Source organism: Symphalangus syndactylus, chromosome 14, assembly GCF_028878055.3.
Source record: "Symphalangus syndactylus isolate Jambi chromosome 14, NHGRI_mSymSyn1-v2.1_pri, whole genome shotgun sequence".
In the NCBI taxonomy this organism is placed as follows: Eukaryota; Metazoa; Chordata; class Mammalia; order Primates; family Hylobatidae; genus Symphalangus; species Symphalangus syndactylus.
Window position 1 is genome coordinate 73660065 of NC_072436.2, and position 72089 is coordinate 73732153.

The window sequence follows — 72089 nt, forward strand, 5'->3', positions numbered from 1 at the left end:
TATCTAATTAGCAAGTAGGGGTGTCTGATGAAAAATCAACTTCTAGAACACACTTGCAGTGCAAAATCCCCTATCCTCTGTGCATAATAACACATAGGTAAAGTTCGTTCTACATCTCAAACTCACTTTTCTTTTATTCTATGCTTTAACAACTGAGTGTTAGTGATAGAGGTATTTTCCCCTTCCCCCTGGACAGATGGAAGAAGAGTAATATTAATAACTTACGATCTTTTCTCCTAGGTGGAAAAACTAGGACATAAACTGACAAAACCCAGCAAATTAAAAGTTAAGGCTGAAACTCCTTTGTGATGGTTTTTTTGTCCTTTGCTCACGGTAAATGAATTTAGTGGGAATAATTTGCTGGGGGAAAAATCTAATTGTAGAACTCATCAAGAAAAAAATACATATTTCTGAAAACTTTTCACCCTCTTTAATAGCAACTGGTTTTATCTGTCCCCTACTTTCTTTTATCCACTTCGTTTTCCTAAACCTGAAAACCTTCTTAAACCAAAGGAAAACAAAATCCTCCTTTCATAGCTTTCAAAAAGCTAAGTAATACTTTTCCAAGTTTTCAAGACAAATTAATAGACTCAAAAAACATTGAGGGTATTCTAAATCAGAATTGGGAGAGAGTACAGATGATTTGGAATTTGGAAATACATCTTTGGAGTGTTACATTAACATCCAAGTCTTATAAGAAAAACACATATAAAAATCAACTTTTGAGGGGCCGTATTTAGGAAAGATCTTAACCCCTCCATTCTTTGTAGTGTTTGAAGATTCGCCAAAAGGGAGAAAAGGGAGTATAAATTCAAGGAATGAAGCTCTAGGCTCTAGGCCAGCAACTCTGAACATTCATCTTCCCCCCTCGCTAAAAAGAATTGTTTCTGGGGAAGAAGTTTCATGAGGGCTTGCACTTCTCAGGGCTTTCCTGAATGCCAAAATGATTGTGAACTTTAACTTCCTTTTTGCATCTGCCTTTAGTCATATTAATCTTGGATTCCTTTCATCTTTGGGGTTTACTGTTACAAACATAAATGGCTTATTCTGGTGTATTGCCATTCTTTGTATTTTGATAAATCATCTCCATTATCTTTTTTTTTTTTTTTTTTTTTGAGACGGAGTCTTGCTCTGTCACCAGGCTGGAGTGCAACAGCACGATCTCAGCTCACTGCAACCTCCACCTCCCAGGTTCAAGCAATTCTCCTGCCTCAGCCTCCTGAGTAGCTGCGACTACAGACGCCCACCACCACGCCTGGCTAATTTTTGTATTTTTAGTAGAGACGGGGTTTCACCATGTTGGCCAAGCTGGTCTCGATCTATTGACCTGGTGATCCGCCCGCCTCAGCCTCCCAAAGTGCTGGGATTACAGGCGTGAGCCACCACGCCGGGCCTCCACTATCTTACTTTGCAACAATACCACCACCTCCTGGGCTGCTCATGATTTCCATAGCTTTTTGCACATCGCTTACCAGGAAGTTGTTAAATTCCATACAGAACTATGAACCACGAAAAACTAGATTATAAGCTTCTTGAAGGAAGGCTTATTAAATACAATGACACGTCTTAAAAAATCAAAAGACCAGCCTGATACATGGTCAGAGGAAGGACATCGTTCTGATGCATGAATTTTCTAATATGAAAAAAAAGCATGGAATAGTTAAAATCTGAACTACATAACAAATTTTAGGACACAAAGTCCATGTTTGCTTGCATTGAGCCCAGTAATACCAACAGTGCTTAACCTGTCCAACTCAGCAGTAACCACCAATGAAAAATCATGTGAGATGTTCACAAAAGACCTTTCTTATCCACTAAACAATCACTGGTTTTCATCTATGTCTTAGGACAATGCGAACCAAAAATTTTCATCTTTCTCCCTGACCGTACAGATGCAAACACATAGCCACAGATGGGTCATGTCTCAATCCCTAGCAAATGGTGAGTTAAGTCTTTTTAAAAAATTTACACTTATTTGTTAGGCTCAAACCAAACTTGGATGGGCTACATATATTATGTTTTTTTGGAATTCTAACACCTTGGAAGTTTAGGAATTGTCCCTGTCTTGGATAAAGTAATGTAGAAAGGTCTATGGCAAAAGATGGCAAATAAGCTATAGGTAATTTTTTTTTTTTTTTGAGGTGGAGTCTCGTTCTCTCTCCCAGGCTGGAGTGCAGTGGTGCAATCTTGGCTCACTGCAACCTCCACCTCCCGGGTTCACACCATTCTCCTGCTTCAGCCTCCCGCGTAGCTGGGACTACAGGAACCTGCCACCACATCCGGCTAATTTTTTGTATTTTTAGTAGAGAGGGGGTTTCACCATGTTAGCCAGGATGGTCTCAATCTCCTGACCTCGTGATCTGCCTGCCTCAGCCTCCCAAAGTGCTGGGATTACAGGCGTGAGCCACCGTGCCCGGTTGCCGAAGGTAATTTTTAAGGATGTGTTGCCTGCTAGGAAATCAAGAATACAGGGAGCAAAGCAGAGATCTGATCTGCTCTGAGATCACTTGGATAAGTCTTTGGGATTCCAAAATTGTTCTGATTTTAGGTCTTATTCCTGGACTGAGGTGTTATTAGTTTAGGGGTTTTTGTTGTTGTTGTTGTTGTTGTTTTTGTTTTTTTTGCAGGAGGCTAGGGTGTCTGCAGACACCAGCACCGTCTCTGTCTCTCTGCTACTTTGGAAAAGCAGAAATTGTTCCTACAAAATGAAGTTAAGCCATTAGAAATTGGGAGTGTAGACCTCATTCATGGTACCTGGAGTTTGAGGACCTCTCTGTGCCATAGACCTTGTCGCTGAGAGAGCTCCAGAGGATGGAATTACAAAACTTCTCAGCTCAGTGTCATCAAGGAATTCATAGTTCAGAGCTAAAAACCGATTTCATCGCTTTTCGCTCCTATTTCTTACCCGTGAATTTCTCCAACTCTTTATTAAAATTAAAAACCAAACTGAAATATTATTCTTAGAAAGGCAACAATCTTCCTATGGTATTTGGCAATAAGCTGGAAGAATCTCACTGAAGAATGTATAAGATGTCTTCAAGATTGAAGTGAACGGCATCTGTTTTGGTGCTCAATCATCCTAAAACCAGTGATTCTGTAGTTTCATTATCCATCTTAATTTCAAGTGAATGATAACCTCAGAACTTGGGAGCAGGCATCAGTTACTTTGCTTCTTTTCTAAATTGGAGCAGTCAAAGCAATCTCAAAAACAATTTCAACAATTCATCCCATCTTCTCCCCAAATCTATTCAAGTTTCAGCCCTGATTGCCACATGAGTAAATGAAATAATTTGTCTACCTCTCAAGAAATATTCCATACATTACAGTTAGGACACCTACATAATGACAATGGGCCTGTTTGTGAAATACCTCATATCAAGGGAAACCTAGAAATATGCATCATTTTATAGCTTAATATTCCATATTTTCTGTCATGCATTTCCTTAAGAACTGCAGAGGAATGCATGTAATTTAGTTATTAGCATATTCTAGCTCAATGGTAATGTGTCTTACTTTACATAATATATATGCTGCTAAAATATATATGTAAATTGTTTCTCTTTTGGTAAACTTGGTATTGATTTTATATTTAATTGTATGGAATTTCAGAAATTATAGCTCTTCATTTTAAACAATTTTTTAGTTGCCAAATACTTCAGAGCTAATTCAAGATATTTAATTCATTGACTATTTAATTGTCTAATATGTGCACAGTATTGTGCTAGAGAAATTAGACAAGTGCTGGCCTTGAGAAATATATGCGTCAGAGGTAGAACTATAGAATAAGACACACATACATGTACTCATGTCTTTTTAACAAAAACTATTTTTCATCATAATTGCAGCTTAGCACAGTGGTTCAGGGTATGGGCTCCAGAGGCAAACGACCTGCATTACAGGTGCTGCTCTGCCACTTACTAACTGTAGGACATGGGGCAAAGTTATCTAACATCTCTGTGCCTCATTTGCCTGGAGTATATCATAAAGATAATAGTAGAACCCACATCAAGGAGGCTCCATGAGAATTATATTTGGAGAGAACAGTGTCTAGGATTCAGTGGACATTGCATAAACATTAGCTAATATTTTCTTGTCTGAAAATAGGAATAATAATAGTACCTTTTATTGAAACAATCTCTCACTCTGTCACCCACACTGCAGTGCATTGGTGTGATCACAGCTCACTGCAGCCTTGACCTCTCAAGCAATCCTCTCATCTCAGCCTCCTGAGTAGCTTGGATTACACGTACACACCACCATGGTTGACTACGTTTTTTATTTTTAGTAGAGATAAGGTCTCACATTGTTGTCCAGGCTGGTCTCAAACTCCTGAGCTGAAGCAATCCTCCTACCTCCGCCTCACAAAGTGCTGGGATTACAGATGTGAGTCACCAAGCCCGGCCAATAGTACCTTCTCTATAGGGTAGTTGAGAATATTAAATGAGTTAAAGCATTTAAGCTTTTAGATGCTGTCATTATCACCAGCGTTAAAAATATATCATCAAAATGTATATGGAAGCACAGAGGGGGTAGGGCCGGGGAAATTTAGATCTAAAGTATTAGCAAAGTTATCAGAAATGAAGTGAAATCCAAAATGGTCTGAAAAGATGGGTAAGATTTTGATAGGAAGAGAACACAGAGGAGAGCTTTTCTGGAAAAAAGAAAAAAAAGGCTTTTCTGGAAAGTATGAGTAATGATCCTGAAAGATAATAATGCATTTGGGTCTGGAGTTCAAAGGTTGGATGTTGAGGTTTATGGGCATAGGTATAGGAGAGATAGTTGAAAATTAATCTGGGGAAATGTGTAAACCAGTTTATAAGCTAAATATAAACAACCCCATTAAAAAGTGAGCAAACGACATGGATAGACGCTTTTCAAAAGAAGACATATATGCACCCAACAAGCACATGAAAAAAAGCTCAATATCACTGATCATTAGAGAAACACAAATCAAAGCCACAATGAGATATCATCTCACACCAGTCAAAATGGCTATGATTAAAAAGTCAAAAAATAACAGATGCTGATAAGGTTATGGAAAAAAAGGATGCTTATACACTGTTGGTGGGAGTTCAGCCATTATGGAAAACACTGTGGCAATTCCTCAAAGACCTAAAAACTGAACTATCATTCAACCTAGCAATCCCATTACTGGGTATATATTGAAAGGAATACAAATAGTTCTACCACAAAGACACATGCATGTATATGTTCACTGCAGTACTATTCACAATAGCAAAGACATGGAATCAACCTAAATGCCCATCAATGATAGACTGGATAAAGAAAATATGGTACATATACACTGTGGAATACTATGCGGCCAAGAAAAAGAGAGATCATGTTCTTTGCAGGGACATGGACGGAACTGGAGGCCATTATCCTTAGCAAACTAACACAAGAACAGAAAACCAAATACCACATGTTCTCACTTACAAGTGGGAGCTAAGTGATGAGAACACATGGACACATAGAGGGGAACAACACACACTGGGGCCTTTCAGAGGGTGGAGGTTCGGAGGAGGGAAGGGACCAGAAAAAATAACTACTGGGTACTAGACTTTATACCTGGATAGTGAAATAATTTGTGCAATAAATCCCCATGACACAAGTTTACCTATGTAACAAACCTGCACATGTACCCCTGAACTTAAAAGTTAAATTTTAAAAAAAATCTGTAAAAGTGTGTTTAGCCCATATTATTGAAGGCTTACAGTACGTTGCATTAATAAATACACACATGGTCTTCATCCTGTAGACATGTTGAAGGCAGTAAAGTATTTTAAGCATAAGAATCACATGAATTAATCCATTGTATATCGTTTCAATAGCAACATGGAAGGTAAATCAGAGAGAAAAGAGTTTGGAAGTACAAGACAGCTAGAGCAACAGCATAGGTAAAAGATTAATAAATAAATAAATGACAGAGAAATAAAAAAGAGATTGAGAGGGAACTACAGACCAATGGACCAACAAACCACAGTGTTAGAACCTTATTTGGAGTCTGACTGATAAAAAGTATTTTTAAAAAGTTATGACATTTGTAAGAGCATTGTAAATATGAACCCTGACTACATATTTAATGAATTAAAGAGTTATTGCTATTTTTTAGGGGTTATAATAGTATTGCAGTGATTTTTTTTAAAGTTTTTATCTTGTACTGAAACATACTGAAGTATGTATGGATACATGATGCCTGAGATTTGTCTCAAAACTGGTTGGGGATGTGATTAGAGCAAAATGGATTTTGGGGGTTCAGTAATGGGTACATAAGATTTGGTAGACTTTTATCTTCTTCTGTGTCTAAATTCTCCATAATAAAAAAGGTTTAAAAAGAGAGAGAAAGTGTCATAACAATGGGAAAGGAAGAGAAAAAGTGGGTTTCAGAGGTAGAAATCAGAGGAGCTGGCAGCCATTTGGAAGAAGAGATAGAGAGACAGGATTTAATTGGAAGAAGAGACAGAGAGACAGGATTTAAATTTAATCCCAGATTTCTGGCTCCCATGACCAGACAGACAATAATGATCACAAGCAAGAAAATAATAATGGGATATCACTTGTGAAAGTCTTTTTACAGTTTACAAAATGCTCTTGGGTTTGCTTTTATTTAATCTTCAGAATAGCCTTATGAGATAACACTTTCATTTGGCAGATTAAGAAATTGAACCTTATGAATTTTAAAAGTGCAAACAGGGAAGCAGGTCTTAGAGAGCAAGATAGTGAATGGAGGCAGGGTCATACTGTGGCTTCCACGAGCCCTAGAGGCGCTTTCACCTTCATGGGCCCTTCTTCTCTGAAGAAATACTAAATTGTATCCTATGGCAGTGTTGAATATACTACTACATACAAAAACATTTTCTTTGACACAAAAATTCACTTTTTGTTCTGATTTTAAAAGACATTAATACATTTTATGAGCCCCTAACAGTATTGCGGGCTCTTGACACTACATCTAATACATAAGTTGACCCTCAATGGAGGGTAAAAGACCTTGGAAAGCTTCATAGGAAACTTAACACTTCTTAGAGTCATCTCCATAAATAGTGTATAATCTGACAATAAACAATTAGGCAAACTTGAGGATCTCTCTTTTTAAAGATATACTTCTTTTTTTGCTATATTGCCCAGGCTGGTCTTGAACTCAAGACCTGGGCTCAAGCAATCCTTCCACCTCAGTTTCCTGAGTCACTGGGATTACAGACATGAGCCTACAGACCCCTGGCTTAAAGATATTCTTGACTGCTTTAAAGAGATACATGCCTTTATTATATCAAAAATCACCTAAGAATGTGTCTAAGTGCGATTGTATTAACTACAGAGTAATTGTTCTTATTTAACAGCTTACAAGTTTAATTTTTAGATGTCAAAGTGACTTTTTTTTGCATATGAATGACAACTTCTTCAGGAATCTCTTTGTATCAGTTCCTGTCCAACCACCCAGAAACACACCGGACATCATATAAGGGAAGCTGAAAAAACAAAAGGGAGGACATCAAACTCACGCTTGCTATTTCTTCTCTGGCAGGCTCAGGTTGGAGTACTGACATTCCATCCAGAGTCTAATTGGTCCTCCTAAAAGTCGCATTCAGAAAATTCTTAAAAACCATGCATAGCTAACGCTCTCTGAAGATTTTTCCCTTACTACCACTACTGCAGAAGGAAACAAAGAAAGTATAAAAGGGGGGAAATCATATTATATGTCAGTAATGTCTGACTTCTGTAACAGTTGTTTTCTTCAAAATAATCTCGTTTGTGAAATTAAATCATTGTATCATCAAATCAGTTACTCATCAAGGTAGCCTACAGATTTTATCTTATTTAGATGTTCAAAATATCATGTTGCTGGAACTCGATGGGTGCAAAGCTTCTTATTGCTGAAAAATTTTATACTCCCTTATCCTGAAAGGAACTATTTATTCCTTTTCCTTGTGATATTTCTCATGACTCTAAGCCACTCCCTGAGGCTTCACCAACCCTCAAGCACATATACACACACACACACACACACTTACACTTTCTCTCACCAACTTCTTTCTTACTTATATTCAAAAATAAATTGCTTCAAATATCAGATAATTCTTGCATGTTTAGCCAGGAAGAGGGGATTGCATGAACTGCTTCTAGCTTGACAGTTTAAAATCTTATGTTCTGTTCCCTTACATAAGGTAAGGTTTGCTGTGTTGCTTTTATTTCTTTACCTTTTATTGATCAAAAGGTTTCTCCAGTTATTATGTAGTGTGTACGGGGCGAGAGCCACCCAGCACTTACTTTTACATGAGCTGCATACCATATTGTGCAGCATGATGCCCCCAGTGCATTGGCCATGACCCCCGAGACAGCCGAAGTCAAGCCACAAATCTTCCTGCCTAGAGTGGCAAGAATCCAGACCTTGTTATCCAGGAGCCACTGCTCGGGGAGTGAAAGAATGAGGGCAACCAGAACAGGCCTGGCTCACTCATACTAACCGTGGCTTTCCAAGAATATGCTGACATTTCCATTAGATCAGGATGGGCCAGATCCAAGTTGGAAAAACCATCAACGTATTTAGTTCATAATTTGCAGGTTTTCAAATCTTTGCTTTACAACATAAGAAATGAGAAATGAGGGACTAGCAAGACTAACAAACAGAATATATTAATGTACATGTGTGCACACACACACACACATGCAGACACACACACACACAGACACACACACATACACACAAATTCCCAAAACTATTGCCTGTGTTGGGAAGTGAAAATTTATAAAAGAGAGGCAGACATAAAAGAAGAAATTGTTTATTTGTTTGTTTGCCTTTATAAAACCCATTTGGGAGAAACATCTGAATAGATACATCAGTTATCTGGCTTGTCCCAGTTATACTGATGCTAGAGATGTCCTTTGTTAGAAATTAATGTGTGTAATAAAGTTTTACATTTTTCATATGTTTTGAAGTATATGAGCTATATTTCTTTTGACTGCATAATTACTTTTTGTATACAAGAAAAATGAGGTGCTTAGCACTAAGTAAATAACCTCAAAACAAACCAAGAATAATAGTTACATTCTTTTCATCTTCTAGGCTATATACAATAAATATCACCAGAAACTTTTTAAGTTACATTATTGTGACTTAAGAAAAAAAACTATATTGAATCAGAACTAAGTTCAGACAAAAATGTGTTCCACCCTCATGTGGATATTTTGTTGTATGTTTGTTGACAGTATAGACTAATTATAGCTACTAATTTTTTTCCTAGGTTGTATTAATTTCCAAAGTGTTTTCTTTTTAGACTCTGAAGGTATCTTTCACTCATAATAAACCTTTGGGGAAAATAATACAATACATTTAAGGCATTTTAAGTCATTTCTCTTTCTGGAGAGGTGCTTTAATAACTCCTAAGTTCTTGCCAAGGAGAATGTATTCAACAAGATTGTATGTTGCATTGATTACAATCCCTTTTCTTTGGATAAATTGTATCTTTAAGGCTAAAGCATTTGACTGCTTATAAACAATGGGACTACCTTTTTTAAGCAAAGGAAACCAGCTCTGTCGTTCACATCTCAAAGAACCAATTTGGATCTTTAAAAATATTTATGTGGAGGCTGTAAAATCTCAAATTGGTGTGCAAGGAGACAGTGGTGCAAATGCTCACAGACTTAATAAAAGATCCCTAACCCTTTTTAGTAGCTGGCTCCACAATAATTATCAGCTGGTCTGTTTTCTTTTCCTTCTCCAGTAATACTTATTATGATCTTGTTTTTTTAAAAAAAAGTTTTAAATTTGGTGAAGAAGCTCTAAGTGTTGCCAAGCTTGAATAAACCAGGAAAATACTGATATTTTAAGTTACTCATAATGGACTCCATATAAATAACACAGCAATGTCATATATTTTCCTACATCTTGAGTAATAGTGACTGCAACTCAAATTTTGTCTCAAAATGCTTAGGAAAATAAAACAATTTTTATATCTCTTTGATTCCTAGATCAAAATCTGAGTATAGGAGTGTGTGTGTGTGTGTGTGTGTGTGTGTGTGCGTGCATAGAAAAAAATAGTAGATGCCATACATCCATATATTACCGATCATTACCTCTGTAAATTCGAATTCTCTTTGATTTTATTCTCCTCTGTATTTACCTGTGGTTTGATTTTTTCTGCAACAAATGAGTATAATTGCATAATATGGAAAGTTATTAACTTTTTGAAGATTTTTATAACTAGTAAAATTTGAGAAATGAGCTAAAGGGGGCTTTTACACCTCTGTGAAATAAAAAATACTACATTTCACTGAGAAATTGTATCTGCTTGGAGGACAGTGGAAACAGATGGGTTGATCTCCTAAGAACAATAAAGTAAAGATAAAAACTCAGTAGTGGCCCTTGCCAGACAGCAATCTGCCTGAGAGTAGTTGGAAAAGAGAGAACCAATAGAAGTAATCAGAAAGGATTTACCTGAATTAATGGAAATCATATTGAGAGAAAAGAGGCTGGTGTGAGGAATGATGGAGGGGATATTTTATTAGCTCAAGAGACTTGTTTATTTGTTCATTTATTTGTTTGTTTAAAGAATTTGCCTGTAAAGATTTATAGTACAATACCAGCAGCAAACACTGAGAGGAGTGGAGAAACTAAAAAGAGATGATTTCAAGTTTTCAAGCACGGTGAGTTTCCAGAAGGATCATTCTCTGCACTCACTGACAAAAAGCCTTAAAATTAACCATCACTCCTAGAGCGTGTAATCCTATGACTGTGCCTTGAATATAATAACCTCAGAGAGAGACACATGGAGAAATAGAGAGATTGACTCAGTTTCTTCTGCTTGTTAGTCAGTATCTACCATTGACACAGAAATTCTTCATCATTCTGGTGGGTTATAGATGGTCAATAGGCCATGCTTTGTTCCATGTACCTTTGCTAAGATACATCACTGGGAATAGGGAGCTTGGATCTTGGACTTTCAGTCTTGCTAGAAGGTGTCACATAACTCTCCTGTCCACATCTCACGTGCTCATTTTTAGATATTGGTATAAAAGTCCTCAGTGGATTCCCATTACCACTAGAATAAATCCCAAGCTCCCCACCTAGTCTCTACCTTCAAAGCCCTCACCACTGCCCAACACAAACCTCTCTGCCTGCAGACCACCTTCCCTCTGCATTCAGTGTCACCTTCTCAAGAGCCATAAGTACCTGACATGCATTTCTAGCTTTTCAATTTTGCTCATCTTGCTGGAGGTACTTTTTCTAGATTCATCTGCTCCCTACCTTTAAAGATTCCATGGAAGTCCTACAAAATCCCACACCACACTGAATATTTCCTTCCCAAAACCTTCATAGCCTAGTGCCTAAACTCCATCTATGAACTTCACTATGTCCAGGCTTTTAGTGCAGACTTCTTATCTCTCTTCTTAGATCTGGATCTGGTCTCCTGGGAGATGAGCATTGCCAGGACAGAGAGAGGGCAGAGAGTGTGGATGGTCTACAAGGACACATAATGTGAATTACTTGGGGGTTTTCCTGCTTCACTCTCATCCTCATATTCTGCAACCATGTAAGGGAATCAGAACATTTTTCCAGAACTGTGACCTAAGTGTTGACATCTGGCTGACCTGTCCTTCCAGCCTGCAGCTCTGCAAGCCTGGAGCATTTCAAGAAAATTAAGCTCAAGCTCTCTGCAAAAATGCTCTCTGTTTCCTCTTTCCTTTTCTCACCTCCTGTTCCCACTCCCATGTGCCTTTACCCTATTCCAATTGAGATTGGAACCAGTTTACACAGATGATTTTTCTTAAGTCCTAAAGCAATTCAAAAGTAAATAAAATAAACACTGTCATTCTCCATTCTTCTTATTTCTTTTAGTAATAAAAAACAAGTTTCACACTTCAGATTTGTTTAGCTGGATAGAATCCAAAGACAGAGCTCTAAGTCAGAGGACAGAGTTTAAATGATGACTTGTCTGTTTATAGATAAGTAATTGGACTTGCTGCACTGGAGCTGTGGGATGGTGAATTGCAGGTCTGATATTTATTTACATAATTCACTGAATGTAACAGATTTTGAAATATAGCTTATAAATATTTAGAAAATATTGTTTCTAAGTACCTGCAGCATCTTTACAGTGTATCAGGCTATTTATTTTGAAACACTATCTCTTTTTATTGAGAGGTAAGGTAGATAGCTGAGCAGAGATGCATGCAGAGTAGAATATAATTAATATTGTGGGGGAGAAGGAAAACGAAATGGCTATTAGATGGCGAACAATCAGTCCTCCCTCACAGAAAAGGCTTTTTTATGCAGATGAGGATGTTGCTCCTAGACATGCATTTAAACTTTCTACATTTAGTTGCCTTGATTTTATCATGTTTTAGTGGGAAAGGAATCTGTACAGGATCAGGAGGTCCTTCAGGGCAAAATAATAAAGGCTTGGTGATAGATTTCAAAAGTGGCCACAAACTCTCCCATTGCCCGGATTAATTTTCTTAAAATCAGACTTTGCTGCTCCATTCTTTTAAAGGTGAAATCTATTTCTCCATCACTTGAATCTAGGCTGCCATTACGGCATGCTCCAGCCAATAGATTGCATCAGAAGTTCATTGTACCTGTTTTGAACATATGCCTCAAAAAGCTTTCCACTTTCTGCTCTAACTCTGAAATACTGAGCATGTGCAATGTGGAGCTTGGTCTGGCTTGCTACATGGTGAGAGACACACAGCTTAGTCACGCCCATCACCACAGGTGACAGTCAGCCAACTCCGGAAGCAGAGCCACCTAGCTGACTCAAACCTGACCACAGACGCATGAGTGAGCCTAGCCAAGGTGAAAAGAACCACCCAGCTTAAATCCCAGCCAAAACTGCAGACCTACAGAGTCATAAGCTGAGTAAATATTGTTGCTTTGAGCCACTAAGTTTGGGGCAGTCATTTCAGCAGCAAAAGCTTAACTGGCACAGGTTTACAATGGCTCTGGGCGTGCAACCACCCAGAATAGCACTTATGGGTCATGACCAATGTCCATTGCCTCCATTGTGGCCATTAAGTAATCTTGCATCTACATGAAACAAGCAAGTCATTTATTCAACCAAAGTCTATTGAGCATCTAGTCTAATTCAGGTACTGTTTGTTCAAGGTTGCTGGGGACACAATAATAAACAAGACAGATCAAGTTTCTGCCCTCCTTGAGCTTATATTCTAGTGATGAATAAAGACAATAACAAACAAGCAAGTGAATATATAATATAATGCAAGCTAGCAAAAGTGTTATAAAAATAAAAATAAAGCTAGTAAGGTGAGTAGAGAGTAATGGGGGAGGCTATATTTGATAGGGTAGTTGTGGAGGCCTTGCCAAAAAAAAAGATATGAGCAGAAAATAAAGTGCAGAAATGAGCCATATAGAAATCTAGACAAAGAATACTTAGTTTTCTGGGGCATTTTAAATTAAAATTATACTCAAATGACTCCCTCAGTCCAGGATTCCTTTTATACCTCTTTAAAAAGGTATCATAATCTGGTCTAGTACTCATACCTATGTCATGATCAAATTTCTTACTTTAAATTTAGTGATGAGGTCGCATGCTGGGGGGTTAAAACATTTTCTAATGTTGATTTGTTAATGGTAGGCAAAATCATATTTCCAAAATTATATAAATGTATTCCTCTCATGAAACATAAGTTATTTCTCCAGTAATCTTTCATTCAGTTTTTAAAAATATATGTAATTAACTCTCTTATCCTTAGCAAACTAACACAGGAACAGAAAACCAAATACCGCATACTGTCACTTATAAATGGGAGCTAAGTGATGAGAATGCATGGACACATAGAGGGGAACAACACACACTGGGACCTTTTGGAGGGTGGAGTTTGGGAGGAGGGAGAGGATCAGGAAAAATAACTAATGGGTCCTAGGCTTAATGCCTGAGTGATGAAATAATCTGTATAACAAACCCCCATGACACAAGTTTACCTATGTAACAAACCTGCACTTGTACCCCTGAACTTAAAAGTTTAAAAATATGTAAAATAAATTTTAAAAAACTCTCTTCCTCTAACTCCTCAGAACTGCCTCTAAGGTAAGGCAGGGGTTTTTGTGGTTGCTGTTGTTGTTTTTGTTTTTTTGCTTATTTTAATAAAAGTATTATGTAAGTGAGATGTTGTATAATGATGTATGTTTGCACCTATATGTTTATTGCAACACTACTTACAATAGCAAAGACTTGGAACCAACCCAAATGCCCATCAATGATAGATTGGATTAAAAAAACTGTGGCACATATACACCATGCAATACTATGCAGCCATAAAAAAGAATGAGTTCATGTCCTTTGCAGGGACATAGATGAAGCTAGAAGCCATCATTCTCAGCAAACTAACACAGGAACAGAAAACCAAACACCGCATGTTCTCATTCATGAGTAGGAGTTGAAAAATGAGAACACATGGAAACAGGGAGGGGAACATCACACACTGCGGCCTGTCAGGGGTTGGTAGGGTAAGGGGAGGGAGAGCATTAGGACAAATACGTAATGCATGCGGGGCTTAAAACCTAGATGATGGGTTGATAGGTGCAGCAAACCACCATGGCACATGTATACCTATGTAACAAACCTGCACATTCTCCACATGTATCCCAGAACTCAAAGTAAAATAAATTTTTAAAAAGATGTATGTTGTCCATGGTGAGGAATAAATAAAGCAAGACATAGAGATAAAACTTCACAGCTCTTGTTCTGTGTTCGATTATTAAACAGCAATATTGAACTGTTTATTTGCAGAATTCTAAAGACATCTAGCAAAAAAAAGCAAGTATGTTAACTTTCAATAGGGATGAATACCCCCATTTAAAAATTGATACAAATCACTCTCCACAAGGGAGCTAAATCTGAATAGGAATTCACAGAATGGTTTAATAGAAGGTGAGGTTTAGGCATACAGCAATGTGGCAAAGACTGCTGACAGTTCACTAAAACCGATTTTTTTTAAATTTTCTGGGCACTGAGCTAGACTATTTTCCAGCCTACCTTTCATTTATGTGTGGTCATGTGACTAGGCTCTAGCCAATAGAACGTGAGCAAAAGCGTTCAGTGCCATAGCAAGGTGTGGTCCATAAAATGACGACAAGCAATCATCTGTTCTCTTTCCTTTCATTTGGCCAAATATTGGTACTACAAGTAAACCTGTAAGTCTGTATTAAAAATAGCACAACCTCCATCAGTCTGGGTCCTTGAAAAGCTGCAGGGAGCAAAGCTTCTGTTTGCCCATAAAATTAGTAAATAATACACTTGTTTTGTAAGCTGTTCTATTTGGCAGGGGGTAGAGGATGCAGGGCTATTGTTTCTGCAGCCTAGCATGTCTTAATCCATGCAGTATCTACCATTCTGCCATGCCATCCACGCCAGAAAAACAAACGTACAAAACTCTTCCGTGGTAATATTAAGGCAGGCAGCTGATGAATGAAAACAACTGCAAAAGAAATATCAACAATGAGTTTTATCAACACATACGTCTTAAAAGATCTTGTTTGTAAATAGGGATTATGTCTTCTTTATTTTTGAATCCTGACAGGTGTAAAAGGTATTGACTGAATAGTAGACTCTCAGAAAATATTGAACGAATAAGTGAGTGAATGAATAAGGTGGAGTGTCAGAAGACTTGGCAATGTCAGGAGGCAGAGTTTAGCAAATGTTCCACTCTGACACGGCTATGTGAATTTAGACACGTTTCTCTCTCTGAGCATTAGCTTCTTTCTTGTGAAATTATGTGGTTGGTCTAAATTTCTCCAAGCTGGGACATTCTGAGCCCTGTTTCTGAAGGTAACTAGTCTTTCCAATAAATACATGAGCAAGACACAGAAGGTCTGAGGCTTCCACACTATGAGGATAGAGTCGTACAGGCCTACAAGCAATGTCTCTTAGGATTCAAGCCACAGTGTAAGCTGCCTCTTCTGCTTCTGGGGTGTCAAGCTTAATTACCTTCAAAAAATCATGAAAAGGACTATTAAATCTAGAAGAGGACCTAAAGAGTATGTGGTCTGAATTCCCTCCCATCACAGATGAAGAAAATTAGAGGCTCAAAGGTTAAGCCACACAGCCACTCCTCTTAGCCAAGGTTAGAACTTGGATTTTCTAACTTGCAATCCAGGTTCTCAGTCATACCATACATTTGCCTATGCTTAGCCTGATCCAGGCTTAAAATTATGTATATCCAGCCCTTCTAATGAGAATCTGCTGTATTTTGTTGGTTCATTTTGTTGGTTTAAAAAATTATTTTGTGTTATCAAGATCTTATCATGTATTTTTTCTTTATCAACTCCACAGTAGTCCTCTAAATCAACTCCACTTCTTGTTTTCTCCTGTAATATGCATACTAAATATGTGTTCCATAATACACTAATCCAGAAGCTTTTCTCTACCACACTTCATCAGGTTGGTACTACCAACCCAGCTTCCAAATCCCAGGACACAAATTTGCTACAAATTCTGGTATAGTGTGACTTTAGACAGAAAAGCAAAAAAATCTGAAAGAAAAACCAACGTGAGAGATAATAGTTATTGAGAATGTCATGTCTAAGAGGAGTGATATCACGAAGACAGAGCGAAGGATGCTGAACAAACAGAAAACCCACTGACGGAATCAGAAACTGTAATAGGGGAAGCTGATGTGGCAGAAACATAGAAGAAAAGTACCTAAGCCTTTAGCCCATTCATTCACTCCATGAATGGAGTGCAGACATTCTATGCCAGGAAAAGTAAGGCGGGTACCCTTGAGGAGCCCACTGCTTACTGGTAGAGTAATTAAAGTCACTACCAAACTGGATTTAATCCACTATCCACATCCACAGGCACACACACCCAAACTCAGCTCCCCTTGGAAATCTTGAAGCCATAAGTAGAGTGACCATTCTCTCTGTTTTGCCCTGGACAACTCGAGGTATCCCTGTTTTCCTGGAGTAATTATTAATAGCGCCTTCTTTCATCTCAAAATTGTCCTGATTTGGACAATAAATTATGTGGTTGTCTTACTTCCATGTGCAGTGACAAAGGAAATTGCCATAGGTTTTGGGAGACGAGAAGAGGCTATGGCGTGACTGTACTATGGAAGATAGGGAAAAGTTATTCAGAGGAAGAGACATACAAACTGAAAGGGAGCTCATCTATACTGAAAGAAGACAAGAACTACAAACCGATCACAGTGCTTCTCCAGTTTGCCCTGAGTGGATACTGAGGCTTATGTGGAATCTCCTTTTTTTTTTTAAATGACCTTTATTTTTTTAGAGCAGTTTTAGGTTCATAGTAAAATTTAGCAGTAAGTACAGCAAGTTCCCATGTACCCGCTCCCCCAAAATATGCACAGCCTCACCCACCATCAACAGCCCCCACCAGAGTGGTACATTTGCTACAACTGAGGACCCTACACTGACACATCATAATCATCCGAAGACTACAGTTCACACTAGGGTTCACTCTTGGTGTACTTTATGTGGGTTTGGACAAATGTATAATGACATTACTGTATAGTATTATACAGAGTATTTTTACTGCCCCAAAAGTCCTCTGTCTCTGCCTATTCATCCATGTGGAAGGCTGGAATGGGCTGAAGCTATTTCCCTTTGAGGCTCTGGTGAAACAGCTTCTGCTGAGGGCAGGCCTCGTTAAGAACAGAATGCTCTGGTATATTTCAAGATGGTCACTTTTTCCCTCTCTGTACAGGAAACCCAAGGGGATTATTTTTCTCTGATCCTCACTGTGAGAACCTGCCTGATAGAGCTTTTAGAGACAGAACTCACAAAAGTGTGAGGGCTCCCCCAATAACTGGATCCACCTGAAATGTTTACCTCTCAAACTTGTCCACACTGAGCCTCCGGCAATTTGTCAATTACAGTTCAGATTTTCCCACCCCAGCACTTGTTTCTATCTAGGTTTCTGCTCCTGTAAGGTGTATTTGCCTGTCTCTCCCATTATGGGGGCAAGGATCTGAGAAGGGTTGTTGATTTTTTGTTTGTACAGCTTTTTATTTTTTATTAGGATGGAGTAAAAACTTCTAAGCTCCTTACGTTCTGGACCAGGGAAATTTCTTTTTAACAGAATAGCCATTATGATCAAGAGAGAGAAAGTATATATGAGTAGCCAGAGCTCGGTACCTGGGTTCAAAACCCAGTGTCCTCTCTTGCTTGTTACTGACGAGGAGTCAGTTTGCTCCACCTGTTTGAGTCCAATTTCATCTCCTGTAAAAAAAGGGACTCGATTGTAGTTTTGAGGCCTTACACACATATGCATATTCTAGCCCAAGATCTGGCGAGTCATAAGTCTTCAATAGTTGTTCATTCCTTTCTACTCCTTCCCCTTATCAGTTGCCACAACAAATCACTTAAGCTACCTGAGGCTATTCCTTCATCTTTCAGCTGGGGATAATGATGCCTAACCTTATATAACCTCACAGGATGTTTTTGATAATCAAAGAGTCGATGTATGTATGGCACTTTAAAAACCAGGATAAGCTATTAAACAAAGTCAAGGCCTGAATATTAACACCTCATAATTATTATTGTTATTAGTACAAATATTCAAGGCTGCACCTGGCTCACCTGTCTTTATGAAGTTTAACATTAAGTCATAAAAGTCTTACAGGACAATCCAGCCTGAGCTATTTTTCAAACCAAACTGGTCATTTAACTTTCTTAAACGTTTTTTTCTTCGATAATCAAAGCTTTTGTCTCCAAGAATCTATAAGACATGTCAAAAGAGTTTTCGATTGCCATTCCTGAATTTCATGAGCCTGTGCTATAGAGGACTGCAAACAAAAAAGTTATGGTTCTTCTCACCCTCCCACCCCAAAAGTAGAATCTTTTAGTCTTATGTTCAAAAATGCCAATACTTTGCCCGCTCTCTACCACCTACCAATTGAGATGATGTTATATCATTAAGCATGTAAGTCATCAACTCTTCAAGACTATGGACATCACAGTGAATATTCTATGCCCTGTAAAGCTAGAAGGCAGGAAAGGACCTCAGAAGTTACCCAATGTTTTTCTTTATCACTTTCATTGCATGGGTATTTCCTGCAAAGCTTCCCATTTTCCAGAATATCTCACTCAATATTTTGACCCTGCCAGGTTTAGGTGACCTACCAGCTATTTCCAATATTGCAAGACTTTTAAAAAGTCATCCTTGTCTTGGCTGGGCACGGTGGCTCATGCCTGTAATCCCAGCACTTAGGGAGGCCGAGGTGGGCAGATCACGAAGTCAGGAGAACGAGACCATCTTGGCTAACACGGTGAAACCCCATCTCTACTAAAAAATACAAAAAATTAGCCTGGCGTGGTGGCGAGCGCCTGTAGTCCCAGCTACTCGGGAGGCTGAGACAGGAGAATAGTGTGAACCCGGGAGGCGGAGCTTGCAGTGAGCTGAGATCGCACCACTGCACTACAGCCTGGGCAACAACAACAACAACAAAAAATTCATCCTTGTCTCACCACTCAGTAACTTCATATTCTATTCTCCTGGAGCTCATTCCCTCAGGCCCCACCCAACTATGTCTTTGCCTGGAAGGTGAAGCCTAAAGAAGCCACAACACAACCAGCTAATGTGTTCCCTTTCCCTGCATCCTTTTCTGCTACTTCAGATAAAAGGACCCTGCACCGTCAATTGATACTAAGCATCTTGCATAATTACTTGTCACTACATTATAGCCATTAGTCTGTCTTTCTTAACAAAAAAAAATCTCCTATTGCTTGAACTTGTAGAGTCAGCAGTTTTCTTTATGGCGTTGTTCATTACTGTCCTCGAGCCAATCCTGTGCACTGTAATCCCTCCCCAGTCTGAGGTTTCCCTTCCTCTTCATATAGTTTGCTTTTCACTGTAGCTGCTGAGCAGCATAAATCAATACAATGCGCACCGTAAACACCACAAGTGCTAACCCTGCCAATTGGCTCTCTTTAATTGGTTTCAGCTAAAAACCTGTAAACCTATTTGAAGTGAAAAGGCTGACAAATCAAAGGCAAGATGAATGACCTGGAAGGCCTTGCTGAGCCAGGGGTTGCAAGCTCCAACATAGCATTTTTCATCTCTGTCGTGGGGTTTTTTTTTCCATTTCATTCTAGATCCTTTTTACTTCCCAGCTATTATGCTTCAGCAGCCTCCACATTCATAATTAGGGAAAGGAAAGTATAAATACTCCAGAGGCCAAATGGTGCATTTTAGCGATTGTGCTAATGGAGAAAGCAACATGAACAGGATTAATATCCCCCACAATTAGTGTTACATTGACAATTTTTCATGATTATCTTCTTTTCAAGTAAACTCAAGTCCTGATGAATTGCCCCTCAGATGTCACACACAAATGGCAGATTTGCTGCACATTTTTATTTATCACCATGCTGAGGTTTAAAAATCTATGGCTTTGTCTTGTTTCAAAATATGCATATACTTTTTGATTTGCATTGCTGCAGGGAGAGCCTGTGGTTCAGATATTGCAGTCTGTTTATCCACAGTGACAACAGTGCCTCAGGACTGCTGGGTTCCCCAAAGCCTATCATTCAGGGGAGGCTAACTGAGGTGATTGGAGGAGGCCATTTCACCTGAGGGGTCCCGGTCAAAGGTCTCTGGGATGGGCCTCTCCACTAGACTGGTCCTGAGTTGGCCACACTCCACTTTCTTCCCTTTGCCTTAGGTAGATGCTCTAGTCAAGCAAATTAGTCGCTAATTCATGATCAGAGCCACTGAGCCTGGAACCCTTTTCTAGAAGGTTCCAAATCTTGTCAAGCATGCAGTGGTATTTGAAAAGGAGAGGTTATGTTCAGCCAACAATAATTAAAAATGTATGCTAAAGTAGTGACAGAAAAATCCCCTGGGTGGAAACATACCAAGATTGACACTCGTAAAAGGGCTTGTCAAAGAGTAAGATATCTGTGTATGCACGCACACACATGCAAACACACAACACTGGAGGAAAGGCATTTTCATTGGATGTGGGCTCAGATGTGCAGGCTGTCTCACAGGCAGAGTCATCTCTTAGGCAATTGCCACATCTAAATTAGCATTTCAATAACACGATCATTTCATCACACTCTTGAAACCACTTTTATCTTCCTTTCTATTTCAATAGGTGCTACAGCCAAATTTTAGGAGAGGCTGCGTGCTTAGGCAGCCCCAAACACGATTCATCTTACAGCCAATTCAGTGAATACAAATGCAGTCATCCGGTATGTTCATTCAGCTCTTTCTTTAGTGTTATTATATGATTCTCATTAGCAGCCCCCCAAAAGCTACCAGCTCAGATTTCAAAGATCACTGTGAGGCTGAATTTCTAGCGATACCTTCAGAATGAAGCTGGTTGTACAAGGTCTATCCTGCCCAGGAATTAGATACTAGAAGATACCTACCAGGGTATTTTTAAACCTAACCAGCCAGAAGGGCATCCCTCTGACCCTGGACTCAGAATGGGATACACAGAACATCTCCTTGTAACCTGTGCAGGTCAAGGTAAAGTAATGTTGTAGCAGTAAGTCCAGTGCTCCTGGTTTTGATTGATGTCATTGATCTTATCTCTCCATGAGTTTTTGCATCCTGTGATGGTGCTCATCCCTCCCTCCTTAACTTGCTCCTTAGGTAACACAGGACAACTTCATTTACTCTAGGCACTGATTTTCCCCATTTTAAAATGACTCCCCAAAACTGTTTTCAACCAAATGGATCACAAAATGACCCATAATACTGGTATGTTATTTGTTATAAAGTTTTTCCCAATCTATGAAGTTGCTGCTATCTAGATGTGAATGGGGACAGGTGGGGAAGCAGTTGGGTCTATGATAACTGGCAATAAACAACCAAAGAATTAGAAAAATGCTTTCTTTTATAGCCTGTTTTACAAATTTACCAGGAATTTTAAAAAATTACCACCTCAACCCTGTTTTTCAATCAGTTGAGCTGTTTATAAGTTCATTGCCAGAGGACAGCCAGGGATTTCCCACAGGTGAGCTCAGCTGGATGTTCAGAGGACTATCAATTTTGTTTAGTTTGTTCATAAACACACAGAAACAGTTAGGTTTCAAAGCACAGAATTTCTGTCTAACTTTCTCTTCCCGTAATATCCCTACCTCCACTAAATCCAAAAAATATGACTGGGCTTTGGCAAATGCATGCGATGTTGACAATCCCTATCTAATTGTAGGCTCATTTGAAGGAGATGTTGAAAGAGAAATTCTTCTGATTTACTATTCCACTTTTTCTTTTTCTTTTTTATTTCCATGGCTTATTTCGTGTTTCAACTTTAAAGTGAAGATAAATCTCTACAGGAAAAGCAAAATATCCCCTTAATACAAGTGTATAGATCGCTTAACCTTTTCATAAAAATAATTGTCATTTAGCTAAATAGCTTAAACATTAATGCCCCTTGAAAGAGACTAAGTACTAGACTGCAAAAGGTGAAATGGCTGTGCCAATTTCTAGCCATAATTAAAGTTTCACTATACCAGAGTCACCAGGATGTTAAATTACTGTAACTTGTGTTGGAATGAGCTGGGGGTATGTGCTCTGAATGTGGGGCTTATTGAGAATGTAATAGTGCTGCTTTTCTTGCTAACAGATCCCACTCATGTTCACTCTTTTTATGTCTGCCCTGAATCAAAACAAGTCTGTAATAATACAGTCAGAGAACATTTCAAAGAGCCTGAAAAACCATTAATGATGGACAGTGATATAGTTTGGATGTGTATCTCCACCCAGTTTCTCATATGGAAATGTAATCCCCAGTGTTGGAGCTGCAGCCTGGTGGGAGATGACTGGATTATCCGGAGTGGATTTCTCATGAATGGTTTAGCACCATCCCCCTTGGTACTGTCCTCTAAATAGAGAGTGAGTTCTCCTGAGATCTGGTCTTTTAAAAGTATGTAGCACCTCCCGCTGCGCTCTCTCACTCCTGCTTTTGCCATGTGATGTGCCTGCTTTTGCTTCACCCTCTCCCGTGATTATAAGCTAAGGCCTCCCCAGAAGCAGATGTTGCTATGCCTGCAGAACCGTGAGCCAATTAAACCTTTTTTCTTTATAGATTACCCAGTCTCGGGTATTCCTTTATGGCAACAGGAGAACAGACTAGTACATACAGCTTCCAAAAGACCACCGGAAACACCTTTTTATTTCCAAAGGTAAATGCATTCTAGCCAAGCAGCCCCTTCAGAGTTCTAGCAAGTTCTCTTTCTCCTTCTTTAACCATATGATTTATTTGAGGAAAATTCATCCACCCTTCTTTCTGATTTCACCATTCTGTTCCCATCTACTCCATAAGGTCTGGATGTTTTCAAAAAGAAAGTGCTCAACCACCTTCTCTCTCCAGTCTGAGTAGTAATTCTGAGCCAAAATTTCCCACCGCAGTTCAGAACAACCAGCACCATCTATGTACTTTTGGGATTTGTGTCTTCACAATTCAAATGAATTTGGAAAGTTTTCCCACATCTCCAAACACTACTTTGCTTGTCATGGAGAGGCAAATGAAAGGGAAGACTTGATGTGGCAGTCTTATTCCAGACATCTGCCTGTTCTTGTCTCCTTTTTGAATGTCAACCAAAAATATATTTTCAATAAAAAGAGTGCAGTGAAAGTAAGATCAGCTAAAATTCTGGACAGCATTCCCCAGTGGCTTCCAAAATAAATGCATCAACATTCTCATTTAGCACCACCTGCAAGGAAAGTCTATGATCAGCATTCAGGCTCAATAATGTAAAAATAAAGGTTACTACTTGGAAAATAGGTTTCAGGATCAGGTCTACAGAGGATAGCTATAAACAACAGAAAAATTCCTCTTGCAGATAGAGTCTTCAGAATGCCTTATAAACATGCTATATTTGGAATTCATGTTTTAGCTTCCTTCCCTTTTGAGTCACACTCATTCTTCTAAATCAAACAGCTTTCAAATGTAAGCTCAACATCATAAATTATGGAAATCTATTCTTTAACCATTCTTCCCAACCAAGGTTCCTTGAGAGAATTAAGTCCCATAGAAAATGATTTCAGTCACTATTTTCTCAATTCTCCCAAGGAAAGTACTTCACCAGTACTGTTCCAGATGCAGAGGAGATAGATTAATTTATTACATACAGTGGATGTCTTAGGGCATGAGGACTTAATCCTCTAGAAAATTTCGAGAAGGGTTGCTAGATGTTTCAAAGAGCACAGAAATGCCATCACAAATTAATGTGAGTAGTACTGCAAAGCCCTGTTGTCCCCAAGTATTACTAGCCTGACCACCACTACAACAACTACTAGTAGAAGTAAAAAGAAGATTAAACAAAGAATAACTTTCATGGGCTGAGTGCTGACAACTGAGGAAGCAATAGAGAAGCTAACTAGCAAAGACTGAATTTGAACCCAGAGCCTGTCTGATTCTAAACTGCTAGGAGATAGAAAAAAGAATTGATTTTCCCAAAAAAGATGGCAAGGAGTGGTAGGGCTAGGGAGCTGATAGAACTGAGGGTCTCAACCTACCTGCTGGAATGAGCAGGAATGGGGAGCAGGTCAAGATGGAAGTCAGCTTGGTTAACGACAACAACCAAAAAGGTCAAGGCACAGAAGAAAAAAAATGCCAGGAAGAGGACTATGATCCTAAAGCCAGGAATTGATTCAGACCAGGCACTGGGGTGCCTGGAGGAGTCTACCATATATTGGAACCCCTGGGCAAAAGGCCAAGTGATAACTTAAGAAGCATTTTAAAATGGTAAGTAGATCCAATTTCTTCTTTCAAGGAAAGTACAGTCTTGCACCACATAATGACATTTCCCCCAACAGTGGACGGCATGTACAATGGTGTTCCCATAAGGTTCCTATAGAGTTGCCCTATACAGGGGTACAATTTTTTAAATCTTTTATACCATATTTTTACTGTACCTTTTCTATGTTTAAGTATACACAAATACTTACCACTGTGTTACAATTGCCTGCAGTGTTCTGTACAGTAACATGCTGTACAGGTTTGTAGCCTAGAAGCAATAGACTATACCATATAACCTAGATGTGTAGTGGATTATACCATCTAGGTTTGTGTAAGTATAATGTATGATGTTTACACAATGACAAAATCACCTGATGAAACATTTCTCAGAATGTATCCTCATCATTAGCCAATGCATGACTGTGTAAGGATGTGAACAAATGAAAGAAATAAAAATAAACCATCTCAAAAATTCTGTTCTTGCATTTTGATTATTTTGAGCTGAAGGCCATTTAGAAAAAGCTGTAGGAAGGACTCTTTGACTTCCCTTTTTCTCTAAAAGCGGGGCATAAATTTTCCATGAGAAAGTTGCTCTCTGTGTACCAGGAAGAAGAGAACATTCTTATCACTGGAGAGAGGGAATCAAAGCTGAGATGAATTTGTACAAATCTTCAGAGATAATCTCCCATTAGTCCTCTTCTATGTTTCCCAGTAACTTTTTCATAGCTTACCATCTCTAGCCCAAACTCTTTTTTCTTCTATCTTGTCACATCTCCACAAAAACTTTATCATTCTTTGCTAAAATGGTATATCAGCTCTCAGGACTATTCATGTTTTAGGGGTCTTCATTTCTTATATGTGAGCCCTCTGTGTACATGTAGAAATATTAACATCAAATACAACCTGTAAGCCTTTCCCTGTTAATCTGGCTTTTGTCCATTTAATTTTCAGGTCCAAACACAGATCATAGTGGGACAGAGGAAAAGTCTTTTCTCCCCTACACAAACTTCTCTCATTCTCCTCCACTGCCAATCCCAGCCTGCTTTTGATTCCCAAGGTATAGTGTCTCCAATATGACTCTTCAGTCCTAGTGTATGGAGTATAAAGAAAACAGGGGAGCATGTCAGTCAAAAAAAAGATAGAAGCAGCACAGTGTTGACTTAGAACTGACTGCCTGGATTTGAAAGCTGTGTTCAAGATAAAAGTTCATGGCTACAAACCCAGTGATTTCCCTTCACGTCTGGCCTAATTTCTTGTCTTAGTTTTTTTCTTCCCCCTAGATAAGATTCTATTTCTAAAATTGAAAATAATTAATTTCTAAAGAGAATAAAGCAGTTGTACCCTCTGAAAATCAAAAGCTCTGGATAAAGACAACCATGTGAAATATCTCTTTCCCATTTTATAAAATTGATGATAGATTCAATTGTTTTGATGCTGAGAGGCTCTTTAAAATTCTTCTCAACATTGAACTTAGTGGTGTTGGATATCACATATATGGTAGTTTTCTTCTTGTACAGTATTTTATTGAATGTAAGACTCCATAGATTGTAAAGCATACCATTATTTTCTCCACCACTAACAAAAAAGAGCCACTATTTAAACTATAACCAACCCCTAACTGTAAGAGATTTGAAAATGTAGGGAGGGAAGGAAGGCGGAGTATGTCTCAGAGACAATAAAAAAATGGCAACTCCTTGTCCTTTATTGCCCCCAGCTCCAGAGTCCATATACCTCTGAGGGAGTTTGAGGGCTACTACATTAAATACACCTGCCTACTGCTTACTAGGACAGTCCTGCTGAGGTACCTAACACTGTCACTGCTTTTTCCTTCTTTGAATTAACCTCTCAGCCCACTGAGAAGTGAGGACTGTGGTCTGTAGGTCTTGGGCATTTACTAGAGAGCTCAGCAAAGGGCCAGGCACAGAGAAAGCACTCAGTCATAAGCTTATTCAGTTTGTAAAGCACTTTTACTTCTACACTAAGGCAGCCACATGCCCTGCACTACCTGACACATGCCACACTCACGAGATAAGCAGGACAGGAGTTACTATGCACATTTTACAGAAGAATAGAGATGCAACCAGATTAAGTAACTTCACTTGCCCAAGGTCACACCATGAGCAAATGGTATTGCTGTTAGGAAAGCTCACAATTTTGAACTCCCAGAGAAATATTGTTTCTTTTTCTGTTATCTGTCTTAGCAACCAGAATAAAGTTCCAAGTCTAAGGTTCCATATGGTGATTTCCACCTATCTGGAGACCAGGGAGTACCATAAGCACCTGAGATCAGTCCCCCAGACATAGCTCCTGTGTGGATGCCCAAGGGCATCTCAGAGCCACTTCCTCTGGGATGCCTGTTCCCAGCTCCCTGCCAACCTAGTCTTCCTCCAGAGTGGCGCTTCCTTATCTCTTAAGGCAGGAAGCAAATGGAGTCACAGCCATGGGTTTAGGATTTACATTCCTGGCTTCAGCATTTTCCGAAACATATACATATAAATGTATATATATGTATAAATGTATGCATACATTTATATATAATAATATATAAATATAACATACATTTATATATAATAATATATAAATATAACATACATTTATATATAAATACATACATTTATATATAAATGCATAGATTTATACATAAATATATATTTATGCATAAAAATGTATATATTATATATAAATAAATGCATACATTTATTATATAAACACAATTATATATAACTATATTTATACATGTATATATGTATATATACATGTATATAAATTTGTTGCAGTTTTAAGAAAAACGAATCTCAGATCCTTGAATATCTGGTTTCTCCTCGTGGACATAAAGAAGCAATGGCAACATCATAGAAAAGGTATGATTTTATGACCCCAATATGCTTCTCTCTCTGAAAGAGAAAAAAAATTAAAACACATTTTCACTGCTCTTTTCTTGCCATGAAAAGGGAAGCTTCACTAGCAGAAATCAAAACATTTAACTTATAAAGATTTAGGGAAGAGGAAGATTTCCAGGAGATAACTCTCTCTTAATTCAGATTCCTTTTACCCTCCCCCACTTTTTTTCAGAAAATGAAGAAACGAATTCAGTTTTTTATACAAAGGGTATAAAAAACTGGGTGCCTCACTGTGAGGACACACTCTCTATCCCATTAAATAATAAAATATGCTATAGAGTCTCACAACTCCTCAGACCCGGGGGACATTAAGCCAGGCTCATCAAGCACCATCCATGTGGAAAGATATGGATATATTTTTACCTGGCACATACATGTTTCCTCTGCAGCTGCCCTAGAATCCTTGCTTCCTTGTGAACTGGCACTCTCTGCTTCCCAAAACAGACAAGAGAGAGGGAGGATGGGGGAAAGGGAGGGAGGATCTAATACCCACAAAAAAACCCTCGGCATTAAAAAGTATGTACTATTCTGAATAATGTAGTTCCTAACTCTTTTTTGTTTATTTTGTTCTGTTCTCACTTGTAAGGTGAATTTTTGGGTGGCTTGCTTTTAGTTGCCACAAGCTAGGTTTGGGGTAACTTTCTGTTCTATTAATTGAAAGTAATCATCAGATATTTTATCTCTATCCTAATTTCATTTTTCTTTCATTTTGACACAAAACTACCAAAACCTCCTGTTTATGCAGGGCCTTTTGAGGGTTATGTGTTGAAGCCAAGTAAAAATACAAATCACAAATTTCATTGCGACACCCACTAATTGTCAGATTTTTGTGGAAGACTCTAATGAAATCCCATAGGAAAAGAACACCAAGCAGTGGAAAAAGAAAAATCAGCCATTTAAACAACTCTGCTAAGAGCTTAAACAGACACAGAAGAACATCCTTAAAGTTTTTGTTTTTTTAGGCAAGAATAAGAAAAATCGGGAAGAGAGAAACGTTGGGATAGATAATAATATTCTAAGCATCTGAAAGGTAGCATCTATAAAAACTTTATGAGATGCGCTAAATTTATTCCAGACAAAAATCTTCATCGACTGACTGCCTATTAGATTGTCTTTATTGTCTTTCTTTCTTTATAGAGCTGTCACAGGGAGATTCCTCATGCTCAACCAATCACGGAAGATTTCTTAAAAACCCCAGAGAAGAAAGAGATTGGTACATCAACCTAATCTATGTAGATGAAAACCCCTCCTCCAGTTCTACTGACAACAGCTGCAAAAAAAAAAAAAAGAAAGAAAGAAAGAAGAAAGAAAGAAAGAAAGAAAGAAAGAAAGAAAGAAAGAAAGAAAGAAAAAGTGTCTTTTATGAGATGCTCTTCGACAGAACAAATGACAAATCCCCCTAAACATAAAACACATTTCTCCAAAAGAAAAGCACTAAACTCAAACCACAAAGGCCTCACAAAGTTTAACAAAGAAAAGAGTTCTCTTGACAGAGTGAGGCAAACTTTCTCCCAGATGCAAATGTGAAAAGAGACATCAACGTCATATTCTTCATGATTTAGATGTGCTAAAATTAAAAATGTGAACTCACAAGTTTCGTATTCATACCCCAGTAACACTCACAGAAGTCACAGAGCCAGGTCTCTGTCCAAGCCGTGCTCCCTTCAGACCTGATCAAAGATACTGGTCTTACCTTATTCCCTACCTTTGACATGATATTTCAAGACCAGCCAGGGATAAGACAAGATGTGAAGGGAGAACTGGTTCAAAGAACTTCCTGGACTTGGTTCCCCTTCTGCCTTATTCAAAGGCAAGGAAGCATTTCCATGTTACCTAAATTCTCCAAAATGAGCACTACGGCATTTTTTGCAAAATTACACAGGCCCTGGGGCTTCATCTTCCCTTCCCTGCAGATGAGCTTTCTGCCTGGTTATAAAGTAAACTGAGCCCTCCAGAATTGGATGGACTCACTTTCCAGCCCCACCCCACCTCCTTTCTGAGACCCATTCTTCCTTCCACCGGACTTCACCTCTAGAGAAGAGCTCCCTCTTCCTGTTAGAGACCGATGTTTGCACTCGAGGTTCAGCCTCTGCAGGGACCTGACTCCAGCAACAGCACCATCTCTCACCTGTGTAATGGACTTAGCCTTCTCTACTGATGCTATTTTTTTCTACCTTTAAACAGACAGATCTTCTCCATAGTAAGAACTTCAACCATTATCTTGAGGTTGTAGTTCTTACCATATCTATCACCCTGTTCACCAATTCCCTTTACACCTTCTTGGAAATCAGTCTGTGTCCCACAATCTGGCTTCCATTCCCCCTCTGCAAACTGGGTCAGTAGTGACCTTGACTTGCTACATCCACAGAACTCTTTACCTTCCTCCTTTCATCAGATTTCCCTATGCAATTTGACAATGTACCCTTTCCTCCTTGTGGAACTCTCTCCTTCTCTGAATTCTGTAAGGCCTTCTGTCCAATTTCTCCCTCCATTTACCTGGCTACTTGCTGGGCTTGTCACATTTTGCATGTTCGCTCATCTTCTCATTTTCGAAGTCATTTTCTGGCTCCCTCACTCATGCCAGACCTCCAAAGGATCAACAGGATGGCAATCCCTGTCTGTAATTTTACCATCGCATACCAGTCTCCACCATATCTTTGTTTATGCCTGAAATAACTTTCATAGAGAAGATAAATTCCATTTCACCTGAAAGCTTAAAATTCAGATAATTCTTGGAGAAGTAAAATACCAGAAATCTTTTTCTTCTAAGACATCATTTTGATGGAAGAAGGGGAAGAAGAAAAGCAAGTCAAACATTCTCTGTCTCACAATTTTTTATTTATCAGAAGTGAAGTCATAACAATTGTCCTCTCTATATCAGCCTTCAGAGAGATGAAAGTGCCCTAAAAATTTTAAAGGCTGTGGTAATATTGTTACTAACTGGAATAAATCCAACTGGTAATGCTGGATAAGTTTTTATACCTCTATTTTCTTGCACTGTTTTCTAAGGCATAGTGCAACCATTTTGACTAGAATACCTCTCATAATTTTCCCTATCATCTATCTTTGAAGATCTGCTGAGTCATCCCCATCTGATCCTGAATTAACTAGAAAACTGACTCTCAGGAGAGGTGAGAAAGAGTGCATAAAGGCATAAAAGAGGCAGGAAAATGGAAATCCCTAGAGTAAATATGGGCTCAAAATCCATTTTAGATCCAGCAAGACTACTGGGGCAAGAAACATCTTTTTTTCTTTTTCTAACACAGGATGTTTCTTGTGTTAACAAGAAAATATATGTATATGTTTGCTTAGTGTTGCTCACTGTTCTGTCTAGGATCCAACAGTCAATACTAAATTCGCATGTTTGCAGTGGAACCTTGTACACCTTCTCAGAATGTGGGATGAGAAGGAAGGCACTGGGATATAAATTAAGAGGCTGGCTGTCATCAAGTCACCTTCTTGTTCAAGAACCTAAAATAAGTATTTTATACTAATAAAGTTCAATAAATATGTCTGGTTCATTCATACACAGAGCCTTGGAAGTTAAGTGTATCTGTGCAACTTCCTCTGGCCAGTAAAACATGAGCAAAAGGAAAATATGACATTTTCAGGCAGAAGTCATAAATGTGTTTTTACAATAGCCATGGCAGAGGAAATGCCCATTGGCATGGGTTCTAGGGTGGGATAATGTTAAGAAACACCCCCAGCCAACCCCTAAAGAATATGAAACATGAGCAAACCAGATTTTTGTAACACATGTCTGGGTCTATACTGAATTACTATCACTCTCATCAAGTCTGGCATCCTAAATTCTACCTAACTAGGCCCCTCCCTAGCTCTTGTATCCATGTCTCTTAACATGTTCCAACATAAAACAGTTTCATGAAGAGAGGTGTAGTGGCTGAGTAACAAATTGAGCAGTTTAAAACAACGCCATATATTATTTCAATTTCCATGGGTCCGGAATCCAAATGTGCGCTAGCTGGGTCCTGTGCTCAGGAACTCCAATGGCTGCAACCAAGGTGGCATCCAAGGCTGGGATTTTATCTGAGGATTGGGGTCCTCAGCTCCTAGAGGCTACCTTTCCCCCTGGGCAGTTCACAAAATGACTCTATAATTTCTTCCAGGTCAGCAGGATAGTCTCTCTTATCTAAAGGCTCACCTCCTTAGGTCAAATGCACCCAGAACAACCTCCCTTTTGATTAACTCCATGTCAGCTAATTAGGAACCCTAATTACATCTGCAAAACTCAGTTCACCTTTGCAAATAATATAACGTAATCTCATGAGTGACATCCCATCATATCACAGGTCCTGGTCACCCCACTCAAGGCTGTCACTGGGGGTCATCTTGGAATCCTGCCACCGTAGAAGGCCATTCTGCCTTCTCACATCCATACACTTGCTCCAGCTCCTCTCAGGCTGAACTGACACAATACCCCCTTAACTGCAAAGCCTTTTCAGTCTCCTATGACAGTCCAAGTTTTTTTTCCATTCTTTATCCCAGAAACACGCTCTTCCTCCCCAAAGTCTGCCCTAAGACTGTCACCTACATGCAGAGAACACTGAGATCTCTTTACTTTTCTCTTCTCTCATAGTCCTAATCACTATATAACCCATACACAACAGGAAGTCAACTCTTATGGCCTCAACCATCTACGAAACATGTATCAAGGTGATAAAGATTAAAAGTGAAGTACCAAAATTCAGTACCTATGAAACACCAACGTGAAGTGCAAGATGCAAATCTGCAAAGGAAATAACTAATGATTGGCTTCCAAAGTCAACAAACTTGTTTTCCCGCACAGGGAGAATAGAAAATAATTAGGAGAGTGGGAATTGTGAAAAAAATATTTTGGTAATAGCTATTCAGCAGCCTAAAATCTCCCCTCTTGGCAATGGGGGGAGGATGCTACCTATTCACCCAAGCCTAATGAAAGGAATTCAAGGAATAGCCTGGAACTCTCATGATGGTTCTACAGCAGAAAGTACGGAGATCCACACCAAACCCACATCTGGGGAAGTTCAGCAGCCTGTGAGTGAACTGCACTTCCCTCCAATGACTGGTTAAATGTGGGAAATCCTGTGGACCAGATGTCACTTGTCCCCAAGAGAAACAGCCTGAGGTCACTTTTAAAAAGAATTATGTCTTACAGAGGAGATGAGGGCCCCAGGAGTAACAGGCTGGCAGAGGAAGTGGAGCTAAAGGTAGGTACAAGAAAGTGCAAGTCAAGAAATACACAGCCCTGGTGTAAAGAGAAGGGCAGGGGGTGTCCAGCAGGCAATCTCTGCACAGCTCTGAACTGTTTCCCCAGAAGAAAGCCATCTTTAATCATGTTACAGTTTCCAGCCCGGAGAAAGCAAAGCCACCTTACAACAGTACCAGTCATGAGAGAATGGTCCTGTTCTCTTACTTTTCTCTCTAGCCTCAGAAAGGCCTGAGATGAGTCCTAGAGCAGGGAGGAGGTGAGCAAGGAAGGGAGAGGGGGTCAGTTGGAGAAGTTGAAGAAGAGAGGTAAAGACTTACCTCTGCAAGAATATAAAAATGTTGCTTTGCACTGATCCTAATGACTTTTTTCCCCTCAAAGTGGCCATTGGACTTTCCTCACCTGAAAGTAAATAAAAAAGTAGTAGGGCTTTGAGTGTTCATCCAGTTCAGTTATCACTGAACAGGTTTAAAGGAAGAGATGGGGACAAAAATAGAGTTGCTTGAAGGGTTCTACTCCATGAGTCCTGTTCATTCTTGCCATAGGTGCTTATTTCCTGTCTCTTCATGTAGCTGTGAGCTCTTTGAGGAGGGGGCTACCACTAGACACCAAGTAAGTCTCCAACAAGTACTTTTGATTTTAGAATTCAAAGTCATGGCTTAATATCTGTCTTGTTAGCTGCATTGAGAACCAAGATATTGTCTTTCTTGTCTTTTCTGAGAAAAAGACCAGAGCATATTTCAGCTACAGTAAACACACACACACACACACACACACCCCTACCTCCCCTACCTCCTCAGGTCTTTTTGAAAGGATGCAGCACAATTCCTTGTACTGCATGTATGGAACCATGTTGTTTCTTAAACAGACAACCTCTTGATCTCAAGTTAAAGGCTGCTCAATGCCTCTCTGGTTATTTAACTTGGAAACAGGGTCTAAACAAGAATTTCTGGGGAAGGACATTAAAGGGGAATTCAAAGTGGGGACCAGAAATTTTCTGCAATTGTGCTAACTGCGACTCAAATTGTGAGAGAGCAATCTAATGGAGAAATTGCAACTTTTTCAGATCTTTAGGGTGGGAACAAAGGAAAGAAAGTGGGTGTCTTTAATACCCACTAGGTGTGTTATAGTGGGTGTGTCAGCTATAAAGAAAGAAAGCCCCACACCTCCACTGATTTGATTGAAGAAACAAATAATAAGCTACTTCAGCACTGTCAAACAAATAATTTAGGGGCAAAAGTCAATATGTGTTTCAAAAATATCACAAAGGAAACACACACAGAGCTAAGTGTGTGTGTGTGTGTGTGTGTGTGTATTCACATAGCTATAAATTTCACTTTTATGACCCCTTCCTCCATTCCACTCCACCTCTGAAAAACAGAAAATATCAACTAGTAAAATTAGACATTGTTTCTAAAATGTCAATTTCATGGATCAAGACTTTAAAAATATGAATTTCCAATTAAAAATACAGCCAACTTCTCTGATCTACTTCTGTCTATTGCGTACATTTGTTTGGGGTTTGTTACCAGTAAATCCCAACCACTTCGGCTTAGTAGATTGCTGTATCATACCATAAGAAATAAGCTCAAGTGATTCTTTCATTTAATGACACTCTACAAAGACATTTCCTGGTGTGGAAGCAGGCAGAGGTGTCCTCTCATGGGATGCCCTTTCCTGAGACCCTCCTGAAGTTGGAGAAGTTCTCCGCGTGACTGCAACAGCAGCACTCACTGTGGATGAACCAAGCCTTGCACTTCAATCACATCCCACTGCAATAAGAAATCAAAGCTGAAGAAAAAGTGAAAAGTGATCCTGGATACATCGGAAAACTATTAGGTCGGTGCAAAAGTAATTGCAGTTCTGACATTGAAAGTAATACCAAAAACCTCAATTACTTTCACTTTCGTACTAAACTAATAATTGAGGAACAAGGGCCAATAGCAGATGTATTTCTTTTGTGAATTATCAGCAAAGCCCCTGGAGGTACAGCTGATAAAGTAATGCAGATCAGAGTGTTATAGAAGACGAATGAGTCTGGGCTACAAAAGATATGGAAGGTTCTATTATGAACATTCATACTTCTGTTAACAAGGCCTTAAATGTGTCTTCCTTGTATTGAAGCCTCAAAGGAGCCTATGTCGTAACATGGACTTGAACAGTCCCTATTGAATCATAATCTTCTAAAAGCTGATGAATTGCTCCTTCTGGGAAAAGTAGTGAACTCCAAAGTGGACATTTCGCCGGAATAGGGATGTAGAGATTAAAAAATAATAATAATTAAATAAATGTTTTAAAAGTCTTCATCCAGGAGGAAACTATATCTAAATAATTTGTCATTTACTGAAACAGAATTAAAACCTTAGCCACGGATTGAGGATAGGAAGTCAGGAAACTAATAATGCCAGACACATGCGTCCATGTGTTAGTTCATTGAGCAACTGTGTCGTGGTACATGTTGTCCCTAGGTCATGTGTTAAATTTGTAGGGTGGGAATGGAAATATATAAAGGAGCCGTACACAAAGAGGACATTGTCATAAGAGACTTACATGCATTACCTCATTTAATCTCCCCCTACCACTGTAAGGTAGGGTTTTTTCATTATCCTCATTTCACACGTGAGGAAACCAAGACTCAGCAAGGATAAATAACTCACTTAAGCTCAAGCAGATATTCATCGGTAGGTCCAAAAACAGTGTATTTCACCTCAACTCCAAGGTCCATGCTTGCAATCGCAACAGCATTCTGAATTTATGAGACCTCAGGTTGCAGTGTAACTGGAGTGGTAGCCTTGAAAGTGAAGGGGTCACAGAACTAGATAAAAAATTAGTATGAGAAAAGGAGAGTGAAACCGTAAAATATGACGTAAGCATCATGCCTCCCTGCCACTGGGCAGGCAGATTCCTCCGCTAGAACACTCTTCCTCTTTTCTTCCTCCTAACTCCCGCCTTCACCTTGCAAGTGGGTGCTCTGTTGTCTTCATCTCCCTGCGACTCCCTCCTGTGGGTGTCTGTCATCTTGTATGTACTGTATACTTGTTACACTGTGTTGTATTACTAAGTGTGCTTTACATATGCCTTTGTCACTTGATCAAGAACATCTCAAGGGCAGAACCAATATATAGATTAATCTCAATTGCCCCTGCTCTTAGCACAATGCTAGTGCATAAAAGGCATTTTTAAAATAAATAAATTAATGAATGACTATACGAATATGGAAAGTGGATATCACATTCATCTTATAATGAGAAAACTAATTTGGGCACAGGAAAGTAACATGAGGAGAAAGGACCAAAAATGGCACTTGAGGTCAGACTATGGAGGTCATTCATTAAGTCCAAATTAAGGTCCATGGGTTTTATGTTATGGGCAATGGGGAGACTATGTAGGCTTTAGGTCCAGGAAATGCCATGCTTTTGGGGGTTTAGTGGGTTTAGACAGACCTTGGCCACAGCATGGTTGGGAAGCGGAAAACCAGTAAGGAGCTCACTGATAAAAGAGAGAGAGAGAGAGTAGGTGTCCCTACCACTAAACTTTAATCAATTTTACCCTTTTCTTACAACTTACAAATAATGAGCATGGGCTTGGGCGTAACTCAGCCCTATGTTCAAATACTGGACATATCCACTTAGATGATGATAGATGATGATAGATAGATAGATAGATAGATAGATAGATAGATAGATAGATAGCTTGCTATGAGCCAGACACTCTTATTTGTTACGTATATTGAACTTTATAGCAACTTTATAAAAGAGATCCTGTCTCTTTTAACAACAACTTTATAAAAGAGCTGTGTTTTTAACCCTGTCTCTTTATAACAAAAACTTTATAAAAGAGACCCTGTCTCTTTTAACAACTTTATAAAAGAGCTGTGTTTTTAACCCTGTCTCTTTATAACAAAAACTTTATAAAAGAGACCCTGTTGTTATTCTTATTCTGCAGAGAGCTTAAATGACTGGCCTATGATCACTAGCTCAGATGGAGGGTTCCAGGGATAAAGTCCAGCCTCTACCATTTACCAGCAGATGCCACTTACCTAGGACGTATTCTAATTTGGGGGACATATTCAAACCATAGCACCTGCTTTCAAAATATATCTACAATCTGTCCATTCCTTGCATCTTCATTGCCTCCACGCTGGTCTAAGGCACCATCCATGCTTACCTGGACAAAAACAACTGCCTCTGGACCAGTATCTCAATTTCTTGCCCTGCATAATCTGTTCTTGACACAGCGGCCAAGGTAATCTTGTAGAAATTGTAATAAGTCACATCACCACTGCTGAAAACATTCCAGTTGCATCTCTTACTTTTCTCCATCCTGACCTGTAGCACTTGGTCTTTTTACTCCCTAGAATGTTCTTCTTTACACAACTGGGTCCAGTCTCAGCTACTGTTACCTCCTTCAAGATGTCTTCCATGGTCACAGTGTCTAAAGAAGTCTCTCTGCCAGGTACTTCACACAGATTTATTAAAAACACTCATCTCTACCTGAAAGTGTTTTCTGTATTTGTCTGCTTACTTTTATGTGTCTGGATATCACAACTAGAATTAAATTCCTTAAGAGCAGTGGCCTTTCTTCTTTGTCATCTTTTTTTTTCTTTACTTCTTTACACCCAATTAATAGAACAGTATCTGGCATATAGTAGGTTCATTTTTTGAATGAAAGAAACCCTGACTCTGCTCCTTATTTTGTGTTTAATGTCAGATAAATGATTTGACTCCCTAAGGTCTACCCTATGGGATGGTCATGGGATTGACATAATATGAAGTATGTGAAGTATGTAACATGGTACTTTGCACATGTCAAAAGTTCAGTCTATTTCTGTCCCTCTTTCAAATACACAGAATGCATATCCATGTGTCACCCCATTTTCTATAATTATTCATTCCACTGCTTGTTTCTGTTGCTGATAAGCATCCTCCTGCTCTACCAACACTTCCCCATGTGATGCTCCATTATGTTTCTTTTCATATTGTCTGAAACAGCACCGGGAAAAGAGGTGCTCCTGGGGTGGGTCACATGATCACAAAAGCAGATTTTGCTAGTCAAAGGTGTCCAATAAAAATGGGAAGTTGCTTCCTAAATGTCTCTGGAAGTCTGTGGTTTAGTTCACAATATCTTAACAGATTAAGTTAATGCAAATAGCAGATATATTTTGTAGCAACAAGACAAATATTCAGCAGAATTAAAGTTATTCATGTGTAGTCACACTGGGAATATTTGCATGATATTTTGCTAATTGCTCCAAAATCTGACTTGTAGAAAATAAACAAATGGGAAAAAAAATAAGCCAGCAAAAATTATCCCCAGGCCTCTCTGCTTTCTCTTTCAAGCTCCCAATGTCTTTCTTCAATCACTCAACTTGTTCTGAAAGCCTGATGGTATTTCCCAGTCTCCCAAGCACTTTTTTGAACCCAATACTTTTGTGGAGATGCTCATGGTTTTCCCCTAATAATGGGATGTCTTTCAAAAGCACTTGATATATTTTCTCATCCTGAGTCCTAGTGTCCTCCTCAGATTTCAACTCTGTCTTCTTAGGTTTCCTAACTAAAGGGTCATCTTGATAGACTGTACTACTTGAAAATAGTTTAAATTTGTCAAGTTTTCTTAAACTATTTCTGGTGACTTTTTGTCAACATCGACTAGGTATATTATTTTCTGAGCACTGCGATAACAAAGTACCACAACTTGAGTGGCTTACAATAACAGAAATTGATTGTCTCAAAGTTCTGGAGGCTGGAAGTCTGAAACCAAGGCAGCAGCAAGGTTGGTCCCTTCTGAAGGCTCTGAGTGATAACCTCTTCAATGCATCTGTCCTCACTTCTGTGGATGGCTGGAAATCCTTGTGTATTAGCCCATTCTCACACTGTTAAAAAGAACTACTTGAGACTGGGTAATGTATAAAGAAAAGAGGTTTAATTGACTCACAGTTCCACAGGCTGTACAGGAAGCATGGCTAGGAGACCTCAGGAAACTTACAATCATGGTGGAAGGGCAAAGGGGAAGCAAGCACGTCTTCACACGGCAGCCAGAGAGACAGAGAGTGAAGAGGGAAGTGCAACACACTTTTAAACAACCAGATCATGTGAGAACTTACTCACTATCATGAGAATAGCAAGGGGGAAATCTGCCCCCATGACCCAATCACCTCTCCCTAGGTCCCTCCCCCAACACTGGGGATTACAATTCAACATGATATCTGGGTGGGGACACAGAACCAAACCATATCACCATGGTACTCCTTGACTTGTAGATATCCAACCTCTTCCTCTATCTTCACAGGACATTTTCCCTGTTTCTCTGGGTCTTCATATGACTGTTTTTTTTTATATGAATGCCAGTTATATTGGGAATAGGGCCTACCTTACTCCAATGTGACCTCATCTTAACTAATTAAGTCTGCATGTGAACTAATTAAATCAGAATGTGACTTCCAAACAAGGTCACATTCTGGGATACTGAGGGTTAAAGCCTTCAACACATTATTTTGGGGGGAAAAAAATTCAACTCATAACACTAGAGGTATCCAAACTTTTATGAACATACACACCCAAAATTAAAATATATTGTGCACATACCTCATTATGTCTGTGTGGTTATGTGACATATATATACACACACACACACATATATATCTTATGTGTTTTATATATATGTTATATATATATGTAATATACTAACTTACTAATATGTCATATTCATTATAAAGCAAACAAAAAACTGGAAATTAAAAATCAGAAAAATTAGATTGAAGAGAAAATACTCAGTTCCCTCCTCCCTAGTGGATCATCCTGTCTTCCCTTTCTTCAGTGAACGCTGTGCTTCTTGAATAAGTATGAAGGGGGTGCACGCAATGCTGTGAGGCAGAAAAAATCATTAAAAAGAGGAAAGGAAAATGACTGAAATTGAAAGATCTGGTTTTGACAAAATTGAAGAGTTTGGGGTTAAATGTACATACAAAGTTTAAGATCATCATCATTAAAATAACCCACATTTAATTGGAAGTGGGAATGTTGTTCTTAAAGAATCAGCGTCAATGCATTCCACCCATTCTATTAGAATTCAGAAAGAGTAAGTAAGAAAATCTCATTCTCAGTGGCAGCAGTCTTTGCTCTTCCTCTGTTTCCCTTGTTTTCCTCCAGGAAAATGGATTAGTCACCAGTATTGTTTAATCATCATAAAAGATAGGAATCCCAATGTAAAAGCAAAAGTCCTGGGAGAACTTAGTTGTGCGTAGCCCAGAGAACTTGAGAAAACGACATCTTTTCTCAAGATCCCAGCTTCCGCATCCAGGAAATGGCTAGGAATACTTATCTTACCCAGGGTTCCCATGGACCAAACATGGCTCTAGACCAGAAAACACTTTGAAGAGCAAAATGTGCCGCACAAAGACCACACTGTAGCTCCCTTCACACAAGCCAGTTAATTTGCTGACTCAGGAACTTACTAATCAGGATCGTAGGGCAGATCACACAACCACATCAAACCTCCTCAGTTTCTCTATCTGTAAATTGGGGATGATGAAGCCCATTCTATTTCAGAAGGCTTTTGGAAGAATAAAATAGGAGCACGTACAAATAAATACTTAATAATCAATAAAAGAACACTTTGCTACAACACAATAAGATTTTATTATCAGTGAATTGAGAATGTAAATGCAGCTTTCTAATTTATTAATATACTACAAGGAAGCAAAAATCAATCTTCAGCCTTGAGAGACCAGAGAGGAACTTTATTAGTGTGTCACTCCAGATCTAATTCAGAAACATTAACAAAAAACAAACTACAAAAGCAGTACAGCTCGGTGTCTGGAAGTATTAACACGTTGAGCTCTGAGGGATAAACCCACATCTAAACTGAAACATCCAAGTAAAACCTACAGTCCTAAATGTTCATGTTGTCACTACCTAACAAAATTTTAGAGAAAACTAGAGGAAAGCCTATCTTGTCATTATTGCTCATTGTCTATGAGTTCATGGTCTTGCTCCTCATTCTCTACACCTCTCACTCATCTCATTTGATCTTTTTTCTTCTGAGGTTTATGTTTTGTTTTATGAATTCAGGATGAAGAGGTGTTGAAACAGACCTGGCCCCTCCCCAGCCATCACTGTGAAAATAGGGGCTTCCTGTGTTAAATATCTAGACGAGGCCAGGCCTCAGTCTAGAGGACAGATGGGATTCTTGTTCCTTCTGAGAGCCCTGCTCACCGGGCTTCCCCAGCTCAACATATACCTTTCTTTTGATCTCAAGCACCTCTTTGATTCCCCTTCTCTTCACCTCACAGCCATCTCCAAACTTTCTCCAAAGCACTTCCTCTGGAATCATCTTGCCTATCCTCTATTCTCCCAATCCCCAGAATCCCATTTCAACAGCCTGTCTCCCAATGTTTCAACATTTTTGGAAATTTCCATTTTTCCCATCCACCTTTCTGTAATCAAAGAAACATTTGGAAAGTCTTCTTCAGCCAATACAGGTACAGTCATGCATCACTAAACAATGGGATGAGTTCTGAGAAATGCACTGCTTGGCAGTTTCATCTTTGTGTGAACATCAGAGTGACCTACCCACACCTAGATTGTATAGCCTGATACACACCTAGGCTATGTGGCATAGCCTATTGCTCGTAGGCTACAAACCTGTAGATCATGGTATTGTACTAAATACTGTATGGAAATAGTAATACAATGATTAGTATTTGTGTATCTAAACATAGTAAAGGTACAGTAAAAATACAGTATCAAAGATTAAACACCTCAATATGGCACTTACCATGAACAGAGCTTGCAGGACTGGAAGTTGCTCTGGGTGAGTCTGTGAGCGAGTGGTGAGTGAATGTGAAAGCCCAAGACATTATCGTATACTACTGTAGACCTTATAAAAACTATACACTTAAAGTTCATTAAATTCATAAAAATTGCTTTTCTTTCTTCAAAATTAAATTAATCTTAACTTATTGTAACTTTTTTACCTTATAAACTTCTGAAAGTTTTAGTATTTTGACTCTTTTGCAATAACACTTAGTTTAAAACACAAACACCTTGCACAGCTGTACAAAAATTTTTTTTCATATCCTTTTCTATACATTTTTTCTACTTTTAAAATCTTTTATTTATTTTTTTACTTTTAAAATTTCTTAGTTAAAAGCTAGAACATAAACATACAAATTAGCCTAGGCCTACACAGGGTCAGGATCGTCAATATCACTGTCTTCCACCTCCACATCTTGTCCCATTGGAAAGTCTTCAGGGGCAATAACATGCATGGAGCATTATCTCCTATAACAATGCCTTCCTCTAGAATACCTTCTGAAGGAAATTCCTGAGTCTGTCTTACAGTTAATTTAGATGGTTTTTTTTTAATCAGTAGAAGGAGTTGACTCCAAAATAACAATAAAAAGTATAAATACCATAAAACAGTGACATAACTGTTGATGATGATTATTATGTACTATATATAATTATATGTGCTATGTTTTTCTGTTTACCTCCCTGAACAGTTTAATAAATGCTTTATGAATGCTCATTTAAAATGAAGGAAATTGTTTCACAGCTTTTTCTTAACATTAATTTATTCTTTTACATTTTATTTTCATAGAATGCCAAGCTTACAGAAAAGTCACAAGAATAATACAAGGAATTCCTATATGTTCCTTATCCAGATTTACTAATCTATTTTATTTATTTTTTATTTTCTTGTTTTCTTTTGTTTCTATTGCTATATAATAGATGTACATTATTTTAGAGTACATGTGATGATTTAATATACTCATATAATTTGTAAATATCAAATCAGTGTATTTGACATATCTGTCACTTTCAAATTTTATTTTTTATTTATTCTAGAAACATTTTAATTATTCTCATCTAGCTATTTTGAAATGTACAACAGATTATTGTAAACTACAGTGGCCCTACTGATCTATCTAATATTAACTCATTTCTTCAGTCAAACTACATATTTATACTCGTTAATCAATTTCTCTTCAAGTCCCCTCCCTGCCACCCTTCCTGGCTTCTGGTAACCATCAATCTACTTTTTATCTTCATGAGATCCACTTTATTAGCTCTCACATATGAATGAGAACATGTGATATTTGTCTTTCCATGCCTGGCTTATTTCACCTAATATAATGACCTCCAGTTCCATCCATGTTGCTGCAAATGACAAAGATTCAATAATATTTCATTCTGTATATGTATGTATCACATTTTCTTTATCCATTCATCCATTGATAGGCATTTAGGATGGCTATTGTGAAAAGTGTGGCAATAAACACAGGAGTGCAGATAATCTTTCTGATATATTGATTTCCTTTCTTTTGGACATATACTCAATAGTGGAATTGTTAGGTCATATGGTAACTCTATTTTCAGTTTTTTGAAGAACCTCCCTACTGTTCTCCATAGTGGCTGTAGTAATTGACATCCCCACCAACAGCATACAAGGTTCTCCCTTTCTCCATATCCTCTCCAGCATCTGTTATTGCCTGTCTTTTTGATAAAAGCCATGTTAACTGGCATGAGATGATATCTCATTGCAGTTTTGATTTGTATTTCTCTTATCATTAATGATGCTGAACATTTTTTCTTTTTTTAATTTTATTTTTTTACTTTAAGTTCCAGATACATGTGCAGGATGTGCAGGTTTGTTACACAGGTATGTGTGTGCATGGTGGTTTGCTGCATCTATCAACTCATCACCTAGGTTTTAAGCCCCATATGCATTGGCTTTTGTTCTGATGCTCTCCCTCCCCTCACCCCGACCCCCCAACAGACTCCAGTGTGTGTTGTTCCCCTCCCTGTGTCAATGTGTTCTCATTGTTCAACTCCCAATTGTGAGTGAGAACATGTGGTATTTGGTTTTCTGTTCCTGTGTTACTTTGCTGAGGATGATGGCCTCCAGCTTCATCCACATCCCTGCAAAGGACATGATCTCATTCCTTTTTATGGCTGCATAATATTTCATGGTGTATATATACCACGTTTTCTTTATCCAGTCTGTCATTGATGGAAATTTGGGTTGTTTCTATGTTTTTGCTATTGTGAATAGTGTAGCAATAAACATATGTGTGCATGTATCTTTGTAATACAATGATTTATATTCCTTTGGGTTTACACTCAGTAATGGGATTGCTGGCTCAAATGGTATTTCTGGTTCTTGTTTCTTGAGGAATTGCCACATTGTCTTCCACAATGGCTGAACTAATTTACATTCCCACCAACAGTGTAAAAGCATTCCTATTTCTCCATAGCCTTGCCAGAATCTTTTTTCCTTGACTTTTTAATAACTGCCATTCTGACTGGCGTGAGATGGTATCTCATTGTGGTTTTGATTTGCATTTCTGTAATGATCAGTGATGTTGAGCTTTTTTTTATATGCTTGTTGGCAACATAAATGTCTTCATTTGAGAAGTGTCTATTCATACCCTTTTCTCACTTTTTGATGGGGTTGTATGTTTTTTCTTATAAATTTGTTTAAGGTCCTTGTAAATTCTGGATATCAGACCTTTGTCAGATAGGTAGATTGCAAAAGTTTTCTCCCATTCTGTAGGTTGCCTGTTCACTCTGATGATAGTTTCTTCTGATGTGCAGAAGTTCTTTAATTAGATCCCATTTGTCAATTTTAGCTTTTGTTGTAATTGCTTTTGGCAATTTCATCATAAAGTCTTTGCCCATGCCTGTGTCCTGAATGGTATTGCCTAGGTTTTCTTCTAGGGTTTTTATGGTTTTGGATTTTACATTTAAGTCTTTAATCGATCTTGAGTTAATTTTTGTATAAGATGTAAGGAAGGGGTCCAGTTTCAGTTTTCTGCATATGGCTAGACAGTTTTCCCAGCACCATTTATTAAATAGGGAACAATTTCCCCATTGCTTGTTTATGTCAGGTTTGTTGAAGCTCAAATAGTTGTAAATGGGTGGTCTTATTTATGAGTTCTCTATTCTGTTCCACTGGTCTGTATGTCTGTTTTTGTACCAGTACCATACTGTTTTGGTTATTATAGCATTGTAGTATAGTTTGAAGTCAGGCAGCATGATACCTCCAGCTTTGTTCTTTTTGCTTAGGACTGTCTGGGCTATACAGGCTCTTTTGTTAGTTTCATATGAATTTTAAAGTAGTTTTTTCTAATTCTGTGAAGAATGTCAATGTTCATTTGATGGTAATAGCATTGAATCCATAAACTACTTTGGGTAGTATGGCCATTTTCATGATACTGATTCTTCCTATCCATGAGGATGGAATGTTTCTCCATTTGTTTGTGTCCTCTCTTATGTCCTTGAGCAGTGGTTTGTACTTTGATGTTGAGCATTTTTTCATTTGACCTTTTGCCATCTATGCTTTTACATGAGTAGCAGCACAGTGGGAATTTTTACGACAGCATCACCAAAAACACATGAGTAATGCACTGCATTGTGACATTACCACAGCTACAACATCACTAGGCAATAGAAATTTTTTTGGCCACATTATAATCTTATAGGACCACCATCGTATATACAGTCCATCCCTGACTGAAATATTGTTGTTTGGTGCATGACTGTACAGGCTACAGCTACCCGTCTCCAATCTAATCCTTTACTCTCCCAGTTCTTTATTTATCATACCTAGCTTCAATTTGCATCTGAATCAAGCTACTGCTGCCTGTTCCTATCTTAGCTTAATATTCACTCTGCTGTTTATATGTCCCTCCACATACTCATCTATGAGAAACTGCTCTCCCTCTTAGAAGGCAGCTTAGAGGGTGGCAAATACAGTGACTACTCAATTTTATTTCAGAGTAAGGAAGGGTCCGGGGCCTTGAATATAATAGTTGAGACTGAAATCTTAACCTTGTGATTGAAAGCTCTGTGTTTGAGGGCAAGCTATGTCCTTCTCTGAGTTTCTGTTTGCTCATCAGTAGAATGAGGACAACAATATCCACCCTGGGGGTTTTTGTGAAGATTAAATCCAGTGAGATAAGATGCAAAGCCCCAGCCACAATGACAACATTCAGTCAGTTATTCCCACCCTACCACTGGGGATAGCACTGAATGCTGATCTACAGGCAGTGAGCTTTTCTGATGACAAAGATGGCATTAGAAAGACTTTAGGTTAGAGGTTCACAACACTAGCTGCACAATTAATTCACCAGGAAAGATTTAAATAGTCCAATGCCCAAGCTACATCCCACACAGTTAAGTCAGCCTCTCTCTCACACATGGGACCCAAAGGAGAGAAGCTGAGACGCCCTCAGCTTGCTAATCTTGAGGAGGAGGAAGGAAAAACCTGGCTCCAAAAGTGTTTATTTTAATACAATTGCAGTCTCAAAAAATACAGATTCCTTGTCCAAACACATTCCTTTCCCTGCAGGTGGTAAATGTCTAAATGACCTGTTTTTAGTCACCATATTTTATTGAATAAAGCTATCCACAGCCAACAGTGGATCTCAAGACAGTTCTTCTTTATAAGACTTCATTGAAAGCAAGCAGAAGTGTGAGTAGAAACATTGCCCAATGCCAACTCACCCCCACCCCCAAAAAAATACAGACACCTGGAAATCTATAATGCGGTATGTGTTAATGTTTTATTTTTCCTATAACCTGGATACTGAAAAATCTCCCAAAATTAAAGTTTCTACTAACCCAAATATGCAAAGCCCAACATGGTATTTCAGAAGTCAAATCATGAAACCAAACACAGCACAACTTACTTTTTCTCTCTAAACAAAACAAAACAAAAAAAGCCCAAAATAGTACTCTTGCAGGAAGCATAAATTGTATTTGCTAGAAGTAATAGCAATCTCTTTAGAAATATCCCCTAGGACTCACTTCAGTCTATTTTCTTAAGTGCTGGGTTTTTAAAGCTCTGTTGCATATTTCCCTCTTAGACATATGGAATTGAACAGTCTAAATTCTGAGCACTTAGGATACAAACTTGGTTGAAGATGTACCCCTAAAATGAGTCTCTTTTTCAGTCACTATTGCTATCAAAGTTCCTGGAGAAAAAAATCATTCACAAATCCACTGATCTTAATTTAGATTTTCCCATGTGCCGGCCATTGTTGTTATACTTCCTGGTAAATTAATTATTTCTCGAATATATTTATTTCTGACCCTCTGTCTCTACAGGATAAATATATTTCTCTGACCTTAGATTCAGCTATGTAACTTGCTTTGCCTGTGGGGTGTTAGCAGTTATGATATAAACAAAGGCTTAAAATGTGCCTGCCTCTGTGCCTCTAGCATCAACATGAGAAGAGCTTAGGCCCAGAATGAATGAACACATATGGAGCAGACATGAACCCAACATGCAGTAAGAACCTGGCCTTAGCCAGACCTGCAATTTAAAGCAGAGCCAACTAGCCAAGCCCAGCCTAGATCAGCCAACTTTTATACAACCCACAATTGTGTAGGTGAGAATAAATAACTTTTATTTCAAGCCACTGCGTGTTTGGAATGGTTTGTTTTTTCAGCAGTAGCTGACTGGTACTCGCTGCAAGACTTGGTATTCAATAAAAGAAAATAATAAACAAAACAAATAATAAATAATAAAGTAAAACTTGTTTTACTTTGGCCATCTTATGGCCAATTAAAAATATATTTTTGAAGGTGGTTGCTAAGGCAAAAGATTCATTTTATGCTGCAAAATAATCATGCTATTGCAGCTATCATTGAATGTCTATTGTTGGTATGTGAAAGTAAAGCAAATAATTATTTCTGTGAATAACTGTTTCAGATGGTGCAAAATTCATATCTATGAAGCTGAACGGAAAAGCTGGCTACAGGTTCACTGTGGTATAAATATCAATTTTGATACTGCTTGTGAAATAGTAATCATTATGGCAATCATTCACTGAGCACTCAGTACATATACTTTACTGATACCATCTCAAAACTCTACACTAAGATAGTTGTGACTATATATGTCCATTTTAGAGATGAGAACACTGAGGCTTAGAATGTTGAAGTAATTTGCCAAGAGGCACCCAGCTAGAAAGCAATAAAGCTGGGATCTGTTCCACATATGTCTGGCTCAAGAACTGAACTCTCACTACTGCCCCTCAGAGTTAAATGTGTAAGAGGAATGATGCAAAAAGAATAAGGTCATTAACAAGGTTCTTCCCCAGTGAAGGATAAGTTATAACATAAACCTCTGACAAAATGTGGCGCTTCTGGTTCTTCTTGTCTAGTGACCATCTTGAGTTACTGTCTCAGATGTAAATATTCAATGCAATTGAACAACTATTGTCTTGGCCCTAATAGGTACTAGGCCTTATGCTCAGGTTCAGAATAGCAGTTGAGTATAGGATGCAGTTCCTTCTTTTCAGGATCTTTCAGTCTAGTAAATAATTGATGTTTAAAAGATCCTAACCAAAAATCCCAGTGTGAGCTCTATCATGTTCTAAATGCAGGGTGAACAGATGTTCTGACTAATGATTGCTGGGGTGGGAAGAGGGTGAGGGTTGGGGAGTTAGTTACATTTACTCACTGAGAATGCTCATGCCTTTCTGAAGGCAGCCAGCAGCCAAAAAACAAGAAACATTCTAAATTAAAGGGGAGATCAAGCTGTGCAAGACTGCTGATCAGAGTGAGCGTTGAAAGATAACGGCTGCACAAAACGCAGAGCTCCAGCCTGTGGTGCATGAACCAGAGGAATAGCACACCCAGGCCTGGTGGCTTCCATGAGAGTGTTGCCAGCCAATAAGCAATAAATTAAAGTGGGAGAAAGGACCATGGTTTTCTTGAGCTTTATTAAACTTTCTTGTATATAAGAGGAGTTAAATTTATTAAATCTAGATATTTTGCTTCAATGAAATAACAGAATTTTAATACAGTGTTGTTATGATGCTACTATCCAGACAGGTCACATTTTTTGAATGCCCCAAGATTTTAGAGATCACATCGTAGCAAATCCAAACATAGGACTCTCTTTCACCAAAGAAGTTGACATTTTCCAGTCCCTCTTTTTTTGTATCCAGTCAAAAGGCAGGCCTCATCTGAGATGCCCTCTACTCCACACCACTTAAGGAGGAAGAAAAAAGGGGTTTGCCAAAGCCATTTCACAAGTGGGATGCTAAATGTCAAAAGTGTTTATCAAGGAGAGAAAGCAACCAGTGTTACATAATTTTCCTTCACCAATTAGAAATAAACTGTTGCAATCCTAATCGTTTCATACACAATTACTATCAGAGTATATTGATGTAATCCTGCAAAGAAATCCCAGTCATAGTTATCAAATTCTATATATAATCAAATACTGTATCTTTTCAGGAGAAAGTCAAAAGTGTACTAAAATTCATTTTGTGCATAATTTTAATTATAATATTTCAAATGTGGCATCATCCAGCAATATTGCTTGTTAACTTTTGCAAGTTATTTAACTAACGTGCACTTCAGCTTTCTTAACGAAAATAGGACTAGGAACCCTACTGAAAAAATTACTGTAAGAGTCAGAGATATGACACATAAGGTACTTTGCAAGACACAGAGGAGAAAATCAATAAATGGTAGCTATTATCTTTGTTATTATTGACACTGCTATTTAAAATTCTGTTATTGCTTCTATATCTTAATTATTTTTGTCATATGCTTTGATAAGATAAGTCTCCTTCTAAACATAAAAGTTAGAGCAAAATGACTCTAATTATATATCGCCTTGCTGTGAGTCATACCTCCTTTCAATTTCAAATGGGGCTGCTCTTACCTCTGATGCTATATATAAAGGTAACTGGATCTTACAACCTTAATGCCTTCTACCTCCCAGGCTTTAGGGGGGCCTTGCCAGAATCAAGGCACTTAGTATCTGACTTGTTCAGATTTAGGATTTATTGTTCATATAAACTTCATACCAACTTCAAACTCTGATGAAGAGATAAAATTTAAACAAGGCTCCTGCCAATGATAGGACCCAGAGAAATCTTAGCAGCCAGCCATTCTCCTGGGTTAGGAGACCAGTTTTCAAATTTTTTGTGACTGGAGATCTAGTTCCTCTCCCAGTGGTTTACAATTAACTAGGAAGGGGACATGAATGTGCTCATTAACATTCAAGTCACCAGTACCCATGGGTCCAAGCCAGCACTGGGGTTGGGGCATACTCCTACCCTGGACCAGGTCATTGCCATCTTCACATCTTAGCACAAATTAACTTATTTGATTGGCTATTAGCTGAGCCTAGAAAACCTCAGCCAAAAGGAATGTCAGTATAGTTTAAAAAATATATAATCCAACTCCATTGTTTGCTCATGATGGATTATGTTAAAAACACATTTAAAAAAATCAAACTTCTATTTGTCTTCTTTGGGAACCAAAAACAACTTTTAGCCTTTCCACCTAAGAAAGATCTTAGTGAGTCAAGGTGTTCGAAATCTGTTGTTTCCAACCTAACATCCATGCCCTCCTTTCTTTTGTTAACAGTAGCTAGATTCTTTCTGGGACCATGTGCAGTATCACTGGGACCATCGTTCAGGATGCCCTGCTCTCCAACAATGGACTCATCCATTCTCCTATTAATGGACATTTCAGTGATTCTAGTTCTTTTTTTTTTATTTTGTTATTGTGAACAGAATTGCTATAAATAATCTTTTTAGGTAGCCAAAGTGGTTTTCTGTTGTTTACAACTATGAAGTACTAACTGATCCATGTGGGAATACAGAAAACTCCCACTTATCACATATCATTATTGATATAGTTCAATGTTCTTTATTATGTGCAGATTAACACAAAATTACAGAATTTTTAAGAAATTCTAAGGACACTCTAGAGCCCTATTCTGCTATCACAAGGAGAAGCCATTGTACTCATTTTAGCTTTCGGTCATCTATCACCTACCAGTTTTGAACCTAATTACAAGACTTTAATCAATTGACTTCTCTTTCTCTTCTAATGAGAGCTAAATGGATAGTTACCTTGCTAATTTAAAAAAAAAAGTCAGGGGTGACACAAATTGCTAATAAATATTTGCGAAGATGCTCAAACTCATTAGCAATCATGGAGATGCAGATTAGGACCACAATGTGATACCATTTATATACTAGATTGGCATAAGTTATCACATGATATCAAAGATTGGAAGGTGTGGATTTATAGGAATTTTTATTCATATGCATTCATGGCAAGAAAGCAAACTGGTACAACTACTTTGGAAGCAAATGTGGCATTATGGTGTAAAATTGAATATTCATCCACATTACAACCCAGAGTAATACTCCAGAAAAACTTCTGCCCGTGTACCCCAGGAGACATGAACAAGAATAATCGTAGAAGTTCTGTTCACAGCAGCAGAAAACCAGGAAACAATTCCTCAAATGCCCACTAACAGGAGAATGGATGAACAAACCATAGTATGGTCCCACAGTGGAAAATTATAGAGCAGGAAAAATAACTGGACTACAAGCCCACAAACAACATGGGTGAATCTAAGAAACAGAATATTGAGTAAGAATAGCAAGTCTCAGTAGACAATAAAAGGTACACCATATTTAAAAAGCTCAAAAAAAAATTAAAACAAAGCAATACACTATGTGGAGGTGTGAGTGTATGTGTATATGTAATTGGTTTTTAATAAAGCAAGAAATCTTAAACACAAATTCGTCCTCTGGCTAGGAGGAGGGATGTGGGATATGAGAGGATTATCTAAGCAATTGCAATAATGTTTGCAGTTCTAAAACGGGGTGGTGACTTCACAGCTGTTTATTGTATTATTCTGCTTCATTACTTACATGTATGTTACATATATTCTCACACCAAAGACTATAATAAAGGAAAATTATCCAGAAATAATAGATTCACCCAAAGGCATGAAAAGGAGGAATTCTTGCGTGAATCTCACAAGGAACACTGTAGATATTTGGGGTATTTTCTGAGTTTCCACTTACCCAATAATGTCTCTTGCTCGATTCTTTTTTTGTTCATTTGTTTTGTTTTTATTATCTAACTCATTTTATGTCTTTCATAGGCCTCTTCTTATTGGAGCAGTCTGCAGCATTCTAACCACTTACTAGTCCTATAAACTAAGATAAGTATAGTGAGGTGGTAACCGATCTCTTATGATTTTGCTAGTCACACATGTTTAACGTGTGCATTTTCTTTGTAATGGAAGAGGCCATTTCTATCAGAACCACGGGGTTAATATATTTCCTTCCTTTCCAATCTCCCACTCCCATACACTAACCAACCCCTTTGGGAAAAAAGCTTTTATCTTATCAGAGACCTATACTTTGGGGATAATGCAGCAATATTTTATTATTGCTATTAATATGTGCATGTGGCTATAGATGGAACAATAGGCAAAGAACATCGCTTTGTTCTACACAGGCACAAACCTACACTGACCAGTTAAGTGGCTTCTTTCCTTCAGCAGCTGCCTTCTCAGAGGTCTGGAAGTTCCTAGCCTGACAGAAAGCTTTTGGAAGAGATTGCTGCCCACTAAACAGAAGAGAAAAGAAAGATAGCTCTGCAACTCAAACAAGTGCATGCTTTTCAAGAGTGTGGGAAGAGCCTTAGTCTCTCTAAGTTTAAAAAGGTGACAAATTGTTAACAATCATAATGCCTGGGCTTAAAACTGAGCCCAGAAATGGATGAAGTGGTCTGACATACATAAAAATGTGTTTTTTTCTGGCTAAATCTTCATCTCAGCTACTCCTCCACTCATATCAACTGTACTTCTTGCAATAAAAACTTGGAGTGAGTGCTAATCCGTGTTTATATTATCCTGTTATGTTGTATTATGTTATGCTGAAAGCAACCCAATTTGCTAATAGCTTGTTACTCTCTAGCCGCATTTCCCCCAGGCCTAATACCATTCAATTCCTTCTTAGGGTTGCTTTCTCCAAGGAATGCTGGACTGCCTTTAACGCATTCAATTTCTAAAGTATTCCTTCAAATGCGTTCTTCCTTGGGAATAAAATAAAGAGAGAACTACAACGCAAAGTAAGCAGACAGTACAGAGTATATATTGTATCCCAGAGGCATACAAATATACCACCATTGACTAAAACGCCATGCCCATGTGTTCATATGAGTCTCTTTGAAAACTAATTGATTGTTTCTTGATAGAGCCTACTCTCACCATGAAGAGTTTAAACAAATAAATAAATAAACCATCTTAGAGATACTGAATCAGTCAGGAAGGGCCAGGTTACACTGCAGTGACAAATGAAACTACGTAGCCCAGTGGCTTAAAAAAAACAAAGGTTTATTTTTTGCTCTAACTACATATCCTGCACAAGTGGGCTGAGAGCTCTCCTGCACACCACTCTACTTTGGAACCAAGATTTGCAGAGCCCATACCATTTGAAATGCTGCTGATTGTTATGGCTGCAAAAAGAGGAAGTGGTAGAGGGAATTTGCACGTGGGCTCTTAACACTTTCAAAGAGAAGTGACACAAAGGTTCCTCTCACATTTCAGTAGTCAAAGCAATGGCAATTTCTAACACAAAGAAAGCAAGAAAATATACTACCAACTGCCTAGAAGTAGAAAAAGACAAATATTTGATGGACAACAGACATTGACAGAGATCTTTTTAGGAGTTGCCAGACCCGTAATCCTCCCAGGAAGGAGGGTGGGCATGACTTCAAAGTTGGACTTTTAATGCTTACTAAAAAGCACCTACTCAGTGCTAATTTTTAAAAGTATGAAGCATGTGGGGATACTCACTCAATGAGAACTCAACTCTGGAGTTGATATCCTGAATGGATGGTTACTACTTCCAGACTCCTAAGTAAGATTCTCAAAGCAATTTAATGATGTGAATCCAATGATATAGGTAATTTTAGAATTCTAGCTATAAGACTTTTCACTTCTAATATTCAGACCAAAGTGAGCATTTTCAAGAGAAATTTTATCTTCTGAATTAACACATAACAAAATACCTCAAGCTATGGGTGCAGAACAAAATTATTCATTATTTTTAAGGGGCCAAGAAAAGAAAATGTTGTAACTGGGAACTTTAAAAGATGAATGTGAAAAGCCAAAATGCTATAAATGTACTCTATATGCCAGAAACGCCTGAACTTTCCATTTTTGCTAAATTACATCCAATGTAAGCACTTTTGGCCTTTTCCTTGCTTCCTCAAACTATGATATTCCAATCAAACTGTTTCAATATAAGCTAAATCTTGATTCAATACTATTATCTCAACCAGAAGCTCATTTTGAAGCCATAAAATCTTTAACGAGATATATGTACAATGGGTATGAGTAGTGATATAGCTAAAAAGCTGCTTTCCCAGAAAAGGAAGATATATTTAATATATTATCCCAGCATCATCTTCACATTCCACTTGCCAGGGAACTAGAGCCAATAGTCTATCCGAGCTCTCAAGGCATGGGTAGCTCTGCCATGCATGTCTTCTTCTTCCTTCTTTCTTTTACACAACACTGGGATTTCCAGGAAGAAAGTAAAAGTACTAGATACCATGAAACATTATCATAGCCTTCCCTTGGCACTGAAAGTAGGCAGAAGGAAGAGAGAAATAGGCTCCAGACTGTGAAAACTCTCTCCCTCATTATTAGTGGGCAAGTGTCCTTGCTTAAGGGCAGGGATCAGAAAAAGTATTCTATAAAGAGCCAGGTAGTTTATTTTCTGCTTTTGCAGGCCATAAGGTCTTTAGTGCAACTACCTGATTCTGCTACTGTAGCATGAAAGACGCCATAAACTATGTGTAAACAAATAGGCATGGTTGTGTTTCAATAAGACATTGTTTAATAAAACCTGGAAACTGATCGTATTTGTTCCATGGGCTATAGTTTGCTGATCTCTGCCCTAGAGAAGAAGTACAGCCTAGTGCTCAAATCCTAAACGTGGCCAGCAGTCTGACTCGTTTCTCGTGTTCTTTTGTGTACACACTACTTACTGCCTCTTTTTTGTTTTTTTTTTCTTTAATCAACTCTCTACCTTGTCTCTCTCTTCAAATATTTCTCTCCTTTTACAACCATGACTGACGTTGAGTTCCGTAAGTGAAATTCCAGGAAGAGTTTGTTTTCCCTTTATTGTCTAGAAATGGATGCATATTTACCTGAAAATCCCATCAATCAGCATCACTTATTAGTTAATTAAGTGTGGAAAGCTCTATGCTAGGTCCTGAGGTCAGTAAAAAGGAAGTAGCAATCATCTTTTGCTTCAGGCAGGTCACACTTGCATTGGAAGTGTCGTGAGAAGAAGTAATTTTGCATTTTTTGACAGAAACAAGAATATGTGTATAATCATTGGTGAAAGAAGAATAATGACAAATAGGTGTTCAGAGTTAGAAAGGTAACCCGGGATGCTTAGAACTCAAAGCAGCAGGAAAGCCCAAAGGCTGGAAGGTTACTAGAGAGCCTGGAGAGTGAGGGGATTTGCATGGAGAATGAAGTAAATCCATCAAACACGTTAAATGCATGAATTCATACAGACGTTTGCCCAGTAAAAGTATTCGTGTTAGAAAAATAAGAGAAAGCTGAATTAAACAGATTTCTTTCCTGTGGGATTTCTCAAAGCTATTAAAATGCATTGTAAATCTTTAAAAGAGAAGATATACCAAATTTCATCAATTCTAAGACTCATGTTTGTTTTCTACATTTTAACATCTGTGTAATTGGGCTGCATCTTAGAATCAATAGCATGACATAGTTTAATTAGCAGTGCTTTTCCTTCCTTAGCAGTCCATAAAAAAATGGTGCATCTTATCATCAAAGTTTCTTAGATCCTATAAAATAAAATATCATGCTTGCTCTTCCGTTTATTTGGCTACTTTTTTTTTCCATAGGACACACACTAATGGCTCTCAAAACTATATCTGAATAACAACAGTTCAGGAAATGTTATATTTGAATAAATGTACAGGTCACACATTTACTTTCAAAATCTCCCCGAACTCCTCTAACATGTTGACTTTTCATTTCTTTACCTGGAAAAATACATTCTCATTTGCCTTGTTGGTTGTGTTGATGTTCTTTAGTTGGTGTGTGTAACCTACATGTTTGTATTGACTTGTTTGCATATTTGTTTGTTTGGAAAGAGAAATCCATAATAAGCCAGGCTAATTCTATACCAGTTAAGAGGAAAGAGGTCTCCCTATAATTTATTTGGTCTTAAAACCTCATATCTAGGGAATAATTGTCCCAGCACATAATGTTTACTATCTGAATTTGACCTCAAACATAGAAATACCCTCTACAGGCTGGGCAGGGTGGCTCACCATTCCCAGCACTTTGAGAAGCCAAGATGAGAGGATCACTTGAGGTCAGGAGTTCAAGACCAGCCTGGCCGACATGGTGAAACCCTGTCTCTACTAAAAATACAAAAATTATCTGGGAATGGTGGCATGTTCCTGTAATCCCAGCTACTCAGGAGGCTGAGGCAGGGGGATTGCTTGAACCAGGACCTGGGAAGCAGAGGTTGCAGTGAGCTGAGATCGTGCCACTGCACTCCAGCCTGGGCTACAGAGAGAGACTCCATCTCAAAAAAAAACAAAAAAACAAAAAAAAAACACCCTCTACAACCTAAAAGCCAAGGACATACAGCAAGAAACATTTCTGGTTATTTGTCTAGGACAACTCTTACTGTCTCCTTTCCTATTGTGGGCAGTGACCACATTCTACACTTTATTTTTAACTCACTCCAGGCCTAAGCAGCCTTTTAAAGGTGGTCAATTTTTACTGGCTGACTGATACAATTCATTTGCTATTGAGATTTCCCTTAAAAGGGTGCATTGAAAGTGTTGGCTGGAGTTACTAACTTCCTTCTTTTAGAAGTTTCTACTAATGTTATGACACTGTAGGATCTAAGAGACATGGCTAATGAATTCTTGAATGGTGCCTTGGTCATTTGGTCCAAAATATGTCACCTATCACAAGGCCAGCTTGATGATACTGAAGAAAATTGAGAGGATTTAAGTTCAAATTTTGTGAATTCATAAGGAAGAAGGAGAAAGGCATTTTCAAATAGGGATCTAACGGATATAGAAATAGGGCAATAAAATCAAAGCAGTAGCTTCTGACACACAGCCCGTGTATTAGTCCATTCTCACATTGCTATTAGGAAATGCCTGAGACTGGGCAATTTATAAAGAAAAGAGTTCTAATTGACTCACAGTTCCACATGGCTGGGGAGGCCTCAGGAAACTTACAGTCATGGCAGAAGGCACCTCTTCACAGAGTGGCAGGAGAGAGAATGAGTGCCAAGCAAAGAAGGAAGCCCCCTATAAAACCATCATATCTCCTGAGAATTCACTCACTATCATGAGAACAGGATTGGGGGAACAGCCCCCATGATTCAATTATCTCCACCTGGTCCCTCAAACGACACGTGGGGATTATGGGAACTACAATTCAAGATTAGATTTGGGTGGGGACACAAAGCCAAACCATATCTGCCAATAATTATAAAAGTATACAGATAGAGCATAAAAGAAACATCTCCACCACCTCTCCTGCCAAAACAGGCTCCCTAGAGACTGGCAGTGAGGCAGTCAATAGTGCCAGCCACAGGGCCACTGTGGAAATAACTGAAGCTTTTCTTTTGAAAAGTCACAACTAGGAAAACATTGCAGAAGGTATTTTTTTTTCCCCAAACCATAGAACTAAGTGAGAAACTCCTACCTAGCATGAAGTATGGACTACTGCCACCAGTGTCTGCTCTTGGCTGTGGATAAAGGAGATTCTCTTAATTCCATGTCAGCTCTGGAGATTGGAGAAAGAAAGAAGGAAGAGCAGTCTCTGTCTTCCTCTCTGCTCATCAGCAGTTATAATTCTATACCTTGGCAAGTAGCCCCAGAGCAGAGATGCAAACAGCACCAGGGAAATCTTTTCTTTTTGCTCCTCTTTCTCCCTTTCCCTTTTTGGCCTGTCCTCTCTCCTTTCTGATTTCCTTCAAACTAAAAGAAGGGGATAGGAAATGGTATGAAGGATTTGAGATAAATGGCCAGAGTTGGTGGAAAGACAATTTATTCTAGTTCTTTTTCCTACTTTAGTGCCTGTTCCAAGAAAAACCTTAAAGTTGAATTTGGGGAGAAAATGCAAACATACAGTGAAGAAAATGTGAAACAGGGAAAGTATACTGAGCTAAGAGTCTCAAGTTTGATTTTCAGTTCCAGTTTTCCATCAGAACCAGAAGTTGGTTGACATAAAAAAGTATAAGTGTGCCCTGGGCAACAACTTTCCTTTTTATCATGAGCACCCTTCTCCCTCTACATGGCCTCACAGAAATCATCTTCAGAGTGCTGAGGAGACCTGAAAACATTCCCAAGAGTTGACCTGCAGATGGACACCTGTGAGGTAGCCTCAGTGTGCCCTGTAGCAGTGAGGCATCCACACTTGCACAGCCCTGGAGGCTAACCCAGGGTCACTGAAATAGGCAATCCCACAGTTTTAAGTGCCACAGTTTTAAGGACCTGAAGCATGTCTAGAAGAGGACTGGGCTGTATGTGGGCACATGCCTTTGGCCCAGCAGACTCTTGCCCCATAGGAAGGATGCAACAAGGAGGGTTAGAGGGGGCCCTCTAATGCCTGGGACCAGGCCAGAGCCTGTCCTTCTCTCATTTCAGGGAGATGACTCAACTCTCTGATCCCCTACCTCCTAAACACATGTTCTCTAGAAAGTCTCCTAGGCATCATAGACAGAGGTGAGTTCTCTCTCTCTCTCTCTCTCTATTTCTCTTTTTTTCACATTCCCCTTCAAGATGAGCATCACTTTAGCAGTTTGCTCATAATTTCCTTGAATGTAGGAGCAATGCCCTATCCCTTTTTAAATCCTTTACATTCTCTAATACACTCCCAAACATATTAGCAGGCATAAAAATGCATGTTAACGGAAGTTGATTTTGGAATGCTTTTCAAAAATTATTGGACATATTTCTGCCTATCAGTTGTAAAAATTGCATCGTATATATATGAGATTACAGACCAAAGTGAATACTTTTAATCCTGATTATTGGGTTGGTCAATATGCATACTCTTTCCTCTCTTGAATCAGCTCCCTGCTGGATCCATGCCCAATACACCTTGTTAGTCTTGTTCCCCATTTTCTCCTATCAAGATTCACAGAGTTACCTAGTACTTTAAGAGCATTTGAAATTGAGTGATTTCAGTTTTGCAACGGTCTCAAATGCATGAGTTTATGTACCAATAAGAAGAGCTCATGGTTTCTATATTTTCTGGTTTCACAGCATACTATATTGATTTCAATGAATAATTTTGGTTTTTACCAAATTGATCTTTTACTTAAAAGCTTCTTCATACATAAAACTCCAGAGAACTGTTTGTGGAAACAGAAATGTGCCAGAAAACACAACCATATAAATGAGGGGGAAAAAGTCATCATGCTGATAAAAGAAACACATATTTCTAGGTTGAATATCTGACTGGAAGGCAGAAATAAAGTAAAATTCTTCAAGGCAAATCCCTGCATTGTGGACACTAGTAAGCCAATTCCCAATCATCAATGTTTTACGGTTTTGGTTGTTTTTTTTTTTTTTTTCCTAATAGGTAGAGAATCTAAAGGCACTGAGGCTATTTTCTCTTTACAAAGTAGAATTAACTATCCATCCTCCTCCTCCCTCCCCCCGTTAACCATCTCCCCAATGGCTACACACAAGAATCATTTATATTTACATTAAAAATGATTTGGACTATGTGCATTGCATTGTTTGACAGGAAAGATGGATGTTCGCTTATAATTAAGTTTTGGCATAAATGACATCATTCAAGAGGATAAGCATTCCCTGTTCCCTCTCTGCTGGTTTTCTCATATGTTACTCTGAGTTATATGAAAACTCAGGTGATTTTTCTAGCTGTCTCATCAATGGGTAGTTTTGCAGCCACTCAGTTACCTTGGAAAATCTGAAGGAAATTTTTCCTATCTAATTCACCAGATATCTCTTGGTTCTTTGCTTTCAGGCAAGAAGGAAGGGAGATAAAGCCTCGTCACTCAAGGTAAGGTCTGTGGACCAGTAGCACAGCCAGTATCTAGAAGTTTAGAAGAAATGAAGGATTTTGTGGTCCTACAGATTTGTGGGATCAAAATCTGCATTTTAAGAAGATCTCTAGGTGTTTTTTTTTTTTTTCTGCATATGACAGTTTAAGAAACACTAATGTTAAGAGCCACCATCTGAACAATGGTTAGCTTTGTGGATAAGATGTAGTGTTAAGTTATTATCTGTCTTATACATCAGACTTTGAGAGTTAGGTTTTCAAACCTTAATATATTCCTTTCCCTTACTATAGGAGGAGAACTATGAAATCCTATTTTGTCTTAAATAATTCTCATATTACTCTATGTGTGTAACCTAACCTTCTCAGCCAAGCTATAGGGCAACAATCATACCAAAATAAATGATTCCACCTTTATTGGGTACAGAATGCATTTAAGCCACTGTTTCTGACATTAAGGAGGTGGTGTTAGAGAGACGTATAGGTAATTTCCTTGCCAACAGTATTTGTTTGGCTTTTGTTTATTTATTTCACTTGTTTCTTGTCTCTCATTGTGATTGGACTGTTACCTTCTACGGGGCATAGATCATGTTGTTCACTGTTTCACCTGTAGCTCCTACCACAGTGCCTAGCACATAGTAGATGTTCAATAAATATTTGTTTAATAAATAAATGACTTTACAAAACATAAATAAATGACTTTACAAAACGTAAATAAATGACTTTACAAAACATTTTTGTAATTTTTTGTTTAATAAATAAATGACTAAACAAAATAAATTGTTTAATAAATAAATGACTTTACAATATTGTTGAAAATAAGATGCCTATTCAAATATCTAAAAGCCTGGCATAAGTAATTAGTGCCTTATAACCACATTGTTTAGACTTTTCTCCACTTCTATAAAACTGATCTGCCTAAGAAAGAACTAAACCAATCCTTTGGAAACTCTTACAAAAAATGGAAGGAGTGAGAACAATTCTTAATTCATTCTATGAGGTCCATATTACCCTGATACCAAAACTAGGCAAATCAATTACTAAAAAAGAAAGAAAACTACAGACCAATAGGCCTTATGAATACAGACACAAAGACTCTCCACACAATGTGAACAGACCAAATCCAACAATGTGTAAAAAGGATTATACAGCATAAGCAAGTGGGATTTATTCCAAGAAGACAGGTCAGTTCAATGTGTGAAAATCAATCAATGTAATATTCTATATTAATAAAGTCATGGGCAAAACTTTATCTTAACAATGCAGAAAAGCATTTGCAAAGATATAACAATATCCTTTTGTGGTAAAACACACACACACATACATATATCACACTAAAGCCTTTTAACAAGTGGCTTTGGGACAACTAGATATCCACATGCAAAAGAAGCTGGGCCCCTTCCTTGTATCATATGCTTCAAAATGGAGGGATTAAAGACCTAAGAATAGAAGGAACTTCATCACCTTGATAAACGGCACCTACAAAAACATAACGCTAATGTTATAATTTCTTCTAAGAACAGGAACAACACAAGGCTATCTGCTGTCACTACTTCTATTCATTGTTGTATTGGAGATTCAATCCAGAGCAATTAGGCAAGACAAAGAAATAAAAGGCATCCAGGTTGGAAAAGAAGATATAAGACTATCTCTATTTGCAAATGACATGATCTTGCTTATTGAAAAGCCTGAAGAATCTACAAAACAGCTATCAGAACTAATAAACAAGTTCAGTGAGGTTGCAGAGTACAAGATCAATACACAAAAATCAGCTGTATATCTATACACAAGTAGCAAACAATCTGAAAATGGAATTAAGAAAGTAATTTCACTTACAGTAACATCACAAAATAAATGACAAATATTTAACAAACAAAAGTGCAAGACTACATACTAAAAACTACAACCATGTGGGAATAAATTAAATGAGACCTTTTGAAAAAGATATTCTGTGTTCATGGATTAGAAGACTTAATACAGTTGACCACTGTTTGAACTACATACATCCACTTATACACAGATATTTTTCAATAAAATATATGTGTTACACTGAGTGTGTCTGCCTCATCTGTCTCCCCACTTCCACCCTCTCCACCTCTTCCACCTCTGCAACCCCTGAGACAGCAAGATCAACCTCTCTTCCTTCTCTTCCTCAACCTGCTCCACATGAAAATGACCTTTATGATGATCCATTTCCACTCAATGAATAATAGATTTTCTTTTCCTTAAACAATTTTCTTAATAACATTGTCTTTTCTCTAGCTTACTTCATTTTTAAAATACAGTATATAATACATATAATGTAACAACATATGTGTTAATAGACTGTTTATGTTATCCATAAGGCCTCCAGTCAACACTAGACTATTAGTAGTTAAGTTGGGAGAGGGTCAAAAGTTATACATGGATTTTCTACTGTGTTGGGGGTTGGTGCTCCTAACCCTCATCTTGTTCGGGGTCAACTGTATCGCTAAGATGGCAACACAGGCAGGGCGCGGTGGCTCATGCCTGTAATCCCAGCACTTTGGGAGGCCGAGGTGGGGGCATCACAAAGTCAGGAGATGGAGGCCATCCTGGCTAACACAGTGAACCCCGTCTCTACTGAAAATACAAAAAAAATTAGCCAGGCATGGTGGCAGGCCCCTGTAGTCCCAGCTACTCAGGAGGCTGAGGCAGGAGAATCGCTTGAACCTGGGAGGCGGAGGTTGCAGTGAGCCGAGATCACACCACTGCACTCCAGCCTGGGTGACAGAGCGAGACTCCATCTGAAAAAAAAAAAAAAAAAAAAAAAAAACAAAAAAAAAACGGAAGGAAGGAAGAAAGAAAGGAAAGAAAGGAAGGAAGGAAGGAAGGAAGGAAGGAAGGAAGGAAGGAAGGAAAGAAAGAAAGAAAGAAAGAAAGAAAGAAAGAAAGAAAGAAAGAAAGAAAGAAAGAAAGAAAGAAACTGAGAAGCTATGGCAAAAATTCATACAGAAAATGCAAGAGACCCAGAATAGCCAAAACAATCTTGAAAAATAACAAAGTGAGAGGACTCACACTATTACAAAACTTGATATAAAGCTATGGAAATCAAGATCGTATGGTACCATTAGACATACAGATGAAAGGAATAGAATTGAGAGTCTAGAAATAAGCCCATATATTTATGGTCAATTGATTGTTGACAAGGGTGCCAAGACAATTCAATGGGGAAAAAGCCTTTCAACAAGTGGCTTTGCGACAACTGGATATCCACATACAAAAGAACGAAGTTGGGCCCCCACCTCATATCATATACCTCAAAATGGATGGACCAAAGACCTAAATATAAGAGCTAAAACTATGTAACGCTTAGAAGAAAACACAGGTGTAACTCTTTGTAACCTAGGATTAGACAATGGTTTCTTAGACATGACACCAAACACACAAGCAATAACAAGAAATAATAGGCAAATTAGACTTCATCGAAATTTAAAAGTTTTGTGCATCAAAGGACATTATCAATAAAGTGAAAAAATAAATAATCCACAGAATGGGAGAAAATATTTGTGAATCATATAACTGATAAGGAACTTAGATCTAGAAAATATAACGAATATGTACAACTAAACAGTAAAAATACAAATAACTCAATTAACAATAGGCAAAAGATTTGAATAGACAATCCTTCAAAGAAGATATGGACATGGAAATAAATAGATGTTTAATATCACCAACCATTGGGGAAATGCAAATCAAAATCACAATGAGATACCACTTCATGCCCACTAAGATGGCTATAATCAAAAATCCAGAAAAGAATGAATGTTAGTGAGGATGTAAGAAACTGAAATCCCTGTACATGGCTGGTGGGAGTGTAATATGCTACCTACACTTTGGAAAACAGTTTGTTAGTGCCTCAGAAAGTTAAGTATAACAGTTACCACATAACTCAGCAATTCCACTCCCAGGCAGATACCCAAGAGAATAGAAAACACCTCCACAAAAAGCATGAATATTCATAGTAGCGTTTTTCCTAACAGCCAAAAAGTCAAAACAACCAAAATACCCATCAATCAATGAATGAAGAAAATATGATATATACATACAGTGGAATATGATTCAGCCATAAAAATGAATGAAATACTGATACATGCCACAACATGGATAAACCTTGAAAACACTGTGTTAAGTGAAAGAAGCCAGGCATAAAAGGTCACATGGTATATTGTTCCACTTACTGCATATGAAATATCCAGAATAAGCAACTCATAGAGACAGAAAGTACCTTAGTGATTTCCAGGAACTTGTAGAGAGAAAACTATATGTGGCTGCTAATGATTATAGAGTTTCTTTTTGGGGTAATAAAAATACTCTGAAATTAAATAGGGATAATGGTTGCACAACTTTGTGAAACTACTAGAAACCACTGAATTGTACAATTTTGAAGTGTAAATTTTATGATATATAAATTACATCTAAATTAAAATAAAAACTCATATTTTAAATAACCTCCCTTTCACAGCTGTTCCTCTCCTACTTTATAAAAGAATGGCATCTCTCACCCACCCTATTTTTTACAGTGCACTTCCCAGGATGCACTGCCAAACAAGGAATGCTTCAAAATATTGGTGTCTTGATAAAGTTAATGACCCTAATACATCCTTTGATAAGAAAGTAGGTTTCTAACTTTTTGTTATCAATAAAATTGCAGGAAAAACTAATATTGTCAATATTCCAATAAAAATAATTTTTGATTATATACCACGATATGATTTTTAACACAACTCAAAATGATTTCAAGAAACTGAGTGACACTGCTATTTAAACATTTCTTCTTCTTACCTACTTATATGAGCAAATTTTCTCAAAATTTTAATCTTTAACAATGAAAAGTAAAAACAAAATTGATCCTGAAACTTTTCTCATTTTGGTAATATTTTTCCACAACATATGAACTGAAAGCTGTATCCCTTTCACTAAGAGAGGTGTTTCCAATAAATTTTACTCTTCATGTTTAAAAATAGTTTCTTAAACTTTGAAATATATTTTTATTATTTTTGATCAATTGAATGTAATAGGTATATGTAATATTAACTCAATCCAGAATAAATATTTTAATGCTCCAAGGCTTTTGGTTACAGGAAATTTAAAAATTAATAAATAAATTTATATGCATATTTTTGTGACAGAGAATCATGATTGAATAATCAATAAAAGACTTTAAATCATAACAATATTAAAATTCTATGGGAGAAATGAAATATAAATATGGCTTCTAAGAGAACAGTAGCAATATAAAATTCTAATTGTTAAAGTAATGCTTGTTCCTATATTTTTAAATAAAATTTAGATTGTATTAGGGATATAAAAAGTAAAGCAAAAACATTTATTAAAACTTTTTATTATGAAAAATTTTAAGCATAAAAATGCTCTTAGCCTGAGACAAAGGTTTGGGCTAAGACTCTATGTGTCTAGAAATTATCGTAAGGGCTCAGTGCAGGTAGTTTATCTTAGGAAGAAATTCTAAGGAACAGGAGAAGGACACCAGGAAAACTGTGACAGGAAAGGGGTAAACACCCATCTAATAATATATTATCAAGCTGATCACACTGTGGGAACTGGGGGTGCAATTCTTCTAGGGACTGTCTAAGGAGCTGTGTGAGATATCCTTCAGAATTGTCCAACAGCTCCTCCTCCCCACGAGTCAAGCACCGTCCCAAGAGGTGTTAATTTCCTCATACTTTCAAAATATATTTCTGCATCATAATGATGGTAGGTTTCTACAGATGTCCCTTGAGGCAGGAGAGATACTTGGAGTAGCTGAGGCTAGATTTTGATCCAGGTGTGACTGTAGCATTGGCTGAGTGGACCCAAAGCCTGCATAGTAGGCACAGTAGTCGTCCAACGTCCGGCCGCCTCGTCTGGGAAGTGAGAAGCCCCTCTGTCCGGCCGCCCCATCTGGGAAGTGAGGAGCGCCTCTGCCTGGCCGCTGTGCAACCTTCCAAGTGTGAAGTGACAGCCTTCGTTGTAGAATGAATGAAGACACTGGCACTGATTATGTAACACCTTGGCAGCTATCTCAAGTCGTTGATGGTGGAGGTATTGGAATTATAGAAGAAAGCAAACACACAAATTTGACTAAAGGTGATTTTGTGACTTCTTTCTATTGGCCCTGGCAAACCAAGGTTATTCTGGATGGAAGTAGCCTTGAAAAGGTGATATATACATGAACGTATCTGATTTTTTCCCCATATAATTCTTACTTTGTGCATTTGATATTCAGTTGTGTTTCTAATCATGGAAAAATAAAAGCATATATAAAAAATTAAAAAATAAAAAATAAATAAATAAAGGAAACCAAGTGATATAATGAACACCAGTGTGCCCAGCATCTAGCAATGATGATTACTTTGCTTCATCTATACCTCCACCTGTATCCTTAATGCATACTCTGTTTTGCAGTAAATCCCAACGATCATGCCATTTCAATTATATATAATTTAATTGAATTATATATATATATATACAATTACATACTTTTTTTTCAATAGGACTGTCTAAAAGACAAGGACTCTTTTTAAGTATAACCTCAATCATGGCAGCGTTAGATTTTATTTTCTATGGCCTCTAGAAGTAATATATTATATTATTTATAATAATTTTTTAATTTTCCTCTTCTAGAATTTCTGAGACTAACAATCCAAACTAATCAAAAGCTAGTCCCTTAAAATGGAATCTCTACTTCTGATCGTAGTTTGACTTGGCCTGTTAGTTCCAGAGAAGAAAGGAGGCACAAAAATAAACAACAATTAAAACAACAAAAGCAAAAACAATGAAAATAGACACTTGAAATGGAAGAAAATAGACATTTGAAAGGGAAGAAATAGAAAAAAACAAAGCACCATAGACCGCATTCCCATTTTTTCCCCCAAAAATCAATTGTTTCTCATGATTATTTTTATCCAAATCCCAATATTTAGGAATTGTTGTTGAATTGTTGTTCAAATATTTTTTTTTGGTTACCTACTTGAGATGCCTTTTAGCCTTCCAGTTCTGATTCGAGGGAACATCTCTGCATATGTACTCAAAATAAAATATAATCAAATTAATTTTTAATGAATTGTGATGCATTCTGACATTTTTCTGGTGTTTTTGTTGACATATATCTGAATTTTGCTTTCTCTATCAAGCCTCAAGCTTCCCCTGGAGATATCCAACTACCTATTAAGGATGAGAATATGTATTTAACACAAGTTTAGAACCCACTAATGCTCCATAGGTATAGGATTACAAACCAACTTGAATCTTCTGGTGTTCAACTTTGTTTATTCTTGGCAAAGTTCAAAAAACTTAACAGGGCTCAAAAGATTTCCTGGACATGGGCTTCAAGAAAGAGCATTTATTTATTTATTTATTTTATTATTATTATTATACTTTAAGTTTTAGGGTACATGTGCACAATGTGCAGATTTGTTACATATGTATACATGTGCCATGTTGGTGTGCTGCACCCATTAACTCGTCATTTAGCATTAGGTATATCTCCAAATGCTATCCCTCCCTCCTCCCCCCACCCCACAACAGGCCCTGGAGTATGATGTTCCCCTTCCTGTGTCCATGTGTTCTCATTGTTCGATTCCCATCTATGAGTGAGAACATGTGGTGTTTGGATTTTTGTCCTTGTGGTAGTTTACTAAGAATGATGGTTTCCAGTTTCATCCATGTCCCTACAAAGGACATGAACTCATCATTTTTTATGGCTGCATAGTATTCCATGGTGTATATGTGCCATATTTTCTTAATCCAGTCTATCATTGTTGGACATCTGGGTTGGTTCCAAGTCTTTGCTATTGTGAATAGTGCTGCAATAAACATACGTGCGCATGTGTCTTTATAGCAGCATGATTTATAGTATTTTGGGTATATACCCAGTAATGGGATGGCTGGGTCAAATGGTATTTCTAGTTCTAGATCCCTGAGGAATCACCACAATGACTTCCCTGCAATGGTTGAACTAGTTTACAGTCCCACCAACAATGTAAAAGTGTTCCTGTTTCTCCACATCCTCTCCAGCACCTGTGTTTCCTGACTTTTTAATGATCGCCATTCTAACTGGTGTGAGATGGTATCTCATTGTGGTTTTGATTTGCGTTTCTCTGATGGCCAGTGATGATGAACATTTTTTCATGTGTTTTTTGGCTGCATAAATGTCTTCTTTTGAGAAGTGTCTGTTCATGTCCTTTGCCCACTTTTTGATGGGGTTGTTTGTATTTTTCTTGTAAACTTGTTTGAGTTCATTGTAGATTCTGGATATTAGCCCTTTGTCAGATGAGTAGGTTGCAAAAATTTTCTCCTATTTTGTAGGTTGCCTGTTTACTCTGATGGTAGTTTCTTTGGCTGTGCAGAAGCTCTTTAGTTTAATTAGATCCCATTTGTCAATTTTGGCTTTTGTTGCCATTGCTTTTGGTGTTTTAGACGTGAAGCCCTTGCCCATGCCTATGTCCTGAATGGTAATGCCTAGGTTTTCTTCTAGGGTTTTCATGGTTTTAGATCTAACATTTAAGTCTTTAATCCATCTTGAATTAGTTTTTCTATAAGGTATAAGGAAGGGATCCAGTTTCAGCTTTCTACATATGGCTAGCCAGTTTTCCCAGCACCATTTATTAAATAGGGAATCCTTTCCCCATTTCTTGTTTTTGTCAGGTTTGTCAAAGGTCAGATAGTTGTAGATATGCAGCATTATTTCTGAGGGCTCTGTTCTGTTCCATTGATCTATATCTCTGTTTTGGTAGCAGTACCATGCTGTTTTGGTTACTGTAGCCTTGTAGTATAGTTTGAAGTCAGGTAGCATGATGCCTCTCACTTTGTTCTTTTGGCTTAGGATTGACTTGGCAATGTGGGCTCTTTTTTGGTTCCATATGAACTTTAAAGTAGTTTTTTCCAATTCTGTGAAGGAAGTCATTGGTAGCTTCATGGGGATGGCACTGAATCTATAAATTACCTTGGGCAGTATGGCCATTTTCACGATATTGATTCTTCCAACCCATGAGCATGGAATGTTCTTCCATTTGTTTGTGTCCTCTTTTATTTCATTGAGCAGTGGTTTGTAGTTCTCCTTGAAGAGGTCCTTCACATCCCTTGTAAGTTGGATTCCTAGGTATTTTATTCTCTTTGAAGCAATTGTGAATGGAAGTTCACTCATGATTTGGCTCTCTGTGTGTCTGTTATTGGTGTATAAGAATGCGTGTGATTTTTGTACATTGATTTTGTATCCTGAGACTTTGCTGAAGTTGTTTATCTGCTTAAGATTTTGGGCTGAGACAATGGGGTTTTCTAGATATACAATCATGTCATCTGCAAACAGGGACAATTTGATTTCCTTTTTTCCTAATTGAATACCCTTTATTTCCTTCTCCTGCCTAATTGCCCTGGCCAGAACTTCCAACACTATGTTGAATAGGAGTGGTGAGAGAGGGCATCCCTGTCTTGTGCCAGTTTTCTAAGGGAATGCTTCCAGTTTTTGCTCATTCAGTATGATATTGGCTGTGGGTTTGTCATAGATAGCTCTTATTATTTTGAGATACGTCCCATGAATACCTAATTTATTGAGAAGTTTTAGCATGAAGAGTTGTTGAATTTTGTCAAAGGCCTCTTCTGCATCTATTGAGATAATCATGTGGTTTTTGTCTTTGGTTCTGTTTGTATGCTGGATTACACTTATTGATTTGTGTATGTTGAACCAGCCTTGCATCCCAGGGATGAAGCCCACTTGATCATGGTGGATAAGCTTTTTCATTTGCTGCTGGATTCGGTTTGCCAGTATTTTATTGAGGATTTTTGCATCAATGTTCATCAAGGATATTGGTCTAAAATTCTCTTTTTTGGTTGTGCCTCTGCCAGGCTTTGGTATCAGGATGATGCTGGCCTCATAAAACGAGTTAGGGAGGATTCCCTCTTTTTCTATTGATTGAAATAGTTTCAGAAGGAATGGTACCAGTTCCTCCTTGTACCTCTGATAGAATTCGAGTGTGAATCCATCAGGTCCTGGACTCTTTTTGGTTGGTAAACTATTGATTATTGCCACAATTTCAGAGCCTGTTATTGGTCTATTCAGAGATTCAACTTCTTCCTGGTTTAGTCTTGGGAGGATGTATGCGTCCAGGAATTTATCCATTTCTTCTAGATTTTCTAGTTTATTTGTGTAGAGGTGTTTGTAGTATTCTCTGATGGTAGTTTGTATTTCTGTGGGATCAGTGGTGATATCCCCTTTATCATTTTTTATTGTATCTATTTGATTCTTCTCTCTTTTCTTCTTTATTAGTCTTGCTAGCGGTCTATCAATTTTGTTGACCTTTTCAAAAAACCAGCTCCTGGATTCATCAATTTTTTGAAGGGTTTTTTGTGTCTCTATTTCCTTCAGTTCTGCTCTGATTTTAGATATTTCTTGCCTTCTGCTAGCTTTTGAATGTGTTTGCTCTTGCTTTTCTAGTTCTTTTAATTGTGATGTTAGGGTGTCAATTTTGGATCTTTCCTGCTTTCTCTTGTGGGCATTTAGTGCTATAAATTTCTCTCTACACACTGCTTTGAATGTGTCCCAGAGATTCTGGTATGTTGTGTCTTTGTTCTCGTTGGTTTCAAAGAACATCTTTATTTCTGCCTTCATTTCGTTATGTACCCAGTAGTCGTTCAGGAGCAGGTTGTTCAGTTTCCGTGTCGTTGAGTGGTTTTGAGTGAGTTTCTTAATCCTGAGTTCTAGTTTGATTGCACTGTGGTCTGAGAGACAGTTTGTTATAATTTCTGTTCGGATCAAATTCTCACATAACAATATTAACTTTAAATGTAAATAGACTAAATGCTGCAATTAAAAGACACAGAGTGGCAAATTGGATAAAGAGTCAAGACCCATCAGTGTGCTGTATTCAGGAAACCCATCTCACATGCAGAGACACATATAGGCTCAAAATAAAAGGATGGAGGAAGATCTACCAAGCAAATGGAAAACAAAAAAAGGCAGGGGTTGCAATCCTAGTCTCTGATAAAACAGACTTTAAACCAACAAAGATCAAAAGAGACAAAGAAAGCCATTACAGGATGGTAAAGGGATCAGTTCAACAAGAAGAGCTAACTATCCTAAATATATATGCACCCAATACAGGAGCACCCAGATTCATAAAGCAAGTCCTGAGTGACCTCCAAAGAGACTTAGACTCCCACACAATAGTAACAGGAGACTTTAACACCCTACTGTCAACATTAGACAGATCAACGAGACAGAAAGTTAACAAGGATACCCAGGAACTGAACTCAGCTCTGCACCAAGTGGACCTAATAGACATCTACAGAACTCTCCACCCCACATCAACAGAATATACATTTTTTTCAGCACCACACCACACCTATTCCAAAATTGACCACATAGTTGGAAGTAAAGCTTTCCTCAGCAAATGTAAAAGAAAAAGCATTTTGATGAGTAAAGCATAAATGAACCAGAACCCATATGGATCAAATTTTTCTCAAAATGCACATGGGTTTAATAATTAATGGAAAAAGTGCTGCTAGTATGCATTTTGGGTTTTATCAAACCCCAAATATTTGAAAAAAATAGTTTGATAGGTTCAAAGAACCCAAACCTTGGTTTGACACACCCACATTAATATCTTTTGATGCTGAATACAAATCAGAACTATTTAGATGTAATAGAAAGCAGAAACAGAACTTGTTCAAAAATTATGTGAATGAAAGAAAATAATTCTACAAAGTTCATCTTTGTTCATATTTGTTTTCTTAAATCCTCCTTTTGGGAATTTCCAACAATCTCTTAAATATACCCTAGTTCAGCATATTAAGAGTTTTGAAAAAATTCATTGATTGCAGTTGAAAAAGAAGAACCGAATGAAATCCTTCGAGATGCACAACGTTTCATGAAATTTTTAAGTTATTTGCAAATGTTTCCACTACAATCAATAAATCCCTAAAATTACAGGATAAATTGTGACAAGTAAGGAATGGTACTATGTATTTAGATTTTTCTGGAAGCTGTGTTTTTGAATTCATAGTAGGGCTGCTCTGTGTCTGAGCAAAATTTAATGTTTACTTCTTTTCCACTAAAAGTGTTACATTCAGTTATAGGGGCATTTTCTCAGCAAAGTCTGAAAATGAAAATATTTAGACTTTATGTGATTTTAGAATGTTTATATCTCAAGGAACTACTATAACTTTGAAAACAAAGTTATCTAATTTCTATTGAGTATGTGAACCTTTTACAAATCTTGAATCACTCATTGAAGATAGCATTGTGTTTTCCTTATGTAGGCCTGAGAGCCTATATAGAAAATAATCAATACATTTTTCAGACAACAAATGTGGAAACTTAACATAACTTTCAGTTAAATATGACTAGGATACATCAGACCAATAAAATTAATTCTGAATTATCTCATCCTTTAGACCCTTAAGAAGCT